This window comes from Dendrobates tinctorius, unplaced genomic scaffold, assembly GCF_039654945.1.
Source record: "Dendrobates tinctorius isolate UK_male_01 unplaced genomic scaffold, ASM3965494v1 ptg000063l, whole genome shotgun sequence".
In the NCBI taxonomy this organism is placed as follows: Eukaryota; Metazoa; Chordata; class Amphibia; order Anura; family Dendrobatidae; genus Dendrobates; species Dendrobates tinctorius.
In genome coordinates, this window is record NW_027361731.1 from 23,154,985 (window position 1) to 23,227,073 (window position 72,089).

The following is a 72,089-nucleotide window of genomic DNA, read 5'->3' on the forward strand; positions in this document are numbered from 1 at the left end:
AGCTACCTACAAATCCACCCAGGGGTGTGTCTAGAACGCCATACTAAAGAATGTATGAATGCTTGTAGGACCTGTGATGAGGTCATAGCCATGTGACCTGGTGGGCGTGGCTACGGACCACATAAGGTGGCCAGGGTAGGTCACATGAGTGAATGCTGTGACCCGGTTGGCCCGTTGTGGAAGGTCCCGCTGGGAGATGGGGCTTCCTTTCCTGACAGCACGTGAATGCATGGACGCTATGCTGTTTATATGAACTTTCTGTTGCTGCTCCTGGTTTATGATGCCTGAATAAACCGCATGGATTGTTATTGTTTTATGGAAAACCCGTGCCGGACGTGATTTGGCTGCCAAGCGAGTGTTGCCAACCATGAATGACAGCGCAACCTTACAATTGGTGGAGAATGCTATGGGCAGTGTTGTAGCCTTGTTGCTAGGAGCAACGGAAGAGAACTGCAAAATTCGGTTGCTAAGGGCAACTGGTTCCAAAAGCACATGGTGCAGTGCTGGCAACGCTGAGCCACGAGGGCTGACGGTCTGGAAAGCCGTGTGATGTACTGACCGGGGTCAGTGGAAGAGACTTATAGGACACACCTGCGGTAGAGGGGTCCGAGAACCTGCGCGGCCGGCAGGTGACGGTCGTGAAAGCCATGTGATATGCTGACCAGGGTCAGAGAAGGAGACTGTGGATTGTGATAGGGTGCCTCTGTGGATATGAGGTACCCGAGGACCTGTGTGGCCCACACAGGTAACGGACAGGTGTTCGTGTTGTACTGACCTGGGTCAGTGAGAGAGACTGTGTACCTGGAGGGTTCAGTGTTGGGAGGTTCTGGGAGAAGAATCGGATCCCTGGAGCACGTGGTATGACCTTGGGCCTGGTGAGGCATGAGTGTTGGGCAGTCTCAGGCGGAGACGGATGTCCTGAATAGCACCCGCCGAGCCCCTGGACTTGGTGAGGCCGGTGTGTTGGGAAACCCTGGGAGGAGGGTCGGCTCCCTGAATAGCACCCGGTGCGCCCTGTGTGTTGGACGGTCTCAGGAGAGGAGACGGACATCCTGAAGAGCACACAGACAGGACACATGAGTTTTGTGTTGCATGTGTGTTTTTTTTTCTTTTCCCTTTCAAGTCAGCCTGCGGTGGCTCAGTGGGGGTCAAGAAGGTGACAAGCGGCTTGCTGTAACTCGGGAGGGTTACGAAGGTGACAAGCGGCTTGCTGTAACTCGGTGGGGTTACGAAGGGCACAAGCGGCTTCCTGCAAATCGGCGGGGTTACAAAGGTGACACCAGCAGCTGTGTGTGAGCGGCAGCCGGAGGTGTCGGAGATCGGTGACAGCAGGAGCTGTGGTGGTGCCAACAAGAACTTGTGTGGTATTGTAAAACAGACATAAACTGTGTTGTGTGAACTGTGGTCTAAGAAGACCTGTAGAACAGACATGAGAAAATCCTGAAAGGGGGCGGTGGCCCAAATCTGGGTGGTAGCCCGAAAGGGGGTGGAGTCCCAGAGGGGGGCTGTGACCCAAATCGAGGTGGTAGCCCAAAAGGGGGTGGAGTCCCAGAGGGGGCGGTGACCCTAATCGGGGTCATAGCCCAAAAGGGGGTGGAGTCCCAGAGGGGGGCTGTGACCCAAATCGAGGTGGTAGCCCAAAAGGGGGTGGAGTCCCAGAGGGGGGCGGTGACCCAAATCGAGGTGGTAGCCAAAAAGTGGGTGCAGTCCCAGAGGGGGCGGTGACCCAAATCGGGATATAGCCCAAAAGGGGGTGGAGTCCCAGAGGGGGGCGGTGGCCCAAATCGGGGTGGTAGCCCGAAAGGGGGTGGAGTCCCAGAGGGTGGCAGTGACCCAAATCAGGTGGTCCAGAGAGGGGCTGGTGTGTCAAAAGGAACAGCAGTGTGTGTGTGTGTGACTTATTCAGAATGTGGCATATTCTTTCCAGATAATGACGGGTCACAGGTGTGTACCATAATGCTGCACCGAGAAGGAGTCTCGGGTCGGCTGGACTCAGTCAGGTGACTCTGACAGGAACGCCTCTCACTTTGTCTGGCCGAGAAAATGGTCCAGGTTCGCTGTAAACATGGGGTCACGGTGAACTATGCGGTAGACAGAGTAATGTTTGAGGGGTCCAAAAGTGGTGAGTGCCAAGGTGGCGGGATACCACCTGACTTAGTGTATGCCTTGGAGAGGGGCCGGGACGTTATCGTGTTTGATGACGTATGGTCGGACGATGGAGACGTTTCGACTGTGGGGTCAGAGGTAGAACTGACCGGAAGAAGAGGTACATCTGCCCAACTTACGGACCTAACGTCTCGTGACATGACGGATGGTGACCTGACTGACGAGACAACTGGGATAAAAACACGGTTAGACGGTAACGGGACGGTTCACTCGGCTGACGGAACTGACGCAGTGGTACACTTTGACAATATAATTAAAGAGGTAGTGGTGCGACACGTGCTGGCCAAAAGAGAACAAGATCATGACATACAGTTAATAAAAGAGACCGTGGAAGAACATCTTGAACGAGAAAGAGTCCTGAGACAAATGGCCGAGCACAGGGTGGAGGGGCTCGAGAAAGAAGTCTTGGAGCTCATAGGCCACCTGGCAAAGTGTGAACAAGACCCTTAGGGAAGAGATGGACAAACTCAGAGGAGTAGTAAAAGGTCTTCTGCGGGAGAAGAGCTTGGACGAAGACTTACAGCCGCCGAACACGAGTGATAACAAGACGGAACTGCCAGTACCCATCTTGGCAAAGGGTCGTGAAGAGATAAAAACTTGTGAACTTGGTGAGCAAAGAGCTGAAGAAGACAGTCAACCGGTCAGGACCACTGTAGTGAGGGAAATGTCCGTGGTAAAGCCAGAGCTTTCTGTACAGGAAGAGAGCAAGACCACGACCTTTTGTGATTGATGTTCCAGAAGACTTGCAAGAAGCCTGTGCTGAGGAAGGTGTCCATTGTCCATGAGGCTTTTAAAGAGGTGGTCAAGGCGTGTAAGGTGCACTGGGCACCTGAGACTGCAATTGGTGATATCAGCCAGGAAAGATACAGCAAACCGGGTAGCTGTCCTAAAAGAAATGCATTTGTAAAGTCTCCACTTCAAACAGCTGGTCAGGTGGAGTCATACGAAAGCTGCCTGACGCCTGGAGTTACCAAGGGAGGCTATGGATCGGCTGGGTTTGCGGAAAGATGTAGTTCTGGTACCCAAAGGTCTGATTGGGAGAATCATTGGTAGACTCAGGAAGGTAATGCAAGACCTTGTGAATATCTCCGGTGTGGTGAGGGTGAGGATCCCTCCTGATGATGAAGACCAGGTATCCAGTGAAGAGGGTAGGATTCCCATTATGGTGGTTGGCTCCGTGGAAAGCCTGAGAAACTTTCGGATGCTCTTGGAGTATCGAGTGGGGTACCTGCAAGAGATTGTCCAGCCTCAACTGCTCAATCTGCGGATCAATAAAGAGGTACGGAACACCAGGTAGCGGCCGCCTTCAACCCAAGATGTAAGAACCCGAAGGGTTCCTCCAAGTAGTGACATGGCAGGTGGCCGAAGAATGTCAGCAAGTGGCAGTGCGAGGGCAGTACAAGGCTGAGAGACCTTAGGCCCTGTGAGACTAAACAGTGTCTGATGACGCAGACAGACTGTGACTGGAGGGCCAAAGATCAGGGCCGATATTATGACCGCTGGAGGCGAGGGAGGCCTAACGTAGAGATGAGGCCGGATGACAGACGGAGACGGTTCTCTCGACCTGTGGGGCAAGGTGTAATGAGTGCCCGGTCTCGAGATCCCGGGGTAATGTGTGTTCAACCCCACAAGTTTGAACAGAGGGGGGAGGTATGTGGTGTAGTGACCACTGTGTCCGCTAATGTGTGGGTGTCCCAGGACAGGCGTCTAAGCATTTCCAGTGTCCTGATAGGAGTAGGATGCTGAATGATTGTAATGTATCTGAAGGTTTGTGGCCTTGAGATGAAGGCTTGCTTATGTGCTGATCAGCAGAGCTGATCTTTCGTTCCAATGTGTTAGGGAGAAGTCTTCAGGTAGCTGGAGAGACGGGCAGGACCAGCTACCTACAAATCCAGCCAGGGGTGTATCTAGAACGCCATACTAATGAATGTATGAATGCTTGTAGGACCTGTGATGAGGTCATAGCCATGTGACCTGGTGGGCGTGGCTACGGACCACATAAGGTGGCCAGGGTAGGTCACATGAGTGAATGCTGGGACCCGAGTGGTCCGTTGTGGAAGGTCCCGCTGGGAGATGGGGCTTCTTTTCCTGACCACATGTGAATGCTGTGTGTAATGGCTGGAAGTGCCTGATAGTTCCCTGGAGGGAATGAACGTCTGCAGTGAGCAGAAGCAGCCATGAGGTAACCCCGATGGGTGAGATAACTGGGAGGCTAGAAAGCCTGTGTATTGAACACTGCGTAACCTGTGTAACCACAGGCCTAACAGAGGGAAGCTCTGTCATGGACACTATGCTGTTTATATGAACTTTCTGTTGCTGTTCCTGGTTTATGATGCCTGAATAAACCGCATGGATTGTTATTGTTTTATGGAAAACCCGTGCCGGACGTGATTATTTGGCTGCCAAGCGAGTGTCGCCAACCTTGAATGACAGCGCTACCTTACAATGTGGATCTGTGGAAGGCCAATGTGGCAGACGATGACCATGCACCTGTTCTTTTTAACCCTTCTACTTTCTATGGCCCTCGGAATACTACAACAAATAGCAGGGACCTTCTTATATTCAATAAGTAGACTGGGGGAGGAGTATAAGGATATAATAATGGGGTCTTATGCTTGGAAATATCACAGAACTCTGAAATAAAATTAAAATATGGAATAAAACCTTGTATTCATCCTCCAATGTGTTTTATATGGGTGAACGATCACTTAAAGGGGAGCTGTTACTTCTAATAAATATCTATTTTTTTACCTGGTGTAAATGCCGCTGTTCTCCTGAATTCGGCGTAGTTTTTCTTTTTTTCCTGGGCTTCTCTGTTCCTCAGATACGGCCCCATCTTTCCGGTATGTAAATCTAGTAGTATTAGCAGAGTGGGCGTGGTCATCTGCTCTTCTCTATGGGCGTCGACTTTAGGACCACACCCACCTAGCTAAAAACTCATAATTTAGTTACAGGGAAAAGAGGGCCATATCTTGGGAACAGAGAGACGCAGGAACGAAAGAAAAATATCGCCGATTTCAGGAGAACAGCGGCATTTATACCAGGTACAAATATTACATATTTATGACAAGTGACAGGTCCTCCTTAAAGGCCATTTCCACCTTACTATGTGAAAATTCCTGGTCCTCTCTTCCCTCAGGTTAGCCCTCCGTCAGGCGCAATATAGATTCTCCTCAGTTCATGCGCAATGTGCCTGACAAGCACAGGTCAGAAAACCACCTATAGTAGCTACATATTTCAGTTTCAGGACTATAGAAGTAGTCAGTGACCTTCATAGGAATGTATTAAAAGAGATTACACCAAATCAGATGCAAAAAAAACCATTTATTAACCATAAACTTATTAAAACTAAAAGTACCACTTTTCGGTAGTACCTCCAAATAGGCTCCAGTTGTCTTTACTTAACTATTGCTTAAATATAAAATTATGGAAAAAAACTTAAAGGATATTGCACTTAGATGTTACTTAATTATTTTCTACTCATCTTCAGTGGTTTCAATTGCAGCAGAAGCAGCACAGGTACACTTAGAAAAGCAAGGCTGGCAGACGAAAGTTGCATGGGAAAGGCAGATTGATTCTTTACATATTTTGCAGTCATATTTAGAAAGCCTTCTGAAACCAGATACAAATGAGCAGGTAGTACAACTGCGTCTTTTAGAAGGTGGTAGAGTCGGTGTTTGTTCTGGAACGTCCTTGGGACGATATCTCTTCAACCGGTGTTGCAGGGCAAGGGGCATTCCAACCGTCTTTGTACTTCTTAGGCTTAGCTCTCCACTCACCAGTTCATTAGCCAATTGTTTTAGGTACATTCTTCTGCACATTTGTTTAAGTTCATTACCGAGGTAAATTACTTGTGAGTTGATGCCACCCACATTCAGCATTGTAAAGAAGATTACCATCGGCCAGCGTTTGGTATTTCGACTTACATTGAAATTGCCACACATTTGGTCAGCAGTGTCAACGCCGCTTTTGGTCAAATTATAAAAAGTTATGATTTCTGGTTTCCTTAGCTCCCCAGACTCTGGATCAATGGTGTAATCATTATGTAATGAAGAGACCAAAATCACATTTTTCCTCTCGCGTGGGATGTAAGAAACTAAAATCTTTCCATTACTGAACCCAAACATAGTGCTATACTGTTGTTTGCCTTTTGTATATAGAAAATCTGGCGGCAACTGCCTTTTGTTTTTTCTAACAGTTCCCACATATGACAGCTTTTTCGTTTTTAAAAAATCAATCAGATCAAAGTCAGTAAACCAGTTGTCAGCAGTGATATTTCGACCAGATCCAAACATTGGCTCAGCAATTCTCTTTACCACATCACTAGGCTTGTTGCTCACATTGAAAGGACCTGGTGGCTGTCTTCCACAATAAACTTCCATGTTCATAGTGTACATCATCCTTGCATCAACCATGGCAAAAATTTTAATTCCATATTTGTTTGGCTTTGATGGTATATATTGCCGAAAACCACATCTTCCACGGAAACCTGGAAGCATCTCATCAATAGTGAGGTTTTGCCCCGGGCAAAAGCTTTTTTGACAATTCATAATAAATTGTTGAAATATGTCCCGAATTGGTGCAAGCCGGTCATAACCTTTTCGTTCTGTCCGGGTACTTCGATCATCGAAACGGAGGCAACGGATCAGGACTTTGAATCGTTTCAGATTCATCACAAGGCTGAATTTTTCGATGCCATCACCGTCTGTCCCCCACAGCTCCTCCAAACTTTGCCTATTTGCTCTGAAAGCACCAGCTAGGTATAACAAGCCAATAAATGCCTTGAGTTCAATCACATCAGTGTTTTTGATGTCCCTCTCTCTGGAGAATTGCTCTTTGATTGTGTCAATATACTGGTTAGTGAACCGAACAATAGTTTCCAACATGCTATCTGTAATTAGATTACTCCAACATTCCACTGCAGTTTTAGCTTTTCTAGCACTTCCAATAACTCCAGGAAGGTGTGTAATAATATTGTGGGATTCTCTGCGCTGTTTGTTCTTGGGTGCCTTTTTGTTCCACTTTGTATTTTTATCTTTGCCCAAATAATAAGCTAAATCTGTGTCTGTTTCCTCTGTATCAGTGTCATCACCATCCTGCTCTGTTCCAGAATCAGTGTTACATTCTGCTACCTCATCTTCAGATGAAATGTCACTAGATTCCTCTAAATCCTCAGTTACTGCTGGTTCTTCCTCATCATCTTCTAACAAAAAAAATCTTCATTTCTTCTAAGTGAAGGGGTTTAGATGAATCATACTGTTTTCTGGCCATTGCAGCAGAAAATCTGAAGCAAGAGAGAAAGAGTATGTGTTAGGGCGCAATGTGCCTTAGAAGCCACCCTCCTTTTGTCTAAGAAAACAGTACTTATGTACACTAACTTAGCATTAATCCTTCATAAAACAAGCTAAATACACAATCGTGATGAATAAAAAAAGAAAATACTAACCTTTCAATTTGTGTTGAAATCAGGCGCAATGTGCCTGAGAAGCCAAAGTGTTGATATCTGCTCACTAGAAGGTCTGCTGAGTCACTGTGATATCAGGGTTCACAGAGCCTGTAGAGTCAGGAGATAACTAGGAGGGGTGGGGTTTTCTGATAAGTGGGCAAGGAGAGAGAAGTGAAACTAATTACTGTGTGCCTGTCAGATCTATTGCGCCTGACGGAGGGTTGTCAATGTCATGTTGAGCTGGTTGCTAGGTCCATGCTTCCTGACACCAGAAACTGGTTGCTAAGCAGTGTTTTCCTTAGCAACCGCCTTGTACTACATCATCACCTCTTCATTAATTTAAATTTTGAGCTTAGATCTGGATTTCGATGGCGGCCAAGGTGGTCTTCAGCGAATATTGAGCTAGTTGCTAGGTACATTCTGCCTGACAACCCACACAGCGGTTGTTAGGCACTATTTCCTTGGCAACCATTTTGTAGTTCCTCATTTTCTGTAAATGGTGACCCCATATCTCTTCCCCAGACACCCAAGGGGAAATATGGGCTAAGTCATGGGGGTGAATGACGGCCTCCTCCATGGGAAGCATTTGACTCCTCGAATTGCAGTCTTTGGCCATATTGCTGTTATGTGAGGCCTGCGAGGTGGCGGAATAGGCAGAAAAAGGTACGATGTAGGAATTCTGAGCCCCTCTGATGACGGGCGGCCCCTCATCCCACCACATGCACATCCCAGGAGTTATAGGCTATAAATGTAGACAGCAAGCAGGGATCTTGTAACTGGTGAGGAAATGCCGGCCGCTGTTACTCATAGCAACCAATCTGAGCGCAGCTTTCATATTGCAAATAGCTGTATTATAATGAAAGCTGCGCTCTAATTGGCTGCCGTGGATAGCAGGCCTGGGGCTCTGTACCCATGGGGATACGTCAATCAGGTGGCGGAGGACGAGGCCGGATGTTTCCGGCACATTCCTGGTGGGATTCACAGAAGCTAATTACAGATATTTCTGAATTTAGCGACAACAACTGCGACCTCCTCACAGGAATGTGACAGCTGCCCCCAGACCCTGAGACTCCGATACCAGAGGGACGCCCGGCCTAAATATACACACCGTGTAAAACGGCCGCGTATCTAATCCTATCCTGTGTGATACTCTGCTGAGCCGTGTATCTAATCCTTTCCTGTGTGATACGGACTGCTGAGCCGTGTATCTGATCCTCTCCTGTGTGATACTGACTGCTGAGCCGTGTATCTAATCCTATCCTGTGTGATACTGACTGCTGAGCCATGTATCTAATCCTCTCCTGTGTGATACTGACTGCTCAGCCGTGTATCTAATCCTATCCTGTGATACTGACTGCTGAGCCGTGTATCTAATCCTATCCTGTGTGATACTCACTGCTGAGCCGTGTATCTAATCCTCTCCTGTGTGATACTGACTGCTGAGCCGTGTATCTAATCCTATCCTGTGATATTGACTGCTGAGCTGTGTATCTAATCCTATCCTGTGATACTGACTGCTGAGCCGTGTATCTAATCCTATCCTGTGTGATACTGACTGCTGAGCCGTGTATCTAATCCTCTCCTGTGTGATACTGACTGCTGAGCCGTGTATCTAATCCTATCCTGTGTGATACTGACTACTGAGCCGTGTATCTAATCCTCTCCGTGTGATACGGACTGCTGAGCCGTGTATCTAGTCCTCTCCTGTGTGATACGGACTGCTGAGCCGAGTATCTAATCCTCTCCTGTGTGATACTGACTGCTGAGCTGTGTATCTAATGCTCTCCTGTGTGATACTGACTGCTGAGCCGTGTATCTAATCCTATCCTGTGTGATACTCACTGCTGAGCCGTGTATCTAATCCTATCCTGTGTGATACTGACTGCTGTGCCGTGTATCTAATCCTATCCTGTGTGATACTCACTGCTGAGCCGTGTATCTAATCCTATCCTGTGTGATAATGACTGCTGAGCCGTGTATCTAATCCTCTCCTGTGTGATACTGACTGCTGAGCTGTGTATCTAATCGTCTCCTGTGTGATACTGACTGCTGAGCCATGTATCTAATCCTCTCCTGTGTGATACTGACTGCTGAGCCGTGTATCTAATCCTCTCCTGTGTGATGCTGTCTGCTGAGCCGTGTATCTAATCCTCTCCTGTGTGATACTGTCTGCTGAGCCGTGTATCTAATCCTCTCCTGTGTGATACGGACTGCTTAGCCGTGTATGTAATCCTATCCTGTGTGATACTGACTGCTGAGCCGTGTATCTAATCCTCTTCTGTGTGATACTGACTGCTGAGCCGTGTATCTAATCCTATCCTGTGTGATACTGACTGCTGAGCCGTGTATCTAACCCTATCCTGTGTGATACTGACTGCTGAGCCGTGTATCTAATCCTATCCTGTGTGATACTGACTGCTGAGCCGTGTATCTAACCCTATCCTGTGTGATACTGACTACTGAGCCGTGTATCAAATCCTATCCTGTGTGATACTGACTGCTGAGCCGTGTATCTAATCCTCTCCGGTGTGATACGGACTGCTGAGCCGTGTATCTAATCCTATCCTGAGTGATACTGTGCTGAGCCGCGTCCCTAATCCTCACCTGTGTGATACTGTATGCTGAGCCGTGTATCTAATCCTCTCCTGTGTGGTACTGACTGCTGAGCCGTGTATCTAATCCTCTCCTGTGTGATACTGTCTGCTGAGCCGTGTATCTAATCCTCTCCTGTGTGATACTGACTGCTGAGCCGTGTATCTAATCCTCTCCTGTGTGATACTGACTGCTGAGCCGTGTATCTAATCCTATCCTATGTGATACTGACTCCTGAGCCGTGTATCTAATCCTCTCCTGTGTGATACTGACTGCTGAGCCGTGTATCTAATCCTCTCCTGTGTGATACTGAATGCTGAGCCGTGTATCTAATCCTCTCCTGTGTGATTCTGTCTGCTGAGCCGTGTATCTAATCCTCCTGTGTGATACTGACTGCAGAGCCGTGTATGTAATCCTATCCTGTGTGATACTGACTGCTGAGCCGTGTATCTAATCCTCTCCTGTGTGATACTGACTGCTGAGCCGTGTATCTAATCCTATCCTGTGTGATACTGACTGCTGAGCCGTGTATCTAACCCTATCCTGTGTGATACTGACTACTGAGCCGTGTATCAAATCCTATCCTGTGTGATACTGACTGCTGAGCCGTGTATCTAATCCTATCCTGTGTGATACTGACTGCTGAGCCGTGTATCTAATCCTATCCTGTGTGATACTGACTGCTGAGCCATGTATCTAATCCTCTCCTGTGTGATACTGACTGCTCAGCCGTGTATCTAATCCTATCCTGTGATACTGACTGCTGAGCCGTGTATCTAATCCTATCCTGTGTGATACTCACTGCTGAGCCGTGTATCTAATCCTCTCCTGTGTGATACTGACTGCTGAGCCGTGTATCTAATCCTATCCTGTGATATTGACTGCTGAGCTGTGTATCTAATCCTATCCTGTGATACTGACTGCTGAGCCGTGTATCTAATCCTATCCTGTGTGATACTGACTGCTGAGCCGTGTATCTAATCCTCTCCTGTGTGATACTGACTGCTGAGCCGTGTATCTAATCCTATCCTGTGTGATACTGACTACTGAGCCGTGTATCTAATCCTCTCCGTGTGATACGGACTGCTGAGCCGTGTATCTAGTCCTCTCCTGTGTGATACGGACTGCTGAGCCGAGTATCTAATCCTCTCCTGTGTGATACTGACTGCTGAGCTGTGTATCTAATGCTCTCCTGTGTGATACTGACTGCTGAGCCGTGTATCTAATCCTATCCTGTGTGATACTCACTGCTGAGCCGTGTATCTAATCCTATCCTGTGTGATACTGACTGCTGTGCCGTGTATCTAATCCTATCCTGTGTGATACTCACTGCTGAGCCGTGTATCTAATCCTATCCTGTGTGATAATGACTGCTGAGCCGTGTATCTAATCCTCTCCTGTGTGATACTGACTGCTGAGCTGTGTATCTAATCGTCTCCTGTGTGATACTGACTGCTGAGCCATGTATCTAATAATCCTATCCTGTGTGATACTGTCTGCTGAGCTGTGTATCTAATCCTATCCTGTGTGATACTGACTGTTGAGCCGTGTATCTAATCCTCTCCTGTGTGATACTGACTGCTGAGCCGTGTATCTAATCCTCTCCTGTGTGATGCTGTCTGCTGAGCCGTGTATCTAATCCTCTCCTGTGTGATACTGTCTGCTGAGCCGTGTATCTAATCCTCTCCTGTGTGATACGGACTGCTTAGCCGTGTATGTAATCCTATCCTGTGTGATACTGACTGCTGAGCCGTGTATCTAATCCTCTTCTGTGTGATACTGACTGCTGAGCCGTGTATCTAATCCTATCCTGTGTGATACTGACTGCTGAGCCGTGTATCTAACCCTATCCTGTGTGATACTGACTGCTGAGCCGTGTATCTAATCCTATCCTGTGTGATACTGACTGCTGAGCCGTGTATCTAACCCTATCCTGTGTGATACTGACTACTGAGCCGTGTATCAAATCCTATCCTGTGTGATACTGACTGCTGAGCCGTGTATCTAATCCTCTCCGGTGTGATACGGACTGCTGAGCCGTGTATCTAATCCTATCCTGAGTGATACTGTGCTGAGCCGCGTCCCTAATCCTCACCTGTGTGATACTGTATGCTGAGCCGTGTATCTAATCCTCTCCTGTGTGGTACTGACTGCTGAGCCGTGTATCTAATCCTCTCCTGTGTGATACTGACTGCTGAGCCGTGTATCTAATCCTCTCCTGTGTGATACTGACTGCTGAGCCGTGTATCTAATCCTATCCTATGTGATACTGACTCCTGAGCCGTGTATCTAATCCTCTCCTGTGTGATACTGACTGCTGAGCCGTGTATCTAATCCTCTCCTGTGTGATACTGAATGCTGAGCCGTGTATCTAATCCTCTCCTGTGTGATTCTGTCTGCTGAGCCGTGTATCTAATCCTCCTGTGTGATACTGACTGCAGAGCCGTGTATGTAATCCTATCCTGTGTGATACTGACTGCTGAGCCGTGTATCTAATCCTCTCCTGTGTGATACTGACTGCTGAGCCGTGTATCTAATCCTATCCTGTGTGATACTGACTGCTGAGCCGTGTATCTAACCCTATCCTGTGTGATACTGACTACTGAGCCGTGTATCAAATCCTATCCTGTGTGATACTGACTGCTGAGCCGTGTATCTAATCCTCTCCGGTGTGATACGGACTGCTGAGCTGTGTATCTAATCCTATCCTGAGTGATACTGTGCTGAGCCGTGTCCCTAATCCTCTCCTGTGTGATACTGTATGCTGAGCCGTGTATCTAATCCTCTCCTGTGTGATACTGACTGCTGAGCCGTGTATCTAATCCTCTCCTGTGTGATGCTGTCTGCTGAGCCGTGTATCTAATCCTCTCATGTGTGATACTGACTGCTGAGCCGTGTATCTAATCCTATCCTATGTGATACTGACTCCTGAGCCATGTATCTAATCCTCTCCTGTGTGATACTGACTGCTGAGCCGTGTATCTAATCCTCTCCTGTGTGATACTGAATGCTGAGCCGTGTATCTAATCCTCCTGTGTGATACTGTCTGCTGAGCCGTGTATCTAATCCTCTCCTGTGTGATACTGACTGCTGAGCCGTGTATCTAATCCTATCCTATGTGATACTGACTGCAGACCCGTGTATCTAATCCTCTAATATGTGATACTGACTGCTGAGCCGTGTATCTAATCCTCTCCTGTGTGATACTGACTGCGAGCCGTGTATCTAATTATCTACTGTGTGATACTGACTGCTGAGCCTTGTATCTAATCCTCTCCTGTGTGATACTGACTGCTGAGCCGTGTATCTAATCCTCTCCTGTGTGATACTGACTGCTGAGCCGTGTATCTAATCCTATTCTGTGTGATAATGACTGCTGAGCCGTGTATCTAATCCTATCCTGTGTGATACTGACTGCTGAGCCGTGTATCTAATCCTTTCCTGTGTGATACTGATTCCTGAGCCGTGTATCTAATCCTGTCCTGTGTGATACTGACTGCTGAGCCGTGTATCTAATCCTCCCCTGTGTGATACTGACTGCTGAGCCGTGTATCTAATCCTATCCTGTGTGATACTGACTTGTGAGCCGTGTATCTAATCCTCTCCTGTGTGATACTGACTGCTGAGCCGTGTATCTAATCCTCTCCTGTGTGATACTGATTCCTGAGCCGTGTATCTAATCCTCTCCTGTGTGATACTTTGCTGAGCCGTGTATCTAATCCTCTCCTGTGTGATACTGACTGCTGAGCCGTGTATCTAATCCTGTCCTGTGTGATACTGACTGCTGAGCCGTGTATCTAATCCTCTCCTGTGTGATACTGTCTGCTGAGCCGTGTATCTAATCCTCTCCGGTGTGATACTGTCTGCTGAGCCGTGTACCTAATCCTCTCCTGTGTGATACTGACTGCTGAGCCGTGTATCTAATCCTCTCCTGTGTGATACTGAATGCTGAGCCGTGTATCTAATCCTCCTGTGTGATACTGTCTGCTGAGCCGTGTATCTAATCCTCTCCTGTGTGATACTGACTGCTGAGCCGTGTATCTAATCCTATCCTATGTGATACTGACTGCAGACCCGTGTATCTAATCCTCTAATATGTGATACTGACTGCTGAGCCGTGTATCTAATCCTCTCCTGTGTGATACTGACTGCGAGCCGTGTATCTAATTATCTACTGTGTGATACTGACTGCTGAGCCTTGTATCTAATCCTCTCCTGTGTGATACTGACTGCTGAGCCGTGTATCTAATCCTCTCCTGTGTGATACTGACTGCTGAGCCGTGTATCTAATCCTATTCTGTGTGATAATGACTGCTGAGCCGTGTATCTAATCCTATCCTGTGTGATACTGACTGCTGAGCCGTGTATCTAATCCTTTCCTGTGTGATACTGATTCCTGAGCCGTGTATCTAATCCTGTCCTGTGTGATACTGACTGCTGAGCCGTGTATCTAATCCTCCCCTGTGTGATACTGACTGCTGAGCCGTGTATCTAATCCTATCCTGTGTGATACTGACTTGTGAGCCGTGTATCTAATCCTCTCCTGTGTGATACTGACTGCTGAGCCGTGTATCTAATCCTCTCCTGTGTGATACTGATTCCTGAGCCGTGTATCTAATCCTCTCCTGTGTGATACTTTGCTGAGCCGTGTATCTAATCCTCTCCTGTGTGATACTGACTGCTGAGCCGTGTATCTAATCCTGTCCTGTGTGATACTGACTGCTGAGCCGTGTATCTAATCCTCTCCTGTGTGATACTGTCTGCTGAGCCGTGTATCTAATCCTCTCCGGTGTGATACTGTCTGCTGAGCCGTGTACCTAATCCTCTCCTGTGATACTGACAGCTGAGCCGTGTATCTAATCCTCCTGTATGATACTGACTGCAGAGCCGTGTATCTAATCCTCTCCGGTGTGATACTGTCTGCTGAGCCGTGTATCTAATCCTATCCTGTGTAATACTGACTGCTCAGCCGTGTATCTAATCCTCTCCTGTGTGATACTGTCTGCTGAGCCGTGTATCTAATCCTGTCCTGTGTGATACTGACTGCTGAGCCGTGTATCTAATCCTCTCCTGTGTGATACTGTCTGCTGAGCCGTGTATCTAATCCTCTCCGGTGTGATACTGTCTGCTGAGCCGTGTACCTAATCCTCTCCTGTGATACTGACTGCTGAGTCGTGTATCTAATCCTACTGTATGATACTGACTGCTGAGCCGTGTATCTAATCCTCTCCGGTGTGATACTGAATGCTGAGCCGTGTATCTAATCCTATCCTGTGTGATACTGACTGCTGAGCCGTGTATCTAATCCTCTCCGGTGTGATACTGTCTGCTGAGCCGTGTATCTAATCCTCTCCTGTGATACTGACTGCTGAGCCATGTATCTAATCCTCTCCTGTGTGATACTGACTGCTGAACCGTGTATCTAATCCTCTCCTGTGTGATACTGACTGCTGAGCCGTGTATCTAATCCTCTCCTGTGATACTGACTGCTGAGCCGTGTATCTAATCCTATCCTGTGTGATACTGACTGCTGAGCCGTGTATCTAATCCTCTCCTGTGTGATACTGACTGCTGAGCCGTGTATCTAATCCTATCCTGTGTGATACTGACTGCTGAGCCGTGTATCTATTCCTCTCCTGTGTGATACTCACTGCTGAGCCGTGTATCTGATCCTCTCCTGTGTGATACTGACTGCTGAGCCGTGTATCTAATCCTATCCTGTGTGATACTGATTGATGAGCCGTGTATCTAATCCTATCCTGTGTGATACTGACTGCTGAGCCGTGTATCTATTCCTCTCCTGTGTGATACTCACTGCTGAGCCGTGTATCTGATCCTCTCCTGTGTGATACTGACTGCTGAGCCGTGTATCTAATCCTATCCTTTGTGATACTGATTGCTGAGCCGTGTATCTAATCCTATCCTGTGTGATACTGACTGCTGAGCCGTGTATCTATTCCTCTCCTGTGTGATACTCACTGCTGAGCCGTGTATCTGATCCTCTCCTGTGTGATACTGACTGCTGAGCTGTGTATCTAATCCTATCCTGTGTGATACTGATTGCTGAGCCGTGTATCTAATCCTCTCCTGTGTGATACTGACTGCTGAGCTGTGTATCTAATCCTCTCCTGTGTGATACTGATTGCTGAGCCTTGTATCTAATCCTATCCTGTGTGATACTGACTGCTGAGCCGTGTGTCTAATCCTCTCCTGTGTGATACTGACTGCTGAGCTGTGTATCTAATCCTATCCTGTGTGATACTGACTGCTGAGCCGTGTATCTAATCCTCTCCTGTGTGATACTCACTGCTGAGCCGTGTATCTAATCCTCTCCTGTGTGATACTGACTGCTGAGCCGTGTATCTAATCCTATCCTGTGTGATAATGACTGCTGAGCTGTGTATATAATCCTATCCTGTGTGATACTGTCTGCTGAGCCGTGTATCTAATCCTCTCCTGTGTGATACTGTCTGCTGAGCCGTGTATCTAATCCTATCCTGTGTGATACTGACTGCTGAGCCGTGTATCTAATCCTCTCCTGTGTGATACTCACTGCTGAGCCGTGTATCTAATCCTATCCTGTGTGATACTGATTCCTGAGCAGTGTATCTAATCCTATCCTGTGTGATACTGATTCCTGAGCCGTGAATCTAATCCTCTCTTGTGTGATACTGATTTAGATGCTCTTCCCATGTCACACTGTAGATGGCGATGTCGTCCAGGTAGGCACAAGCATAGTCCTGGAGACCATCCAGAAGCCGGTCAGCCAGCCTCTGGAAGGTCGCAGGGGCATTCTTCATCCCAAATGGCATAACTCGAAACTGGAATAAGCCGAACGGGGTGACAAATGCCGACTTGGGAATAGTGTCAGGACTAAGGGGAATCTGCCAGTAGCCTTTGCATAGATCGATGGTGGTCAAATACTTTGCACCCGCCAGCCGGTCTAACAACTCATCCACACGCGGCATGGGGTATGCATCCGTCACTGTTTTCTCATTGAGCCTACGATAGTCTACACAAAACCGTGTCGTCCCATCCTTCTTGGACACTAACACTACGGGCGATGCCCAGGGACTATCTGACTCTTCAATGACCCCTAAACGCAACATCTCTTGTATCTCTTGTCGCATCCCCTCTCGTACAGAATCAGGGACGCGGAAGGGGTTTTGTCGCAGGGGGGTCTGATCCTGGGTCTCAACCTTGTGTTGTGCCAGGCGAGTGTACCCTTGTCTCCCCGAAAACATCCTCTGTCGCTGCCTCAACAACGCCTCCGCCTGCTGTCTCTCCCGGGGGCCTAGGTCTTCACCCAAGTGTACCTGGTCCCATGTTTTAGACTGAGTCCTTTCCCCTAAGACATCCGGCAAGGGAAGTCCGGCTAAATCCTCTGCTTCAGGTGCACAGATGGCCACTACCTCTTCAGGGCGCTCCCGGTAGGGCTTCAGCATATTCACGTGGAACATGCGGATAACCCTGGGGTCGTCACAATCGGCGACATTATAGGTTGTGTCGGCTATTTTCCCCACTACCTGGTAGGGCCCCTGCCATGCAGCTTGGAACTTATTCTGCTTAGTGGGCTCTAACACCAGGACCTTCTGTCCTATTTCCAAAGTGCGCTCTCTGGCCCTCCGATCGCACCATATGCGCTGGCACCGCTGGGTCGCCTGCAGGTTCTCACGTACAGCCTGGGTCAGCTCCTGTAGGCGGTCCCGGAATTCCAGCACATAGGGTACAATAGGTACCCCTTCTATGAGGCCCTCCCTTTCCCAGTGTTCCAGCACTAAGTCTAGGGGTCCCCTTACCCATCTCCCGTATACCAGCTCGAACGGGGAGAACCCCGTGGATTCTTGGGGCACCTCCCGATAGGCAAACAGGAGGTGTGGCAAGAATTTCTCCCAGTCCCTGTAGGTCCTGGTAAAAGTCCCAATGAGCTGTTTTAATGTCCCGTTAAAGCGTTCACACAACCCATTGGTTTGCGGGTGGTACGGGGCGCTTCTAATGGACTTTACGCCGCACAGCTTCCACAGTTGGTTGGTCACCTCTGCTGTAAACTGGGTACCCTGGTCCGAGATAATCTCCCGGGAAATCCAACCCATGAGAATACCTGGAGCAGGGCGGCCGCCACCGTCTCTGCCAGTATGTTAGGTAACGCAACCGCCTCTGGATACCGTGTGGCATAATCTACCACTGTCAATATATACTTTTTCCCTGACGGACTGGGTTTGGCTATCGGCCCTTTCAGATCGAACGCTACTCTGCTAAATGGTTCCTCCACAATGGGGAGGGGGCATAATTTGGCCTTACATTGATCCCCCCTCTTGCCAATGCACTGGCAACTGTCACAGGTCTGGCAGTACTGACGAACATCATAGGTTACCCCCGGCCAAAAGAAGTTTTGTGTCAGACGATGCCTGGTGCGACTGACGCCGAAGTGCCCGGCCAAGGGTATATCATGAGAGATTCGCAGTAACTCCTGCCTATACTTCTTGGGAACTACCAGCTGTTGTTTTATAGTGGGGCTCGTCCCTGTGTGGTCCTGCTTCCATACAAACTGTTCCCCTTCCAGTTCTCCTCTCCCCTCCTGTGCCTTCCCATGATATCCCTCTAATGAAGGATCCTCAAGTAACTCCCTCTTAAATTTATCTGGGGTGGCCCAAGAAATGTGTCTGGCTATGGGAATACGTGTAGGGCTGGGATGTCTTACCTGGGCCTCCTCTGAGTGTGATTCCTCTGAGTGTGATTCCGCCTCCGCAGCTCGAGCTTGTCTCCGGGTGGTCACAGGATAGGTCTCAGCCAGAGTGGCCACCGAGAATGCAGACAACATGGGTCCCAAGTCATTTCCCAGCAAGACGTCTGCAGGCAAATCCTCCATCAAGCCGACCTCAACAAGACCATCCCCGACTCCCAGTTCAGGTGAATCCTGGCAGTGGGCAGTCGATGTATGGCTCCCCCTGCTACACGGACTGCCACTGTCCGGTCCATCTTCTCTTGGTCCCGGACGAGATGAGGCTTCACAAGGGTCAAAGTTGCTCCGGAATCTCTTAGTCCCTGCATACGTTTCCCACTAACCCACACGACCTGTCGATGCTGTTGTCGATTATCTGCCCGGGCTGCCTGCACGGGGTCTACTTCATGCAGCACTTCCTCCATCTCTTCCACCCCTTGGTTAGTCGTAGCCCCCAATGCCGGGTCAGCTTCGCCTTGGTAGCAGTGTACAGCAGCCCGGCTGAAGGTAGCGGTTCCCGCCTTTGGCCACTGGGTCTGCTGAGTCCGGTTGGGACATTGTCTATGCAGGTGGCCCAGCTGATGGCAGGTGTGGCATCGCACCCCAGGGGGACTGTGGTAGGCCGGGTTTCTAGCTGGTCCCCCTACAATCTTCGGTGGTTTGGGGCCCTCCAGGTCCATGGGCGGGCCCCTAGTGACCATCTTTGATCTGAACAACTGCGGCCTCCTGGCATCATGATGTTCATCGGCCAGATGAGCGGCTTCCTCAAGAGTCGTTGGCCGCCTGTCCCGAAGCCATTCCTGTGTCTCGGGGTTTAGTCCATTAAAGAATCGTTCTAACAAGAAGAGCTGGAGGACGTCCTCCTTAGTGGTTGCTTGGCTCCCTTGTACCCACTGTAGCAGTGTCCGCCGTAATTTACAGGCCCATTCAGCGTGGGTATCGGTTACGCATTTTATGAGTTCGCGGAACCTTTGGCGATAGGCCTCTGGTGTCAGCGCATACCGGGCCAAGATCACTTCTTTGATCCGCCCATAGTCCATACAGTCCTCATCAGGTACCGTGCGATAGGCGTCCGTTGCCCGGTCTGTCAGCTTGCTGGCCAGAATCTGAACCCGTTCCTCCGGCTTCACTTGATGAAGGGCACACTGCCGCTCAAAGTCCTGCAGAAAGCCATCAATGTCTTCCTCTGCCTCCCCCAACTGTCGGAAGGCATTGTACTGGATCTTTTTGTGGCTTACTGTTGAAGGTACCTGGTCGAAGGCCAGAGCTCCCCCTGCTCGCTGGCTCTCCTCTCTCCGCTCTGCCATCTCCATCTTGGCCAGCTCCACTTTGGTCCGCTCTGCCATCTCTATCTTGGCTAGCTCTATCCTGGTCCTCTCGGCCATCTTTTCCTTCAGATCAGTACGCACATCAGCCATCACCTCTCGTATGATCTCTACTGCAGGGTTTGGGCCATAGAACGCCAGTCTGTTCTTTATCTCCCTCTGGAATTCGGTCTCCTCCACGTTCACATTGGGGGGCGCTGCACTGTCGTGTTCCATGATGGCTGCTATCAAATCCGCTTTTGTTTTGTTGCTGGCGATCAACCCTCGGGCTTCCACCAGATCTTTAAATGTAGTCCTCTTTAACTTCTGGTAGTTATTTTCCATTCATTCCTTTCCTCCTGTAGAAGGGGTATCAAATCCCGCTGTCTGCCACCAGTGTAACGGGGTCTACCAAGCTGGGGTACCTCTTTCAGTACCACCCCGTGCTTTCTGAGGTCCACTCTGCTTTGGCTGGAGTCTGAATGAAGGACGCTGGCTGGAATTCCCTGTTTTCATGGGAGCATATAAAAGATCACTGCTTCTCCACGTATTTCCAGTCTGACAACACTTTACTCACAGGACACAGAATATATCACACAGATACAGAGGGCCGGCCAATAAAAAAGCGGCAGGCCAGACATACATTACAAAAGCCGCAGGTGGCCGGAGCCTGCCGATGTTTACTGTGGGAATTACAAAGGTGGGGGAGGGTGGACACTGCTGATACATTAGGGACATGCATCTCACATGGAACCTATTATACATACATATAACTGTACAACATATTCTGGGTGCTGAGTGGTTCTGTAACACGTAACACTAATCCTCTACTATGTGATACTGACTGCTGAGCCGTGTATCTAATCCTCTCCTGTGTGAAACTGACTGCTGAGCTGTGTATCTAATCCTATCCTGTGTGATACTGTCTGCTGAGCTGTGTATCTAATCCTATCCTGTGTGATACTGACTGCTGAGCCGTGTATCTAATCCTCTCCTGTGTGATACTGACTGCTGAGCCGTGTATCTAATCCTCTCCTGTGTGATAATGACTGCTGAGCCGTGTATCTAATCCTATCCTGTGTGATACTGACTGCTGAGCCGTGTATCTAATCCTCTCCTGTGTGATACTGACTGCTGAGCCGTGTATCTAATCCTCTCCGGTGTGGTACTGGGCTGAGCCGTGTATCTAATCCTACCCCGTGTGATACTGACTACTGAGCCGTGTATCTAATCCTCTCCTGTGTGATACTGACTGCTGAGCAGTGTATCTAATCCTCTCCTGTGTGGTACTGGGCTGAGCCGTGTATCTAATCCTATCCCGTGTGATACTGACTGCTGAGCCGTGTATCTAATCCTATCCCGTGTGATACTGACTACTGAGCCATGTATCTAATCCTCTCCTGTGTGGTACTGGGCTGAGCCTGGTGTGGTCTACCATCTTGGAGTCGGGGGGGGGGGTCCCGTGCAGTGAATCCCTCTGTAGACATTCATGGTGGGTTGTGGTATGCAGCTCCTCACTGGAGCAATGTGACATGGACTCATTGGAATGAGGTCAGACTGTTGGGGGTCACAGGGGGTCTCCCTCCTTTGCACATAAATACCTGATCATCTTCTGCCTGACACCATCATGATGGGATTAAAGGAGCAGAATCTAAAAATTAGCATCGCTGCTGACACAGAGGCCTACATACAGCCTGAAAGAAATGTGCCCCCTGACCTGTCTGGCCAGCTGGGCACCGAAAGTGGCTAACAAAATATTAGTCTGCCCTTGTGAGACCGGGGATCACCACGTATGGGGGGATGAGAATAGCAGGATTATGCAAGGGTGTCTAGGGGGTGATCTGAATACAGAGGATGGATCAAGAGATATAGGGGGGGATCAGGGGTACAGGAGACAGAGGAGAGATCAGGAGGACAGGAGAAATATAGAGGGGGTTCAGGAGGCCTGGAGACATATAGATAAGAGATGAAGGGGACAGGAGACATATATAGAGGGGAGATCAGGGGGACAGGAGCTATATAGAGGAGAGATCAGGGGGAAAGGGAATATATATAGAGGAGAGATCAGGGGACAGGAGATATATATAGAGGGGAGATCAGGGGGACAGGAGACATATATAGAGGGGAGATCAGGGGGACAGGAGACATATAGAGGGGAGAGCAGGAGGACGGGAGACAAATATAGAGGGATCAGGAGGACAGGAGATAAATATAGAGGAGAGATCAGGGGGACAGGAGACATATAGAGGAGGGATCAGGGAGACAGAAGACATAGAGGGGAGATCAGGGAGACAGAAGACATAGAGGGGAGATCAGGGGGACAGGAGACATATAGAGGGGAGATCAGGGGGACAGGAGATGTATAGAGGAGAGATCAGGGGAACAGTAGATATTTAGAGAGGAGAGATCAGGGGGACAGGAGAAATATAGAGGGGGATCAGGAGGATAGGAGACATATAGAGGGGAGATTAGGGGGACAGGAGACATATAGAGGGGAGATCAGGGGGACAGGAGACATATATAGAGGGGAGATCAGGGGGACAGGAGACATAGAGGGGAGATCAGGGGGACAGGAGACATATAGAGGGGAGATCAGGGGGACAGGAGACATATAGAGGGGAGATCAGGGGGAAAGGAGACATATATAGAGGGGATATCAGGGGGACGGGAGACATATATAGAGGTGGGATCAGGGGGACGGGAGACATATATAGAGGGGATATCAGGGGGACGGGAGACATATATAGAGGGGATAGGGGGACGGGAGACATATAGAGGGGATATCAGGGGGACGGGAGACATATATAGAGGGGAGATCAGGGGGACGGGAGACATATATAGAGGAGAGATCAGGGGGACGGGAGACATATATAGAGGGGATATCAGGAGGACAGGAGATATATATAGAGGAGAGATCAGGGGGACGGGAGACATATATAGAGGGGATATCAGGGGGACGGGAGCTATATAGAGGAGAGATCAGGGGGAAAGGGAATATATATAGAGGAGAGATCAGGGGACAGGAGATATTTATAGAGGGGAGATCAGGAGTACGGGAGACATATAGAGGAGGGATCAGGAGGACAGGAGATAAATATAGAGGAGAGATCAGGGGGACAGGAGACATATAGAGGAGGGATCAGGGAGACAGAAGACAGAGGGGAGTTCAGGGGGACAGGAGACATATAGAGGGGAGAGCAGGAGGACGGGAGACATATATAGAGGAGGGATCAGGAGGACAGGAGATAAATATAGAGGAGAGATCAGGGGGACAGGAGACATATAGAGGAGGGATCAGGGAGACAGAAGACATAGAGGGGAGATCAGGGGGACAGGAGACATATAGAGGGGAGATCAGGGGGACAGGAGAAATATAGAGGGGGATCAGGAGGATAGGAGACATATAGAGGGGAGATTAGGGGGACAGGAGACATATATAGAGGGGAGATCAGGGGGAAAGGAGACATAGAGGGGAGATCAGGGGGAAAGGAGACATAGAGGGGAGATCGGGGGAAAGGAGACATAGAGGGGAGATCAGGGGACAGGAGACATATATAGAGGGGAGATCAGGGGGACAGGAGACATATAGAGGGGAGATCAGGGGGACAGGAGACATATAGAGGGGAGATCAGGGGGACAGGAGACATATAGAGGGGAGATCGGGGACAGGAGACATATAGAGGGGAGATCAGGGGGACAGGAGACATATAGAGGGGAGATCAGGGGGACAGGAGACATATAGAGGGGAGATCAGGGGGACAGGAGACATATAGAGGGGAGATCAGGGGGAAAGGAGACATATATAGAGGGGAGATCAGGAGGAAAGGAGACATATATAGAGGTGGGATCAGGGGGACGGGAGACATATATAGAGGGGATATCAGGGAGACATATATAGAGGGGATATCAGGGGGACGGGAGACATATAGAGGGGATATCAGGGGGACGGGAGACATATATAGAGGGGATATCAGGGGGACGGGAGACATATATAGAGGGGATATCAGGGGGACGGGAGACATATATAGAGGGGATATCAGGGGGACGGGAGCTATATAGAGGAGTGATCAGGGGGAAAGGGAATATATATAGAGGAGAGATCAGGGGACAGGAGATATATATAGAGGGGAGATCAGGGGGACAGGAGACATATAGAGGGGAGAGCAGGAGGACGGGAGACATATATAGAGGTGGGATCAGGAGGACAGGAGATAAATATAGAGGAGAGATCAGGGGGACAGGAGACATATAGAGGAGGGATAAGGGGACAGGAGACATAGAGGGGGATCAGGGGGGGCAGGAGACATATAGAGGTGGGATCAGGGGGACGGGAGACCTATATGGAGGACAGGTCAGGAGGACAGGAGAAATATAGAGGAGAGATCAGGGGGACAGGAGACATATATAGAGGAGAGATCAGGGGGACAGGAGACATATATAGAGGAGAGATCAGGGGGACAGGAGACATATACAGAGGGGATATCAGGGGGACAGGAGACATATAGAGGGGAGATCAGGGGGACAGGAGACATATAGAGGAGAGATCAGGGGGACGGGAGACATATATAGAGGGGATATCAGGAGGACAGGAGATATATATAGAGGCGAGATCAGGGGGACGGGAGACATATATAGAGGAGACATCAGGGGGACGGGAGACATATAGAGGGGATATCAGGGGGACGGGAGACATATATAGAGGGGATATCGGGGACGGGAGACATATCTAGAGGGGATATCAGGAGGACAGGAGACATATATAGAGGGGATATCAGGGGGACGGGAGACATATATAGAGGGGATATCAGGAGGACAGGAGATATACAGTCATGGCCAAAAGTTTTGAGAATGACACAAATATTATATTTTCACATGATCTGCTGGCCTCTGGTTTTTATGTGTGTTTGTCAGATGTTTTTATCACATACAGAAATATAATTGCAATCATATTATGAGTAACAAAAGGTTATATTGACAGTTAGAATGAGTTAATGCAGCAAGTCAGTATTTGCAGTGTTGACCCTTCTTCTTCAGGACCTCAGCAATCCTCCCTGGCATGCTCTCAATCAACTTCTGGATCAAATCCTGACTGATAGCAGTCCATTCTTGCAAAATTAATGCTTTTATTTTGTCTGAATTTGAAGGTTTTTGTTTGTCCACCCGTCTCTTGATGATTGACCACAAGTTCTCAATGGGATTAACATCTGGGGAGTTTCCAGGCCATGGTCCCAAAATCTCTATGTTCTGTTCCCTGAGCCATTTAGTTATCACCTTTGCTTTATGGCAAGGTGCTCCATCATGTTGAAAAAGGCATTGTTGATCGCCAAACTGCTCTTGGACGGTTGGGAGAAGTTGCTCTTGGAGGACATTCTGGTACCATTCTTTATTCATGGCTGTGTTTTTAGGCAAGACTGAGGGAGAGCCCATTCCCTTGGCTGAGAAGCAACCCCACACATGAATGGTTTCAGGATGCTTGACAGTTGGCATGAGACAAGACTGGTGGTAGCGCTCACCTGGTCTTCTCCGAATAAGCCGTTTTCCAGATGTCCCAAACAATCGAAAAGGGGATTCATGAGAGAAAATGACTTTACCCCAGTCCTCAGCAGTCCACTCCCTGTACCTCTTGCAGAATATCAGTCTGTCCATGATGTTTTTTCTGGAGAGAAGTGGCTTCTTTGCTGCCCACCTTGAGACCAGGCCTTGCTCCAAGAGTCTCCGCCTCACAGTGCGTGCAGATGCACTCACACCTGCCTGCTGCCATTCCTGAGCAAGCTCTGCACTGCTGGTAGCCCGATCCCGCAGCTGAAACACTTTTAAGAGACGGTCCTGGCGCTTGCTGGTCTTTCTTGGGTGCCCTGGAGCCTTTTTGGCAACAAGGGAACCTCTCTCCTTGAAGTTCTTGATGATGCGATAGATTGTTGACTGAGGTGCAATCTTTCTAGCTGCGATACTCTTCCCTGTTAGGCCATTTTTGTGCAGTGCAATGATGACTGCACGTGTTTCTTTAGAGATAACCATGGTTAACAGAAGAGAAACAATGATGCCAAGCACCAGCCTCCTTTTAAAGTGTCCAGTGGTGTCATTCTTACTTAATCATGACAGATTGATCTCCAGCCCTGTCCTCATCAACACCCACACCTGTGTTAATGGAGCAATCACGGAAACGATGTTAGCTGGTCCGTTTAAGGCAGGGCTGCAATGATGTCGAAATGTGTTTTGGGGGATAAAATTCATTTTCTAGGCAAATATTGACTTTGCAAGTAATTGCTGTTAAGCTGATCACTCTTTATAACATTCTGGAGTATATGCAAATTGCCATTAGAAAAAATGAAGCAGTAGACTTTGTAAAAATTAATATTTGTGTCATTCTCAAAACTTTTGGCCATGACTGTACATCGAGGAGAGATCAGGGGGACGGGAGACATATATAGAGGGGAGATCAGGGGGACAGGAGACATATAGAGGGGAGATCAGGGGGACGGGAGACATATATAGAGGGGAGATCAGGGGGACGGGAGACATATATAGAGGGGAGATCAGGGGGACGGGAGACATATATAGAGGGGAGATCAGGGGGACGGGAGACATATATAGAGGGGAGATCAGGGGGACAGGAGACATATATAGAGGGGAGATCAGGGGGACAGGAGACAGAGGAGATCAGGGGGACGGGAGACATATATAGAGGGGAGATCAGGGGGACGGGAGACACATATAGAGGGGAGATCAGGGGGACGGGAGACATATATAGAGGGGAGATCAGGGGGACGGGAGACATATATAGAGGGGAGATCAGGGGGACGGGAGACAGGGGAGATCAGGGGGACGGGAGACATATATAGAGGGGAGATCAGGGGGACGGGAGACACATATAGAGGGGAGATCAGGGGGACGAGAGACACATATAGAGGGGAGATCAGGGGGACGGGAGACACATATAGAGGGGTGATCAGGGGGACGGGAGACACATATAGAGGGGAGATCAGGGGGACGGGAGACACATATAGAGGGGAGGGCAGGAGACATATAGAGGGGAGATCATGGGGAACGGGAGCCCTATATGGAGGAGGGGTCAGGAGGAGGGGAGACATATAGAGGGGAGATCAGGGCGACGGGAGAGATATATAGAGGGGAGATCAGGGGGACAGGAGACATATATAGAGGAGGGGTCAGGAGGACGGGAGACATATATAGAGGAGGGGTCAGGAGGACGGGAGACATATATAGAGGAGGGGTCAGGAGGACGGGAGACATATATAGAGGGGAGATCAGGGGGACGGGAGACATATAGAGGGGAGGACAGGAGACATATAGAGGGGAGATCATGGGGAACGGGAGCCCTATATGGAGGAGGGGTCAGGAGGACGGGAGACTTATAGAGGGGAGATCAGGGCGACGGGAGAGATATACAGAGGGGGAATCAGGACCGGACACGTCCTGCAGTTGGGGGTGTAGGATACAGGGTCTGTCATGTTTATTATGTATTTAGTAGAGTAATGACCTTTTCTGGTTCTGTGGATGATCACAGCTGACTTTCCGGCACACTGTGTGTCTTACGACAGTCCATGATTTGCGCATGCTCCAAGAGTTCAACGCGCGTTTGTAAACAACGTAGGCCCCGCCCATCGCTTTTCCTGGTCACGCCTGCTTTTCCCTTTACCTGGAGGCGAACACAGGAACGGGATAAAGCTCCGCCCACCAGGTGACTGACGGGATGATTAGCCATTAGGAGGAGGCTGATCCCATAGCAACTGTCACACTGGCCAATCAGAGGCCGAGAGGCAGGACAGTAGCTGTCAGGCAGAGCGGCATTCTCCACGTCTGGCAGACAGGGGTTCTACTGGAGACGGGAGAGGTGAGTGCGGTCCATGGTATGCGGGAGAGAGGAGAGGGGCCGGAGGAGTGCGGGAGAGAGAGAGAGGAGCCGGAGGAGTGCGGGAGAGAGAGAGAGGAGAGGGGGCCGGAGGAGTGCGGGAGAGAGAGGAGAGGGGGCCGGAGGAGTGCGGGAGAGAGAGAGAGGAGAGGGGGCCGGAGGAGTGCGGGAGAGAGAGGAGAGGGGGCCGGAGGAGTGCGGGAGAGAGAGAGAGGAGCCGGAGGAGTGCGGGAGAGAGAGAGGAGAGGGGGCCGGAGGAGTGCGGGAGAGAGAGAGAGGAGCCGGAGGAGTGCGGGAGAGAGAGAGAGGAGAGGGGGCCGGAGGAGTGCGGGAGAGAGAGGAGAGGGGGCCGGAGGAGTGCGGGAGAGAGAGAGAGGAGCCGGAGGAGTGCGGGAGAGAGAGAGGAGAGGGGGCCGGAGGAGTGCGGGAGAGAGAGAGAGGAGCCGGAGGAGTGCGGGAGAGAGAGAGGAGAGGGGGCCGGAGGAGTGCGGGAGAGAGAGAGGAGAGGGGGCCGGAGGAGTGCGGGAGAGAGAGAGGAGAGGGGGCCGGAGGAGTGCGGGAGAGAGAGAGGAGAGGGGGCCGGAGGAGTGCGGGGGAGAGAGAGGAGAGGGGGCCGGAGGAGTGCGGGAGAGAGAGAGAGGAGAGGGAGCGGGAGAGAGAGGAGAGGGGGCCGGAGGAGTGCGGGAGAGAGAGAGAGAGGAGAGGGGGCCGGAGGAGTGCGGGAGAGAGAGAGAGGAGCCGGAGGAGTGCGGGAGAGAGAGAGGAGAGGGGGCCGGAGGAGTGCGGGAGAGAGAGAGGAGAGGGGGCCGGAGGAGTGCGGGAGAGAGAGAGGAGAGGGGGCCGGAGGAGTGCGGGAGAGAGAGAGGAGAGGGGGCCGGAGGAGTGCGGGAGAGAGAGAGGAGAGGGGGCCGGAGGAGTGCGGGAGAGAGAGAGAGGAGAGGGAGCGGGAGAGAGAGGAGAGGGGGCCGGAGGAGTGCGGGAGAGAGAGAGAGGAGAGGGAGCGGGAGAGAGAGAGGAGAGGGGGCCGGAGGAGTGCGGGAGAGAGAGAGAGGAGAGGGAGCGGGAGAGAGAGAGGAGAGGGAGCGGGAGAGAGAGAGGAGAGGGGGCCGGAGGAGTGCGGGAGAGAGAGAGAGGAGCCGGAGGAGTGCGGGAGAGAGAGAGAGGAGAGGGGGCCGGAGGAGTGCGGGAGAGAGAGAGGAGAGGGGGCCGGAGGAGTGCGGGAGAGAGAGAGGAGAGGGGGCCGGAGGAGTGCGGGAGAGAGAGAGGAGAGGGGGCCGGAGGAGTGCGGGAGAGAGAGAGAGGAGAGGGAGCGGGAGAGAGAGGAGAGGGGGCCGGAGGAGTGCGGGAGAGAGAGAGAGAGGAGAGGGGGCCGGAGGAGTGCGGGAGAGAGAGAGAGGAGAGGGAGGAGTGCGGGAGAGAGAGAGAGGAGAGGGGGCCGGAGGAGTGCGGGAGAGAGAGGAGAGGGGGCCGGAGGAGTGCGGGAGAGAGAGAGAGGAGAGGGGGCCGGAGGAGTGCGGGAGAGAGAGGAGAGGGGGCCGGAGGAGTGCGGGAGAGAGAGAGAGGAGCCGGAGGAGTGCGGGAGAGAGAGAGAGGAGAGGGGGCCGGAGGAGTGCGGGAGAGAGAGAGGAGAGGGGGCCGGAGGAGTGCGGGAGAGAGAGAGGAGAGGGGGCCGGAGGAGTGCGGGAGAGAGAGAGGAGAGGGGGCCGGAGGAGTGCGGGAGAGAGAGAGAGGAGAGGGAGCGGGAGAGAGAGGAGAGGGGGCCGGAGGAGTGCGGGAGAGAGAGAGAGAGGAGAGGGGGCCGGAGGAGTGCGGGAGAGAGAGAGAGGAGAGGGAGCGGGAGAGAGAGAGGAGAGGGGGCCGGAGGAGTGCGGGAGAGAGAGAGAGGAGAGGGAGCGGGAGAGAGAGAGGAGAGGGAGCGGGAGAGAGAGAGGAGAGGGGGCCGGAGGAGTGCGGGAGAGAGAGAGAGGAGCCGGAGGAGTGCGGGAGAGAGAGAGAGGAGAGGGGGCCGGAGGAGTGCGGGAGAGAGAGAGGAGAGGGGGCCGGAGGAGTGCGGGAGAGAGAGAGGAGAGGGGGCCGGAGGAGTGCGGGAGAGAGAGAGGAGAGGGGGCCGGAGGAGTGCGGGAGAGAGAGAGGAGAGGGGGCCGGAGGAGTGCGGGAGAGAGAGAGAGGAGAGGGAGCGGGAGAGAGAGGAGAGGGGGCCGGAGGAGTGCGGGAGAGAGAGAGGAGAGGGGGCCGGAGGAGTGCGGGAGAGAGAGAGGAGAGGGGGCCGGAGGAGTGCGGGAGAGAGAGAGAGGAGAGGGGGCCGGAGGAGTGCGGGAGAGAGAGAGGAGAGGGGGCCGGAGGAGTGCGGGAGAGAGAGAGAGGAGAGGGGGCCGGAGGAGTGCGGGAGAGAGAGAGGAGAGGGGGCCGGAGGAGTGCGGGAGAGAGAGAGAGGAGAGGGGGCCGGAGGAGTGCGGGAGAGAGAGAGGAGAGGGGGCCGGAGGAGTGCGGGAGAGAGAGAGGAGAGGGGGCCGGAGGAGTGCGGGAGAGAGGAGAGGGGCCGGAGGAGTGCGGGAGAGAGAGAGGAGAGGGGGCTGGAGGAGTGCGGGAGAGAGGAGAGGGGCCGGAGGAGTGCGGGAGAGAGAGAGGAGAGGGGGCCGGAGGAGTGCGGGAGAGAGAGAGGAGAGGGGGCCGGAGGAGTGCGGGAGAGAGAGAGGAGAGGGGGCCGGAGGAGTGCGGGAGAGAGAGAGAGGAGAGGAGAGGGGCCGGAGGAGTGCGGGAGAGAGAGAGGAGAGGGGGCCGGAGGAGTGCGGGAGAGAGAGAGAGGAGAGGGGCCGGAGGAGTGCGGGAGAGAGAGAGGAGAGGGGGCCGGAGGAGTGCGGGAGAGAGAGAGGAGAGGGGGCCGGAGGAGTCCGGGAGAGAGAGAGGAGAGGGGGCCGGAGGAGTGCGGGAGAGAGAGAGGAGAGGGGGCCGGAGGAGTCCGGGAGAGAGAGAGGAGAGGGGGCCGGAGGAGTGCGGGAGAGAGAGAGGAGAGGGGGCCGGAGGAGTGCGGGAGAGAGGAGAGGGGCCGGAGGAGTGCGGGAGAGAGAGAGGAGAGGGGGCTGGAGGAGTGCGGGAGAGAGGAGAGGGGGCCGGAGGAGTGCGGGAGAGAGAGAGGAGAGGGGGCCGGAGGAGTGCGGGAGAGAGAGAGGAGAGGGGGCCGGAGGAGTGCGGGAGAGAGAGAGTAGAGGGGGCCGGAGGAGTGCGGGAGAGAGAGAGAGGAGAGGAGAGGGGCCGGAGGAGTGCGGGAGAGAGAGAGGAGAGGGGGCCGGAGGAGTGCGGGAGAGAGAGAGAGGAGAGGGGCCGGAGGAGTGCGGGAGAGAGAGAGGAGAGGGGGCCGGAGGAGTGCGGGAGAGAGAGAGGAGAGGGGGCCGGAGGAGTCCGGGAGAGAGAGAGGAGAGGGGGCCGGAGGAGTGCGGGAGAGAGAGAGGAGAGGGGGCCGGAGGAGTCCGGGAGAGAGAGAGGAGAGGGGGCCGGAGGAGTCCGGGAGAGAGAGAGGAGAGGGGGCCGGAGGAGTCCGGGAGAGAGAGAGGAGAGGGGGCCGGAGGAGTGCGGGAGAGAGAGAGGAGAGGGGGCCGGAGGAGTGCGGGAGAGAGAGAGGAGAGGGGGCCGGAGGAGTGCGGGAGAGAGAGGAGAGGAGAGGGGGCCGGAGGAGTGCGGGAGAGAGAGGAGAGGAGAGGGGGCCGGAGGAGTGCGGGAGAGAGAGAGGAGAGGAGAGGGGGCCGGAGGAGTGCGGGGGAGAGAGGAGAGGGGGCGGTGGAGTGCTGGAGAGAGAGGAGAGGGGGCCGGTGGAGTGCGGGAGAGAGAGAGGAGAGGGGGCCGGAGGAGTGCGGGAGAGAGAGAGGAGAGGGGGCCGGAGGAGTGCGGGAGGTGCCGGTAGAGTGCAGGGGAGGGGGCCGGAGGAGTGAGTGTGGGACAGAGGGGGGCCGGAGAGCACAACTCCCATCTGTGGATGTCGGGCACTCAGACCATCCTCATGGAGTTGGTTTCTAACCCTTTATATAGACACATGCACATTTGTGGCCTGCTGGAGGTCATTTTGCAGGGCTCTGGCAGTGCTCCTCCTGTTCCTCCTTGCACAAAGGCTGAGGTAGCAGTCCTGCTGCTGGGCTGGTGCCCTCCTATGGCCCCATCCACGTCTCCTGGTGTAATGGCCTGTCTCCTGGTAGTGCCTCCAGCCTCTGGACAGTACGCTGAGACACAGCAAACCTTCTTGCCTCAGCTCGCATTGATGTGCCATCCTGGATGACCTGCACTACCTGAGCCACTTGTGTGGGTTGTAGAGTTCGTCTCATGCTACTACGAGTGTGAAAGCACAACCAACATTCAAAAGTGACCAAAACATCAGCCAGAAAGCATTGGTACTGAGATGTGGTCTGTGGTCCCCACCTGCAGAACCACTCCTTTATTGAGTGTGTCTTGATAATTGCCAATAATTTCCATCTGTTGTCTATTCCATTTGCACAACAGCATGGGAAATTTATTGTCAAACAGTGTTGCTTCCTAAATGGACAGTTTGATTTCACAGGAGTTATATTCTGTTGTTTAAGTGTTCCCTGTATTTTTTTGAGCAGTGTATATATGTGTGATCTATAGATGTGCGGAGGTGCTCTATAGATCATACATATATCACATATATCACAGTGTCAGTGTTGTCCGTTGTGTATCTGCTCTGTTGCTTCTTCTTTCCTGCCAACGTTCTGTTGTTTTGTCCTCAGACTTATTCCCGGATTGTGGCCATGAGTCTCCCGTCTGTTACATCCGAGTGACCCTCATCTGCCGGATCTCATGATGGGCTGAGGACCCCCAAACTGCAGAGTCTCTCAGGAAAGAGAATGACCCACAGAGCAAGTCCGGCCAAAGCATATGACTTCCTGCTGAAATTCCTGCTGGTTGGGGACAGTGATGTGGGGAAAGGGGAAATCCTGGCAAGTCTGCAGGACGGCGCCACCGAGTCCCCTTATGGATATAACATGGGTGAGTCTCATATCTGTACCTCTCTATGCAGCACCATCAGGGGGTGGCATTATATCAGTTATATTCTTGTGCATAGGGGGCAGTATTATAGTAGTTATATTCTTGTACATAGGAGCAGTATTAGGCTGTGTGCACACGCTGCGGAAAAGGTGCGGATTCATCCGCGCGGATTTTGTACAATCCGCAGGTGAAACCGCAGGTCAAAAGACCTGCGGTTTTACCTGCGGATTGCTCTGCGGTTTTGCCCTGCGGTTTTTCATCTCCTCAATGGAGGAGATGGCAAACCGCAGGAGAATCCGCAGAAAGAATTGACATGTCAATTCTTTCTGCGGATTGAAAACCGCAGATAATCCGCGCGGAAAATTCCGCACCGTCTGCACTGCGGTTTTTGATTCCCATAGGGAATCATTGTACTGTACACCGCAGCAGAAACTGCTGCGGGTCCGCAGCGGCCAAAACCGCTGCGGAACCGCAGCAAAATCCGCAGCGTGTGCACACACCCTTATAGTAGTTATATTCTTGTACATAGGGGACAGTACTATAGTAGTTATATTCTTGTACATAGGGGCAGTATTATAGTAGTTATATTCTTGTACATAGGGGGCAGTATTATAGTAGTTATATTCTTGTACATAGGAGCAGTATAATAGTAGTTATATTCTTGTACATAGGGGGCAGTATTATAGTAGTTATATTCTTGTACATAGGAGCAGTATAATAGTAGTTATATTCTTGTACATAGGGGGCAGTATTATAGTAGTTGTATTCTTGTACATAGGGGCAGTATTATAGTAGTTATATTCTTGTACATAGGGGGCAGTATTATAGTAGTTATATTCTTGTACATAGGGGCAGTATTATAGTAGTTATATTCCTGTATATAGGAGGCAGTATTATAGTAGTTATATTCCTGTACATAGGGGGCAGTATTATAATAGTTATATTCTTGTACATAGGGGCAGTATTATAGTAGTTATATTCTTGTACATAGGAGCAGTATTATAGTAGTTATATTCTTGTACATAGGGGCAGTATTATAGTAGTTATATTCTTGTACATAGGGTCAATATTATAGTAGTTATATTCTTGTACATAGGGGCAGTATTATAGTAGTTTTATTCTTGTACATAGGGGGCAGTATTATAGTAGTTATATTCCTGTACATAGGGGGCAGTATTATAATAGTTATATTCTTGTACATAGGGGCAGTATTATAGTAGTTATATTCTTGTACATAGGAGCAGTATTATAGTAGTTATATTCTTGTACATAGGGGCAGTATTATAGTAGTTATATTCTTGTACATAGGGTCAATATTATAGTAGTTATATTCTTGTACATAGGGGCAGTATTATAGTAGTTTTATTCTTGTACATAGGGGGCAGTATTATAGTAGTTGTATTCTTGTACATAGGGGCAGTATTATAGTAGTTATATTCTTGTACATAGGGGCAGTATTATAGTAGTTGTATTCTTGTACATAGGGGCAGTATTATAGTAGTTATATTCTTGTACATAGGAGCAGTATTATAGTAGTTATATTCTTGTACATAGGGGCAGTATTATAGTAGTTATATTCTTGTACATAGGGGCAGTATTATAGTAGTTATATACTTGTACATAGGAGCAGTATTATAGTAGTTATATTCTTGTACATAGAGGGCAGTGTTATAGTAGTTATATTCTTGTACATAGGAGCAGTATTATAGTAGTTATATTCTTATACATAGGGGCAGTATTATAGTAGTTATATTCTTATACATAGGGGCAGTATTATAGTAGTTATATTCTTGTAAATATGGGGCAGTATTATAGTAGTTATATTCTTGTACATAGGGGGCAGTATTATAGTAGTTATATTCTTGTACATAGGGGCAGTATTATAGTAATTATATTTTTGTACATAGCAGTATTATAGTAGTTATATTCTTGTATATAGGGGGCAGTATTATAGTAGTTATATTCTTGTACATAGGAGCAGTATTATAGTAGTTATTTTCTTGTACATAGGGGTCAGTATTATAGTAGTTATATTCTTGTACATAGGAGCAGTATTATAGTAGTTATATTCCTGTGCATAGGGGTTAGTATTATAGTAGTTATATTCTTGTACATAGTGGCAGTGTTATAGTAGTTATATTCCTGTACATAGGGGGAAGTATTATAGTAGTTATATTCTTGTACATAGGGGTCAGTATTATAGTAGTTATATTCTTGTACATAGGAGCAGTATTATAGTAGTTATATTCTTGTACATAGGAGCAGTATTATATTAGTTATATTCTTGTACATGGGGGGCAGTATTATAGTAGTTATATTCTTGTTCATAGGGGACAGTATTATAGTAGTTATATTCTTGTACATAGGAGCAGTATTATCGTAGTTATATTCTTGTACATAGGGGCAGTATTATAGTAGTTATATTCTTGTACATAGGGGACAGTATTATAGTAGTTATATTCTTGTACATAGGGGGCAGTATTATAGTAGTTATATTCTTGTACATAGGAGCAGTATTATCGTAGTTATATTCTTGTACATAGGGGCACTATTATAGTAGTTATATTCTTGTACATAGGGGCACTATTATAGTAGTTATATTCTTGTACATAGGGGCACTATTATAGTAGTTGTACATAGGGGGCAGTATTATAGTAGTTATATTCTTGTACATAGGAGCAGTATTATAGTAGTTATATTCTTGTACATAGGAGCAGTATTATAGTAGTTATATTGTACATAGGAGCAGTATTATAGAAGTTATAGTCCTGTATATAGGGAGTAGTATTATAGTAGTTATATTCTTGTACATAGGGGCATTATTATAGTAGTTATATTCCTGTACATAGGGGCAGTATTATAGTAATTATTTTCTTGTACATAGGAGCAATATTATTGTAGTTATATTCTTGTACATAGGAGCAGTATTATAGTAGTTATATTCTTGTACATAAGGGGCAGTATTATAGTAGTTATATTCTTGTACATAGGTGCAGTATTATAGTAGTTATATTCTTGTACATAGGAGCAGTATTATAGTAGTTATATTCTTGTACATAGGTGGCAGTATTATAGTAGTTATATTCTTGTACATAGGGGGCAGTATTATAGTAGTTATATTCTTGTACATAGGGGCAGTATTATAGTAATTATTTTCTTGTACATAGGAGCAGTATTATTGTAGTTATATTCTTGTACATAGGGGGCAGTATTATAGTAGTTATATTCTTGTACATAGGAGGCAGTATTATAATAGTTATATTCTTGTACATAGGGGCAGTATTATAGTAGATATATTCATGTACATAGGGGCAGTATTATAGTAGTTATATTCTTGCACATAGTTGGCAATATTATAGTAGTTATATTCTTGCACATAGTTGGCAATATTATAGTAGTTATATTCTTGTACATAGGGGGCAGTATTATAGTAGTTATATTCTTGTACGTAGGGGCAGTATTATAGTAGTTATATTCTTGTACATAGGGGCAGTATTATAGTAGTTATATTCTTGTACATAGGAGGCAGTATTATAGTAGTTATATTCTTGTACATAGGGGCAGTATTATAGTAGTATATTCATGTACATAGGGGCAGTATTATAGTAGTTATATTCTTGCACATAGTTGGCAATATTATAGTATTTATATTCTTGTACATAGGGGGTAGTATTATAGTAGTTATATTCTTGTACATAGGACCAGTATTATAGTAGTTCTATTCTTGTACATAGGGGGCAGTATTATAGTAGTTCTATTCTTGTACATAGGGACAGTATTATAGTAGTTATATTCTTGTACATAGGGACAGTATTATAGTAGTTATATTCTTGTACATAGGAGCAGTATTATAGTAGTTATATTCTTGTACATAGGAGCAGTACTATAGTAGTTATATTCTTGTACATAGGGGGCAGTATTATAGTAGTTATATTCTTGTACATAGGACCAGTATTATAGTAGTTATATTCTTGTACATAGGAGCAGTATTATAGTAGTTATATTCTTATACATAGGGGCAGTATTATAGTAGTTATATTCTTATACATAGGGGCAGTATTATAGTAGTTATATTCTTGTACATATGGGGCAGTATTATAGTAGTTATATTCTTGTACATAGGAGCAGTATTATAGTAGTTATATTTTTGTACATAGGGGCAGTATTATAGTAGTTATATGCTTGTACATAGGGGGCAGTATTATAGTAGTTATATTCTTGTACATAGGAGCAGTATTATAGTAGTTATATTCTTGTACATAGGGGCAGTATTATAGTAGTTATATTGTACATAGGAGCAGTATTATAGAAGTTATATTCTTGTACATAGGAGCAGTATTATAGTAGTTATATTCTTGTACATAGGGGCAGTATTATAGTAGTTATATTCTTGTACATAGGGGCAGTATTATAGTAGTTATATTCTTGTACATAGGAGCAGTATTATTGTAGTTATATTCTTGTACATAGGGACAGTATTATAGTAGTTATATTCTTGTACATAGGGACAGTATTATAGTAGTTATATTCTTGTACATAGGGGGCAGTATTATAGTAGTTATATTCTTGTACATAGGACCAGTATTATAGTAGTTATATTCTTGTACATAGGAGCAGTATTATAGTAGTTATATTCTTATACATAGGGGCAGTATTATAGTAGTTATATTCTTATACATAGGGGAAGTATTATAGTAGTTATATTCTTGTACATATGGGGCAGTATTATAGTAGTTATATTCTTGTACATAGGAGCAGTATTATAGTAGTTATATTTTTGTACATAGGGGCAGTATTATAGTAGTTATATGCTTGTACATAGGGGGCAGTATTATAGTAGTTATATTCTTGTACATAGGAGCAGTATTATAGTAGTTATATTCTTGTACATAGGGGCAGTATTATAGTAGTTATATTGTACATAGGAGCAGTATTATAGAAGTTATATTCTTGTACATAGGAGCAGTATTATAGTAGTTATATTCTTGTACATAGGGGCAGTATTATAGTAGTTATATTCTTGTACATAGGAGCAGTATTATTGTAGTTATATTCTTGTACATAGGGGCAGTATTATAGTAGTTATATTCTTGTACATAGGAGCAGTATTATTGTAGTTATATTCTTGTACATAGGGGCAGTATTATAGTAGTTATATTCCTGTACATAGGAGCAGTATTATAGTAGTTATATTCTTGTACATAGGGGGCAGTAGTATAGTAGTTATATTCTTGTACATAGGGGGCAGTACTATAGTAGTTATATTCATGTACATAGGGGGCAGTATTATAGTAGTTATATTCTTGTACATAAGGGCAGTATTATAGTAGATATATTCATGTACATAGGGGCAGTAGTATAGTAGTTATATTCTTGTACATAGGAGGCAGTATTATAATAGTTATATTCTTGTACATAGGGGCAGTATTATAGTAGATATATTCTTGTACATAGGGGCAGTAGTATAGTAGTTATATTCTTGTACATAGGGGGCAGTATTATAGTAGTTATATTCTTGTACATAGGAGCAGTATTATAGTAGTTATATTCTTGTACATAGGGGCAGTATTATAGTAGTTATATTGTACATAGGAGCAGTATTATAGAAGTTATATTCTTGTACATAGGAGCAGTATTATAGTAGTTATATTCTTGTACATAGGGGCAGTATTATAGTAGTTATATTCTTGTACATAGGGGCAGTATTATAGTAGTTATATTCTTGTACATAGGAGCAGTATTATTGTAGTTATATTCTTGTACATAGGGACAGTATTATAGTAGTTATATTCTTGTACATAGGGACAGTATTATAGTAGTTATATTCTTGTACATAGGGGGCAGTATTATAGTAGTTATATTCTTGTACATAGGACCAGTATTATAGTAGTTATATTCTTGTACATAGGAGCAGTATTATAGTAGTTATATTCTTATACATAGGGGCAGTATTATAGTAGTTATATTCTTATACATAGGGGAAGTATTATAGTAGTTATATTCTTGTACATATGGGGCAGTATTATAGTAGTTATATTCTTGTACATAGGAGCAGTATTATAGTAGTTATATTTTTGTACATAGGGGCAGTATTATAGTAGTTATATGCTTGTACATAGGGGGCAGTATTATAGTAGTTATATTCTTGTACATAGGAGCAGTATTATAGTAGTTATATTCTTGTACATAGGGGCAGTATTATAGTAGTTATATTGTACATAGGAGCAGTATTATAGAAGTTATATTCTTGTACATAGGAGCAGTATTATAGTAGTTATATTCTTGTACATAGGGGCAGTATTATAGTAGTTATATTCTTGTACATAGGAGCAGTATTATTGTAGTTATATTCTTGTACATAGGGGCAGTATTATAGTAGTTATATTCTTGTACATAGGAGCAGTATTATTGTAGTTATATTCTTGTACATAGGGGCAGTATTATAGTAGTTATATTCCTGTACATAGGAGCAGTATTATAGTAGTTATATTCTTGTACATAGGGGGCAGTAGTATAGTAGTTATATTCTTGTACATAGGGGGCAGTACTATAGTAGTTATATTCATGTACATAGGGGGCAGTATTATAGTAGTTATATTCTTGTACATAAGGGCAGTATTATAGTAGATATATTCATGTACATAGGGGCAGTAGTATAGTAGTTATATTCTTGTACATAGGAGGCAGTATTATAATAGTTATATTCTTGTACATAGGGGCAGTATTATAGTAGATATATTCTTGTACATAGGGGCAGTAGTATAGTAGTTATATTCTTGTACATAGGGGGCAGTATTATAGTAGTTATATTCTTGTACATAGGAGGCAGTATTGTAATAGTTATATTCTTGTACATAGGGGCAGTATTATAGTAGATATATTCATGTACATAGGGGCAGTATTATAGTAGTTATATTCTTGCACATAGTTGGCAATATTATAGTAGTTATATTCTTGTACATAGGGGCAGTATTATAGTAGTTATATTCTTGTACATAGGGGCAGTATTATAGTAGTTCTATTCTTGTACATAGGGGGCAGTATTATAGTAGTTATATTCTTGTACATAGGGACAGTATTATAGTAGTTATATTCTTGTACATAGGAGCAGTATTATAGTAGTTATATTCTTGTACATAGGACCAGTATTATAGTATATTCTTGTACATAGGACCAGTATTATAGTAGTTATATTCTTGTACATAGGGGGCAGTATTATAGTAGTTATATTCTTGTACATAGGGACAGTATTATAGTAGTTATATTCTTGTACATAGGAGCAGTATTATAGTAGTTATATTCTTGTACATAGGGGCAGTATTATAGTAGTTATATTGTACATAGGAGCAGTATTATAGAAGTTATATTCTTGTACATAGGAGCAGTATTATAGTAGTTATATTCTTGTACATAGGGGCAGTATTATAGTAGTTATATTCTTGTACATAGGAGCAGTATTATTGTAGTTATATTCTTGTACATAGGGGCAGTATTATAGTAGTTATATTCTTGTACATAGGAGCAGTATTATTGTAGTTATATTCTTGTACATAGGGGCAGTATTATAGTAGTTATATTCCTGTACATAGGAGCAGTATTATAGTAGTTATATTCTTGTACATAGGGGGCAGTAGTATAGTAGTTATATTCTTGTACATAGGGGGCAGTACTATAGTAGTTATATTCATGTACATAGGGGGCAGTATTATAGTAGTTATATTCTTGTACATAAGGGCAGTATTATAGTAGATATATTCATGTACATAGGGGCAGTAGTATAGTAGTTATATTCTTGTACATAGGAGGCAGTATTATAATAGTTATATTCTTGTACATAGGGGCAGTATTATAGTAGATATATTCTTGTACATAGGGGCAGTAGTATAGTAGTTATATTCTTGTACATAGGGGGCAGTATTATAGTAGTTATATTCTTGTACATAGGAGGCAGTATTGTAATAGTTATATTCTTGTACATAGGGGCAGTATTATAGTAGATATATTCATGTACATAGGGGCAGTATTATAGTAGTTATATTCTTGCACATAGTTGGCAATATTATAGTAGTTATATTCTTGTACATAGGGGCAGTATTATAGTAGTTATATTCTTGTACATAGGGGCAGTATTATAGTAGTTCTATTCTTGTACATAGGGGGCAGTATTATAGTAGTTATATTCTTGTACATAGGGACAGTATTATAGTAGTTATATTCTTGTACATAGGAGCAGTATTATAGTAGTTATATTCTTGTACATAGGACCAGTATTATAGTATATTCTTGTACATAGGACCAGTATTATAGTAGTTATATTCTTGTACATAGGGGGCAGTATTATAGTAGTTATATTCTTGTACATAGGGACAGTATTATAGTAGTTATATTCTTGTACATAGGAGCAGTATTATAGTAGTTATATTCTTGTACATAGGACCAGTATTATAGTATATTCTTGTACATAGGACCAGTATTATAGTAGTTATATTCTTGTACATAGGAGCAGTATTATAGTAGTTATATTCTTATACATAGGGGCAGTATTATAGTAGTTATATTCTTGTACATAGGGAGCAGTATTATAGTAGTTATATTCTTGTACATAGGGAGCAGTATTATAGTAGTTATATTCTTGTACATAGGGGGCAGTATTATAGTAGCTATATTCTTGTACATAGGGGGCAGTATTATAGTAGCTATATTCTTGTACATAGGGAGCAGTATTATAGTAGTTATATTCTTGTACATAGGGGCAGTATTATAGTAGTTATATTCTTGTACATAGGGGGTAGTATTATAGTAGTTATATTCTTGTACATAGGAGCAGTATTATAGTAGTTATATTCTTGTACATAGGGGCAGTATTATAGTAGATATATTCTTGTACATAGGGGCAGTATTATAGTAGTTATAGACTTGTACACAGTAGAACGGTGTGATGCTTGGTGTCTTTCTCGGCTGTATTATTTCTCTGCACTTGACGGATGGACTGAAGTGAAATGATCTGGTTTCTGATGGAGTCAGGTTTGTGTTGTACTTTCTACTACAGTTGTGGTTTTATAGCTGATGGTTTGAGCTTCTCCCGGTTTGCGTCGTGTTGGGAGATCATCAGTGATTTGTCTTCAGACTTAATTTGACAGGTTACATAAATCCCCCTTACGTGCCGCTATAATACGGGCTTAGCTATAGATACAAATACCCATTGCTCCCGTCACCTTCCTCAGTTTATATCTCAGGCAATGATTTGGACCCTTTATCTTTCCAGCTGTTTCAGAAGTATAAGTGCCAGCATGCCTGGAGGTCCGGCTCACGCAGCAGCTAGGAGCGTTGCAGTGTAGACTGACACACTGTAACGAGTCCTCAGCACAGTTAATGTCTCCACTCCCACTTTGTTATGTAATGACAGAACCTCGAGCGCTTCTCTCCTTCCCGCTGCGAGACTCTCAGGAGCTGCAGTGACTTTCTCACCCGTCGAGGGCGACTCCCTGAGCCGCGTGCAAGGTGCGGTCCTGGGCCGGTGATCCAATTTCTTGCACAGTCATGTGATATTACTATATGTATCAGTCAGACTACACCCGTGACTTCTCCCCGGGGTCTCCTGCTGGAGACCCCTTTATGTATGTACGAACACCACAATGGGGCTAGTAGTTGCCCTCCAAGGTCTCCCCAGTTATCCGGCACAGTTCTGGCACTGGGTTATTTCTGATACGTGCTGGATTATGAGGATTTTTCCAACTTCTGGGTTAATTCAGGACCGTAGTGTAGCCCTATAAGACCTTGTTGGGGGGGAGCCGCGCCATCATCATCATCATTCATCACAACTTTCTCGTATAGCAGGATTAAGGATTTCTCTTCTTAAGGACAGGTGCGTCATGGATATGCTGTTGACCTAGTTCTGCATTGGTCTCTGGACGCTGTATACTGTCATATCTGCCTGATCTGGACGCTGGCAGCACTAGGGGGACAGAGGAAGGCTCCTGAGCATGAGTCGTGGTCACAACCTGCTGCTGATAAGCACCACCATTTCCAAATCTCTGCCATCACATATCGGGTGCTGTGCAAGTGCTGGAGTGGTCGGGAGGCTGCCTCTGTCGCGGAGAGCTGGAGGGGTCGGGCGGCTGCCTCTGTCGAGGAGGGCTGGAGGGGTCGGGCGGCTGCCTCTGTCGCGGAGGGGTCGGGCGGCTGCCTCTGTCGCGGAGGGCTGGAGGGGTCGGGCGCTGCCTCTGTCGCGGAGGGCTGGAGGGGTCGGGCGCTGCCTCTGTCGCGGAGGTTTGGAGGGGTCGGGCAGCTGCCTCTGTCGCGGAGGGGTCGGGCAGCTGCCTCTGTCGCGGAGGGGTCGGGCAGCTGCCTCTGTCGCGGAGGGGTCGGGCAGCTGCCTCTGTCGCGGAGGGCTGGAGGGGTCGGGCGGCTGCCTCTGTCGCGGAAGGCTGGAGGGGTCGGGCGGCTGCCTCTGTCGCGGAAGGCTGGAGGGGTCGGGCGGCTGCCTCTGTCGCGGAAGGCTGGAGGGGTCGGGCGGCTGCCTCTGTCGCGGAAGGCTGGAGGGGTCGGGCGGCTGCCTCTGTCGCGGAAGGCTGGAGGGGTCGGGCGGCTGCCTCTGTCGCGGAAGGCTGGAGGGGTCGGGCGGCTGCCTCTGTCGCGGAAGGCTGGAGGGGTCGGGCGGCTGCCTCTGTCGCGGAAGGCTGGAGGGGTCGGGCGGCTGCCTCTGTCGCGGAAGGCTGGAGGGGTCGGGCGGCTGCCTCTGTCGCGGAGGTCTGGAGGGGTCGGGCGGCTGACTCTGTCGCGGAGGTCTGGAGGGGTCGGGCGGCTGCCTCTGTCGCGGAGGGCTGGAGGGGTCGGGCGGCTGCCTCTGTCGCGGAGGGCTGGAGGGGTCGGGCGGCTGCCTCTGTCGCCGAGGGGTCGGGCGGCTGCCTCTGTCGCCGAGGGGTCGGGCGGCTGCCTCTGTCGCCGAGGGGTCGGGCGGCTGCCTCTGTCGCCGAGGGGTCGGGCGGCTGCCTCTGTCGCCGAGGGGTCGGGCGGCTGCCTCTGTCGCCGAGGGGTCGGGCGGCTGCCTCTGTCGCCGAGGGGTCGGGCGGCTGCCTCTGTCGCCGAGGGGTCGGGCGGCTGCCTCTGTCGCCGAGGGGTCGGGCGGCTGCCTCTGTCGCCGAGGGGTCGGGCGGCTGCCTCTGTCGCCGAGGGGTCGGGCGGCTGCCTCTGTCGCGGAAGGCTGGAGGGGTCGGGCGGCTCCCTCTGTCGCGGAGGCCTGGAGGGGTCGGGAGGCTGCGTCTGTCGCTGAGGATGGAAGGTGCTGGGCAGCTGCCCCACCAAGGAGGACTCTTTATGATTTTCTTCCCATCTTGTAGAGCTCGGACCCCGTTGATCACAGATCGCTTCTGTACAACCTGCTGTACCGGTTCTCCAGACACCATGATGTCACCCTCCGTCTCCCGTCCGCAGGCTGTTTCTTGCCGTGACACGCCGCCGTCATGTCCGTGGGAATGAGCAGGATTGTGCACATTTCATGAGATTTCCCAAGTGCCCTTTAAATCATGATGATCGTCCAGGATCCGTCACCAGCAGTACAGTGCTGAGCACATTGGCTGGAGACCTTTAGGCCCTGTATGCTGATTTCAGGCAGAATATCTTCATGGAAAACTACAACTCCCAGCGTTCCCCAGGCCCCCAATATATGGTTGCCATGACTCCTCTCACGCCCAGCAATTTTCTCAGTATTTCCTGTCCGGATTATGATGGAAGGAGAGCGAGGATACAGGATATAGGAAATGTGAGGAGGAAAAGGGACCGTCCAAGGGGCACCGAGCTTTAATTGCATGTCCGGCCCTTTAAGTGCCGAGACGTTGCGTTTTTTAAGAGCATTATCAGTTCTGCAAATCCTCTCTGGTTTATAGATGGTTAGTTCACTGAAAACCAGTGAGTACTGGTTGTACGGTTTACACAGAATGGGGAGCCACTAAAGGAGTTGTCCAAAATAATAAAAACATGGCTGCTTTCCTCCCGGTCTATGGATGGTGGCCAGGTAGTGAAGTAATTGTGGATATGGCTGCAGTACCAGGCATGACCTGTGGTCAGACGTGGCACTGTTCTAGAAAGAAACAAATAGGAGACGTTTGGCAGTTCCTGGTGGGATTTCCTTGTAGATCATACTTATTCATCCCTTTTAACATGGTGATATTTTTTCCCATGTTAAGAACCCCCTAAAACTCCTGTCTCTTACCCTGCCTCTGTCTCCGTTCTCCAGCGGTCGCCTCTGTCTCCGTTCTCCAGCGGTCGCCTCTGTCTCCTTTCTCCAGCGGTCGCCTCTGTCTCCTTTCTCCAGCGGTCGCCTCTGTCTCCTTTCTCCAGCGGTCGCCTCTGTCTCCTTTCTCCAGCGGTCGCCTCTGTCTCCTTTCTCCAGCGGTCGCCTCTGTCTCCGTTCTCCAGCGGTCGCCTCTGTCTCCGTTCTCCAGCGGTCGCCTCTGTCTCCGTTCTCCAGCGGTCGCCTCTGTCTCCGTTCTCCAGCGGTCGCCTCTGTCTCCGTTCTCCAGCGGTCGCCTCTGTCTCCGTTCTCCAGCGGTCGCCTCTGTCTCCGTTCTCCAGCGGTCGCCTCTGTCTCCGTTCTCCAGCGGTCGCCTCTGTCTCCGTTCTCCAGCGGTCGCCTCTGTCTCCGTTCTCCAGCGGTCGCCTCTGTCTCCGTTCTCCAGCGGTCGCCTTTCTCCAGCAGTCGCCTCGGTCGCCTTTCTCCTGATTAACCTGAGGAAGATGGGGCCCTGAGGGGATGACGGCGCGCCCTCTCTTGGGCCCCGTGGGGGATGACGGTGCGCCCACGTTCATGGTGTGAAAGACAGTGATACGTATCAATCCCCATTTTTTAGACTCTTTATTGCAGGTTGCACAGGAATGCATGTGGGTGGCTTTGACCTTTGGATTTGTGCAGAACTCTGAGTGCTGCTCCGGAGGTTCTGCTGTGTTAACCCTCAGTGGTGAGATTTGTGTTTTCTGCTGCGCGGAGTGAGGTGTAGTATCTGGCGGCTTTTGGCAGTGGCACCCTCGCACACACTGCACCCTCCCACATACCGAGTCCTTGGCACGGGCCGATGACTTTGGACGGCCGAGCTTGGATAATCCAGATCTTGGCTGGCTGCTCGTTGTTTACACCCCAGCATCAGTGCCGTGCACGGTTCACGTTCCTCCATGTCTGAGTTGGGGGGGAAAAACTTCACCCCTTCATTATTCCCTCTGCTACCTGTCACCCTGTGATCCTGCGCCTGGCCAATATTTCGGCGCAGTACCCCTTTAAGTGTCGGCAGCTGCCAGGAAAGTAATTTGTGAGCCTGCACGTTCAGTGCCGCACGCCCACCTACCGCTGTTCCTTCCACATTGGCACAAAGAGCGATTTTCTGAAGAGCGGGAGCTCACACGGAATAATTAGACGGTCTTCACCGCTCCGGAGCTGTCACTCCGCTCCCAGCAGCCTCCGCCACGGAATATTCCGCTGCCTTATTAATGTCATCCTATGGGGAGGGGGGACTTAATGGGGCGGCGCAGATAGTCGCTTTGTAGAAACCATTTGCTGCTTTCTGTGCAGCCAATTTCCAAAAATTGAGGATTCTTTCGTGTGGCATTCCGGATTATTGGAATTTCACACGTTGGCCTGTAACAAATCCTCAGCTGTGAAAAGCAATGGATTAGTAGCGGCCGTGCCTTCCCAGGGTGCACCAGGGTAATAGTGCCCCAAGATAGATCTTGGTCCGGCGCCAGGACGGAGATAGCCGGTTCCAGCCGGAGCGGAGGGAGCTGGTGTCCGGGACCCTCGCAGCCCCAGTATTTGTGTGACTGGAGTAGAAGGGCAGATTGTACAGTGATGGGCCGTGACGGCGAATTCCGGGGCCCCTTCTCTTGGTCGGCGTTCTCGGGGGTTGTGCTTGCTGTAATCATCAGCAGCTGCCTCCAATATTCCGCGCTCTCTGGGACCATTAACCACTTTGCACTTGGACGGAGATTCGAGGACGCACGGAGGTCACGGTCTGCAGATGGCGGAATACCACGTCGATGCGAGGCTCTGGTAAGAGGTCTGCGCTCCAGCGGGATCCATCCAGAGAGCATAGGGAGGTGGCAGGGGTCACCGTGACCCCTGCGGAGCGGCACCACTCCCCGTCCCAGTCGTACATGTTTCCTGGCAAGTGACGCACCCAGCCGTCCACCTGACACCAGACCGCCTTCCATTGCTCCACGGCACTGGCCACCCCTCTTCCCCCACAGTGCCTCCTACATTACCTGCCATCTGTCGGGGGGCCGCCACTTACCTGTTCCCCACCGGACCCACCTTTTGCTGGTGTCGCCCTCAAACAAGAGCCGCCATCTGCCATGGTCACCCCTCACACCCAGGCCTCACATTTAGGGGATGGTCTGTTAGACCCTGAGTGACATCCTCATCCTCCTCGTCATCTCCTCTCCCCCGCAGTTCTTACATAACACCACCACGTCCTCGGCTCCTCTACATTTTATATCTCCCGACACTCCATGTCTTTAGTCAGCGGTGGCGGCCCCCCGAATTCACACTCATGGAGGGCCGGCCGCTGCTGTCACCGGGGGGGGGGGGGGGGGGCAGTCGGGTAATTATATAAAAACAGATGGTGATAACGCCCCCTCTCACCCACCCAAGGTAATTACACCCCGACGATGGGCCCAGAGCTACTAATTATACTGATTAACCCCTCGGCTCACACGTTCCTCATCGCACAGCAGACCCCCTGGACGTGACTCATGACGAGCGGAGGCAACTCCAGGGAATGGGGTCGTCCTTTCCGCCCGCACCTTGTGTTCTGCTTAAAAGTGACCCCTCACTCACAAGGGCCCGGACCCCCAATCTGCTGAAATTGTGCCTCGTCACGGTAAAAGTGGTCGCCCCGGCCCATAACTTTGAATCCATCTCCTTATTTGCCCCCCTAGCAACCAGCTGGAGTAAATTGGTTGCTAGGAGCAATTCTTCATGCCTGGTTACCTGAAGTACCCACTCACATTCCAGCTTTCATTTTCCCACTTCAAAGTAGAAAATGAGAGGGTTGATCTGATTGGGTGTCCGTGACAAAGGGGATTTATTGCTTCTCTCCAGCCACCAATCAGAATTTAGATAGAAAATGAAAGAACTGATTTGATTGGTTGCCGTGGGCAACTCCCCTTCTCGTGCATATCAAAATGGCGGCACTTGGGATATTTGAAGGGGCCCCTCCAGGGGCAAATGGTCGCCTTTAAAAATAGAACCCAGATAAGTGTGAAGCTGTCCTCTCGTATGGGAAAAGCTGGGCCACAAACAATATGGCTGCCGTCATTCAGGTTTCCATAGCGACAGGGAATCCCATTTTGTTGTTGCTGGGGCGACAGCCGCAAAAAATGGCAGCCGTTATCCATTTTCCCTCTCACAGGGCTCGTCTCCCAGCGTTCCCACCCTCGTAACCACCATTACAGGGATATGGAAAATCCCTTTAAGACGAGCTGCGCGAAGCCATGTTTCCTCCTGTAAGATAATGTGGCGGCGTCTCTGACAGCTGAGATTTTCGCGGCGTCCCCGACGAGCCCTGGCGATGGCGGCAGCCGAGGCGCGGACCTGTGTGACGAGCGCAGCTCTCAGGGTAAATAATAGATAAGTGAACGAGGCCGACGGTGAATATTTCATGAGCCTCCAGCTGCGGGAGTGCGACGCCCGTCCTGGCCCAGGAAGCCACGTTACCGCAGCCATCTAGTTGTCAGTAACGGTTGTCAGACAGCTGATCCTCGTGTTTTTCTCGGTCGTGTAATCATTTTGTCGTTTTGTGTTTACACAGCTCCTATGCAGACCTATGTGTTTCCATGGTTACAGAGCACGAGCAACTTGCCCAAAATCACTAAGTGTTGCTTTTAGTAAGCTCCTCCCCTTTGACTCAATGTCTTGTGTCCCCTCCCACATATTTAAAGGGCCAGCGTAGCTTGATTACAGAAGACACTGCAGCGTTTGTTCCGCCGAGGCCCCGGCGCTGAATTATTCCACTCATGTCCGGCTTCTTACACGCCGCCGCTTGTTGAATAACTAACGAGGCCCCTGACGACAACAACAACACGGACCTGAGGGGAATGGGAAATATCCAGCCACAGCCGGGAGGGGGGGGCGGACATACTGCCTCCATAGGAAAAAGGAAAGATGGCGGTGACGGTGTAACCCTGCTTTCCCAAGAAGCCGGAGGAATGAAGATGTGCTTTCAAGTAACTCAGGGGTTAAAGCCATCCCAATTTCCCTCCTAGGAGATCACTGTCCCCCAGGGACAGAACAGTTTCACGCAGCAGAGCAGCCTTTAGTTTCCCGTGGTTGTGTTACCACATGTAATGGCCGTGATGTGCCACGGTTTCATCCCCAGCCCCAAAGGAGCTGGCTGTAGCTGCAGTAAGCACCCTCCCGACCTGTGCACTGTGACGTCCCCCTCCCCATCAGTGCTTGCAGCTTCCTCTCTTCACTCCTCGTTCTCCTCCCCAGTCCTCGCACTTTGCCTTTTGTCCCACACGGTCTCTGCTACCCACTCGTCATCTCTTGTCCCCTGTCTGCCCTCAGTCTCCGCTCCCCACCCTTCACCCCTTGTCCCCCTCAGTCTCCGCTCCCGCCCTTCACCCCTTGCATCACCTCTTGTCCCCGGCCCCCATCAGTCTCTGCTCCCCGCCCTTCACCCCTTGTCCCCTTGCATCACCTCTTGTCCCCGGCCCCCCTCAGTCTCCGCTCCCCGCCCTTCACCCCTTCTCCCCTTGCATCACCTCTTGTCCCCGGCCCCCTCAGTCTCCGCTTCCCGCCCTTCACCCCTTGCATCACCTCTTGTCCCCGGCCCCCTTCATTCTCTGCTCCCCGCCCTTCACCCCTTGCATCACCTCTTGTCCCCGGCTCCCATCAGTCTCTGCACCCCGCCCTTCACCCCTTGCATCACCTTTGTACCCGGCCCCCATCAGTCTCTGTTCCCCGCCCTTCACCCCTTGCATCACCTCTTGTCCCTGGCCCCCCTCAGTCTCTGCTCCCCGCCCTTCACCCCTTGCATCACCTCTTGTACCCGGCCCCCATCAGTCTCTGTTCCCCGCCCTTCACCCCTTGCATCACCTCTTGTCCCCAGCCCCCATCAGTCTCTGCTCCCCGCCCTTCACCCCTTGCATCACCTTTGTACCCGGCCCCCATCAGTCTCTGTTCCCCGCCCTTCACCCCTTGCATCACCTCTTGTCCCTGGCCCCCCTCAGTCTCTGCTCCCCGCCCTTCACCCCTTGTCCCCTTGCATCACCTCTTGTCCCTGGCCCCCCTCAGTCTCAACTCTCCGCCCTTCACCCCTTGCACCACCTCTTGTCCCCGGCCCCCCTCAGTCTCTGCTCTGCGCCCTTCACCCCTTGCATCACCTCTTGTCCCCGGCCCCCATCAGTCTCTGCTCCCCGCCCTTCACCCCTTGCATCACCTCTTGTCCCCGGCCCCCCTCAGTCTCCGCTCTGCGCCCTTCACCCCTTGCATCACCTCTTGTCCCCGGCCCCCCTCAGTCTCCGCTCCCCGCTCTTCACCCCTTGTCCCCTTGCATCACCTCTTGTCCCCGGCCCCCCTCAGTCTCCGCTCTGCGCCCTTCACCCCTTGCATCACCTCTTGTTTCCGGCCCCCCTTAGTCTCCGCTCCGTGCCCTTGTCCCCTTGCATCACCTCTTGTCCCCGGCCCCCCCTCAGTCTCCGCTCCCCGCCCTTCACCCCTTGCATCACCTTTTGTCCCTGGCCCCCATCAGTCTCTGCTCCCCGCCCTTCACCCCTTGTCCCCTTGCATCACTTCTTGTCCCTAGCCCCCCTCAGTCTCCGCTCTGCGCCCTTCACCCCTTGTCCCTTGCATCACCTCTTGTCCCCGGCCCCCCTCAGTCTCCGCTCCGTGCCCTTGTCCACGCGCTTTCCTCCCCGGTCTCCTCCGTCCTCTCTGCTGTCACCCCCCCATGTGTCGGAGGATACGGCAGCTCGATAAATCGCTTCACTGATTTTCTGCTGGGTGTAAAATAATCAGGGAGCACAAAATGGCGGTGCAGCCAGTGTTCCCGCGGTGACACACTCCCCCGCGACTCCGACCATCCACCGCCACGCGCACTGTGACACACCAGCCTGATTACAGCCCGCTGCACCGTCCCTCCAACTACAACTCCCAGCATGCCACAGCATATACCCAACAGTTTGACCTGATAATCCAAAATATCCAGTAATCCGGCACCCAACAGGTCCTCATTAATTAAGGTATCTGTGTGCATTGCTGCTGCTTCCATACATTTACTAACACCCGTCTCTCCCTGTAGGCATCGACTACAAGACCACGACCATACTGCTGGACGGACGCCGCATAAAACTGCAGCTCTGGTGAGTCGGAGACGTTAGAATCCTGACTGTGAAGAGCCGCCACCAGGGGGAGCTCACACCTAATGTCTGCATGCTGATGGTGTACACAGTCAGCGCCCTCTGGTGGTGGCTGCAGGAACCAGAAATGTATCTACCCTGTGCAAGCCGAATAATCTGGACTGGAAATTAAACCTAAAAAAAAAAAATAGAGCACAGGGGGTCACAAATGCCAGTAATACAATGCCGGGGAGCAGTGAGGACTGACACAGGCGCAAGAGAAGCTGTGATCTTGGATCGCTGGGTGGCTTCTCTGGGGTCTTTAATGTCCGTGTATTAACCCTCCGTTTTCTCCCGCAGGGACACATCAGGACAAGGAAGATTTTGCACTATTTTTCGTTCATATTCCAGAGGGGCTCAGGTGAGGTCACATGATGAAGGGGCGGGGCTCGACTGAGATCAGGGGGTGGGGGCCGTGTATTTTTCTGTTGGTTGCGGGTCCCAGATGTCCCCTATAAAGTCCTGACCCTATGGGGTGACATCAGGGAAGCGATCGGAGCACATCACCAATTGCAGTCCATTAGGACACAGCCCCTTTAAGGCCCTCATTCCCGCTGTCCTCCTCATTCTCCTGCTCTCTTCTCGGCTTCACATCCTGATTCCCGACACTGAAAACCCATCCAGGTCTAACACTTCTCACAGCTGAGGGTTTGTTACAGTCGTGGGTAAACTAACTGCACCAGCACTGTCCCCGCCTAAGACTGTGCTACAGTGAGTCAGCAAAGGTCCAGGGGGTTAATATAAGGATCCCTGGTGGTCTGGGGAAGTGATGGGGTCAATATTAGAATCCTTGGTTGTCTGGGGCAGTGATGGGGTTAATGTTAGGATCCCTGGTGGTCTGGGGCAGCAATGGGTTAATGTAAGAATCCCTGGTGGTCTGGGGAAGCGACGGGGTTAATGTTAGGATCCCTGGTGGTCTGGGGAAGCGACGGGGTTAATGTTAGGATCCCTGGTGGTCTGGGGCCGTGATGGGATTAATGTTAGGATCCCTGGTGGTCTGAAACAGTCACATTATTTTTAAGAGATGAGTTCAGAGTGGGAATAGAGTGGGCTCCGGAGTATGGGGGGCTACAGCAGGTCTTGTACCTCTTCTCCCAGTACCCCGGCGGGAGCTTCTGCCTCTGTTCACACTCGGTGTTTCAGCCTTTTCCTCCCCAGCACATTGTAGTGGTGCGCTTCCCCTTTAAGGTTCCCTGCATTCCTGTGTATACACATTATAAACACATCCCGTAGTGTAATCATCTGCTCGGCTGCGTGATGTCACCGCTCTCACTGCCAGCAGCACGGCCGTCTCCGCAGGTCAGCAGCAGCAGGCGGACTTGATTGTGAAACCCTGGGCTGTAATCTCTCACAATCCCTAGTGTAGCAAAGCCAAACGCGCTCCAGACGGTCACCGCCTCCCTTCTTCCCGGGCCCTGGACCGCCTCCCTGCTCCTCCCCGGGCCCCGGCCCACCGCCACTGACTCCCTCCTCCTCCCCGGATTCTGGCCTGCCTCCCTCTTTCCCGGTCCCCGGCCTGCCGCCGCCTCCCTCTTTCCCGGTCCCTGGCCTGCCACCACCTCCCCGGTCCCTGGCCTGCCACCGCCTCCCTTCTTCCCGGGCCCGGCCTACCTCCTCCCCGGGCCATAGACCGCCTCCCTCCTCCTTCCCAGGCCCCGGCCGACTCCCTCCTCCTCCTCCCCGGATTCTGGCCTGCCTCCCTCCTTCCCGGTCCCCGGCCTGCCGCCGCCTCCCTCTTTCCCGGTCCCTGGCCTGCCACCACCTCCCCGGTCCCTGGCCTGCCACCGCCTCCCTCCTCCTCCCCGACCCGCTGCCACCTCCATCCTCCTCCCCGGATTCTGGCCCGCCTCCCTCCTGTTCGCCGCCGCCGCCTCCCTCCTTCCTCCTCCCCTGGCTGCCTCCTTCCTCCCCTGGCCCGCCACACTCCTCCTCCCCGGATTCCAGCCCGCCGCTGCCTCCCTCTTACTCTCCGGGCCCCGGCTCGCCTCCCTCCTCATCCCCGATCCCTCACCACCTCCCCGCTATTTCCCCTGCTGTAGTCAGAGCCAGGGCTGTGGAGTCGGAGTCGTGGAGTCGGAGTCGGTGGTCATTTTGGTGGAGTCGGAGTTGGAGTCGGTATAAAATGGACCGACTCCGACTCCTAAAATATATAATAAATTGGGTACAGTAATTCAATGCAGGATGTGCTGAATATTTTTTCATAGGAATTTGGGAAAATTATGAAATGTCCTATAAATGGCTGTTCTATTCCTGATCTAAGGCTACATTCACACACCGCGTTTTTCCTGCGTTTTTTGAGGATACGTTTTTCAGCTGCAAAAGCTGATCATCTTTTTAAAAAACTGCATCACCTGAAAGGTTTTTGAGCTCATAGATAATGTTTTCAATAGCAAAAGCAGATTAGAAATCTGCTCTATCTATCCATTTATCCATATCTGTCTATCCATATCGTATCTGTACCAAAAAGAATGAAAACCGGGTAGTACACCAATATATATTCTGTTCTATCTAAATATCTTGATTATTGGATCATAAAAATGATTAAATGTCTGAGGTTCACATTGTACTACAATAAATTTTTCACTTAAATATAAGCAATATGTGTGGGAGTCGGAGTCGTGGAGTCGGAGTTGGAGTCGGAGTCGGTGTAAGGGAAATTGAGGAGTCGGAGTCGCAGGTTTGGCTTACCGACTCCACAGCCCTGGTCAAAGCCATCATGTGTCTTCTCCCCGCAGGGCGTTATCCTGGTCTATGACATCACAAACCGCTGGTCATTTGACGGCATTGATCGCTGGATCAAGGAGATCGATGAGGTGAGATCACAAGGTGACCACTAGGGGCACCATAGAGAGGGATATTTCTTGTGGCCGCCACCCAGATTTCCCAGAGCCCTGATCAGAAAGATCTACTCCCTGACCAATGGGAGGATGAGGAGCCCGGGAAAGCTGGGTGACAATATGGCCGCGACTATCGCTTCTACAGAAGGTGCCACACTACTTTCTAAAGTCGTGAACAAAGTTTACCTATAAAAGGCAATGGGGGGACATGAGCTAGATGAACACTCGGAAAGATAGGTATACCTGCAGGTTGACACCCAGCTTTCCCAGAGTCCTCAGCCTTAAGTGTCTTGTATCCAGCACTGGTATAGAAGACAGATTTGATGCTGAGGACACTGGGAAAGCTGGGTGACAACCAATATGGCTACCATGGTGGTCTCACAGCTTTTGTACTGGGTACTTGCCTTCTTCTCCCATAAAGCTACAGTACATAACCCGCCATGCAGGACCACGGAAAGCTGGGTGACCACTGCTATCGAAGCTGTAATATGCTTTTTTTTTTTTTCCCAGCATGCCCCAGGAGTGCCCAAGATTCTGGTGGGCAACCGCCTCCACTTGGCATTCAAGCGGCAGGTGTCCACGGAGCAGGCGCAGTGCTACGCCGAGCGCCTGGGGATGACCTTCTTCGAGGTTAGCCCACTCTGCAACTTCAACATCACAGAGTCCTTCACCGAGCTGGCGAGGATCGTGCTGATGCGGCACGGCATGGACCGCCTCTGGAGGCCCAACAAGGGTACGTGACCCACCCAAACTAAAGCGCTGACCATTTGCTACTGGCCCTTTAAATTTTTTTAAACACGAGGTCAGGTGACTTATTGAAAAAAATAATCCCTGCACCTTTAAGGGTTCTCATTCCTTCCCTTGTGCTCAGATAGCAGTCTGTGCTCTGCCACTGCCACCTGCTGGTCACCGTCGGTAATAGCAGCCCCGAGTACATGTTGGGGTGTAAACCTCGTGGGGGTTATGGAAAGAAACGTAAATCTTGGCCCCTAAGGGACGTTCTAGGCTGGTGTGGCCCAGTACGGATATTATATTGGGGCCCCAGAAGCCGTAATACTAACCTGCTCCCCCCATCTCTTGTATCTTCTCACAGTACTGAGTCTGCAGGACCTCTGCTGCCGCGCCATCGTGTCCTGCACCCCCGTTCACCTGGTGGACAAACTCCCCCTCCCAGTTGCCTTACGAAGCCATCTGAAGTCATTCTCCATGGCGAACGGACTGAACGCGAGGATGATGCACGGACGCTCGTACTCTCTCACCGCCAACAACTTCAACAAGAGGCACAGCGTGAAAAAAGCCAAGATCATCCGTCCCCCGCAGAGCCCTCCCAAGAACTGCACGAGGAACAGCTGCAAGATATCCTAAGCTTGAGCCATGGGAGGATCCTCGGAGGCGGGGCTTCTACACTCCTACCCCTGAGGAAGCTGTAAAGCGACAGGACGTTCTTTACATCCCTTTTTTTCGTCAGGAAGTTACGATGCTGCTTTCTATTTTATTTTTTAACCCCTTCCTCCATCCCGTGATGTTGCCATGTTTTATAGGCATGACCCGGTTTTATTATTAGGACCCCTTTTTTTTTTTTTTTTTTTTTTTGTGTGGCGCTTTAGTCAAGACCGCCCTCATTCTCCCCTCCCACCATCGAGCTTATGAGTCAGTCAATTCTTACTGTGTGAATTTTGTGCTCCCGTTAAGTATTGACCCTCCCCCCCAGTAAAAGGGCGCTCTCTTTTTTGCAACATGCTCCCCAGGCCACACCCCCACGGTCCCTGTATCCCCCCCTCTCCCCCCCGCTACAACAAAGGCTGCTCCACAGTTGTGCTTAAAATACACTCGCGAAGTGTCAGTTTTGTGTGAGGAAAGGAATGTGTGAGAATTTTATTTTTTTTTTTGTTATTTAATACATTTTTGGGATTTTTTTTTTCCGTGATGACGACATATGACTATATATATAAATATAAAAATATGCTTCTATTTCTGTAAAACTAAATATTTTGTACCAGATGTCAGAAGAGTTGCAGAGTTTTAAAAAAAAAAAAAAAAAGTAAAGAAAAAAAAAAAAGTATCGCCCAAATGCCAAAGATGTGTTTGGACTGTGAATGTTTTTTTTTTTTTTTTTTTATTTTTCCGTTTGTGACTTTTGATGTGATTTTGCGAACTGTTTTATAAAGAGAAAGAAACGATATTTAAGGGGAAAAAAAAATAAATGTCTTAAAAAAGTCGTGAGGTCTGTGTGAGAGGGGGCGTGTGATGTCAATAATCTTCAGGGTGACCTATGCTTGGATCACTAGTGATCTGCAGGGATCTGAAGCCCACACTCAAGGCGACCATAAGACATGACGGAAAGATTTTGTGTGACACATACATTCCAGTGTTTTGGGCCTGAATCTGCTTGATTAAACTGTCCCTTTAAAGGGAAGGTGCCAGCCCAAAAAAAAAATTTCAGCAATTGAAAAAAATGTAAAGAATTAATGTTTACATTTTCTTAAATATTATCATTTGTTTTTAATTTTGTAAAATATGAAAAATAATTTTAAAAAGTTTGGCATTTCCACTTGCTAACACTAGGGGGAGCAGATACTGAAATTTGGCACAAAAACCTAGTGTACAACTAGCTCACATTACTGTCCTGCAGTAATTATGGGCGTACAGTGTCCATGATGTTTGATTTTGATATATGATCATGCCCTAAAATGGACTCTGTATGGGCGGAATCTGCTGACATGGGTGTGGTGTCACTCCTCTCCCACCCTACAGGGTGCTTGCTAAGGGAAAAGAGGATGACATTTAGGAACACAGTGAGCAGCCATTTTGATGGGGCCTGCAAAGTTACTGACTGTCTTTGCATGTAAAGTGATGACCTGTTCTGATCCAGAATCAGCAGAAATGTTTCCTGGATTTCTGTGGAGCAGACAAGCAGACGGTCCATCCATGTGTATAAAACACAGCACTCTATGTACAATCCCTGGCACCGAGCAGGGCGCCCCCCATAGACCAGCACACTGCTGTCCTGAAATACTCTGTGCTGCTGTCACCCTACTCCTCCACCATATATCTCCCTCTGTGCCCCCCATAGACCAGCACACTGCTCTCGTGAAATACTCTGTGCTGCTGTCACCCTGCTCCTTCCCCCATACATCTCCCTCTGTGACCCCCCCATAGACCAGCACACTGCTCTCCTGAAATACTCTGTTCTGCTGTCACCCTGCTCCTTCCTCCATATATCAGGCCCCTGTCACCTCGCTTTCACACATCGCCAGGACAGGATCTGAGGAGAGGAATGGGGTCTTCGGTCACCGAGGATGGCAGGCAGCAAGGATTCTGGGAGCAGGGTGACAGCAGCACAGAGTATTTCAGGAGAGCAGTGTGCTGGTCTATGGGGGTCACAGAGGGAGATATATGGGGGAGGAGCAGGGTGACAGCAGCACAGAGTATTTCAGGAGAGCAGTGTGCTGGTCTATGGGGGGGTCACAGAGAGATATATGGGGGAGGAGCAGGGTGACAGCAGCACAGAGTATTTCAGGAGAGCAGAGTGCTGGTCTATGGGGGGGTCACAGAGAGAGATATATGGGGGAGGAGCAGGGTGACAGCAGAACAGAGTATTTCAGGAGAGCAGTGTACTGGTCTATGGGGGGTCACAGAGGGGGATATATGGGGAGGGAGCAGGGTGACAGCAGCACAGAGTATTTCAGGAGAGCAGTGTGCTGGTCTATGGGGGGTCACAGAGGGAGATATATGGAGGAGCAGGGTGACAGCAGCACACAGTATTTCAGGAAAGCAGTGCGCTGGACTATGGGGGGCACAGAGGGAGATTTATGGGGGAGGAGCAGGGTGACAGCAGCACAGAGTATTTCAGGAGAGAAGTGTGCTGGTCTATGGGGGGCACAGAGGGAGACATATGGGGGAGGAGCAGGGTGACAGCAGAACAGAGTATTTCAGGAGAGCAGTGTGCTGGTCTATGGGGGGCACAGAGGGAGATATATGGTGGAGGAGCAGGGTGACAGCAGCACAGAGTATTTCAGGAGAGCAGTGTGCTGGTCTATGGGGGGGTCACAGAGGGAGATATATGGGGGAGGAGCAGGGTGACAGCAGCACAGAGTATTTCAGGAGAGCAGTGTACTGGTCTATGGGGGGTCACAGAGGGGGCTATATGGGGAGGGAGCAGGGTGACAGCAGCACAGAGTATTTCAGGAGAGCAGTGTGCTGGTCTATGGGGGGTCACAGAGGGAGATATATGGTGGAGGAGCAGGGTGACAGCAGCACACAGTATTTCAGGAAAGCAGTGCGCTGGACTATGGGGGGCACAGAGGGAGATTTATGGGGGAGGAGCAGGGTGACAGCAGCACAGAGTATTTCAGGAGAGAAGTGTGCTGGTCTATGGGGGGCACAGAGGGAGACATATGGGGGAGGAGCAGGGTGACAGCAGAACAAAGTATTTCAGGAGAGCAGTGTGCTGGTCTATGGGGGGCACAGAGGGAGATATATGGTGGAGGAGCAGGGTGACAGCAGCACAGAGTATTTCAGGAGAGCAGTGTGCTGGTCTATGGGGGGGTCACAGAGGGAGATATATGGGGGAGGAGCAGGGTGACAGCAGCACAGAGTATTTCAGGAGAGCAGTGTACTGGTCTATGGGGGGGTCACAGAGAGAGATATATGGGGGAGGAGCAGGGTGACAGCAGAACAGAGTATTTCAGGAGAGCAGTGTACTGGTCTATGGGGGGTCACAGAGGGGGATATATGGGGAGGGAGCAGGGTGACAGCAGCACAGAGTATTTCAGGAGAGCAGTGTGCTGGTCTATGGGGGGTCACAGAGGGAGATATATGGTGGAGGAGCAGGGTGACAGCAGCACACAGTATTTCAGGAAAGCAGTGCGCTGGACTATGGGGGGCACAGAGGGAGATTTATGGGGGAGGAGCAGGGTGACAGCAGCACAGAGTATTTCAGGAGAGAAGTGTGCTGGTCTATGGGGGGCACAGAGGGAGACATATGGGGGAGGAGCAGGGTGACAGCAGAACAGAGTATTTCAGGAGAGCAGTGTGCTGGTCTATGGGGGGCACAGAGGGAGATATATGGTGGAGGAGCAGGGTGACAGCAGCACAGAGTATTTCAGGAGAGCAGTGTACTGGTCTATGGGGGGTCACAGAGGGGGCTATATGGGGAGGGAGCAGGGTGACAGCAGCACAGAGTATTTCAGGAGAGCAGTGTGCTGGTCTATGGGGGGCACAGAGGGAGATATATGGTGGAGGAGCAGGGTGACAGCAGCACAGAGTGTTTCAGGAGAGCAGTGTACTGGTCTATGGGGGGGTCACGGGGATATATGGGGAGGGAGCAGGGTGACAGCAGCACAGAGTATTTCAGGAGAGCAGTGTACTGGTCTATGGGGGGGTCACAGAGGGGGATATATGGGGAGGGAGCAGGGTGACAGCAGCACAGAGTATTTCAGGAGAGCAGTGTGCTGGTCTATGGGGGGGGTCACAGAGGGAGATATATGGTGGAGGAGCAGGGTGACAGCAGCACAGAGTATTTCAGGAGAGCAGTGTACTGGTCTATGGGGGGTCACAGAGGGGGATATATGGGGAGGGAGCAGGGTGACAGCAGCACAGAGTATTTCAGGAAAGCAGTGTGCTGGTCTATGGGGGGCACAGAGGGAGATGTATGGGGGAGGAGCAGGGTGACAGCAGCACAGAGTATTTCAGGAGAGCAGTGTGCTGGTCTATGGGGGGCACAGAGGGAGATGTATGGGGGAGGAGCAGGGTGACAGCAGCACAGAGTATTTCAGGAGAGCAGTATCACACGGCAGAGAATTAGATACACGGCTCAGCAGACAGTATCACACAGGAGAGGATTAGATACACGGCTCAGCAGACAGTATCACACAGGAGAGGATTAGATACACGGCTCAGCAGACAGTATCACACAGGAGAGGATTAGATACACGGCTCAGCAGACAGTATCACACAGGAGAGGATTAGGTACACGGCTCAGCAGACTATCACACAGGAGAGGATTAGATACACGGCTCAGCAGACAGTATCACACAGGAGAGGATTAGATACACGGCTCAGCAGATAGTATCACACAGGATAGGAATAGATACACGGCTCAGCAGACTATCACACAGGAGAGGATGAGATACACGGTTCAGCAGTCAGTATCACACAGGAGAGGATTAGAGGATTAGATACACGGCTCAGCAGACAGTATCACACAGGAGAGGATTAGATACACTGCTCAGCAGGCAGTATCACAGGAGACAGTATTACAGATATGCCCACACTGGTGAAACTTCCAGCCCCCCCCCAATTATACACTAGACTATGGGCTGTATATGTCACTGTCCTCCTCAGACAGCCATAAAAGCTGTCCTAAAAGCAAAGGTGTCAGATTACCGGAGATCACTGGGGCTGTGTGTGAGTGAGGAGGCGGAGACAGAGCAGGAGGACAGTAGAGCAGGAAGCACGGTGCAGAAAGTGGAGCTCAGCAGATAGCACTGGGCTACAGTAAAATGGCGCCCAGCCACACCTACAGCAGTGAATGGTGCAGCCCACAGGGGCGTGCCCAGTTCACTGCTAATGAGGCTGCATGGTGGGGTCGGGAGCCGACCGCAGTCTCCTATGTCCAGGGACGGCCATATTTGCAGACTGAGTCCTCCACAGATCTGCAAATCAAGATGGCAGCGCCCAGTGGCTACATTAAAACATTATTACAAACAAACCATAAATCCTGGTTAGTACATTTGCTAAAACAACATGTTTTGTTACTTACTCTTCTTTTTGCAAATTATATAAAATTGCGGCACCTTTCCTTTAAGGCCTGTCACTAAGTCAAAGTGGGTTGTTTTTGCTTTTGTTTTATTCCCGCTGCTCTCCTGAGTAATCTGCTTTTTGATTTTTCAAAATCCGTCATACGGTTCCAGAGCTATGAGCGGTTTTATTCAGGCCTGTCTCGCAGGATCCTCAGGGGCGTGTCTTTAGGCTGATCTGAATAATTATCCTGTAAACCACGCCCACTTTAAAAAGACCATAAAAATTAGCACCAGATATAAAGGCCTATATCTTTGCAACCGTAAGACGGATTTTTAAGAAACAAAAAGCGGGATACTCGGGGGAGTAGCGGGAATAAGATAACAGGTGACAGATCCTCTTTAAACTATTAGAACAACCCAGCTCAGGTGCGCCTCCATTTAGGTGTGACTTGCAGGGTCCTCAGGGGCGTGTCTTTAGGCTGTGCTCAAACATAAAGAACGCCCACTTTTAAAGACCATTAAAAAATAAATTGCACCGCATAAAAAGACCTGGGGTCTTGACTCAGAATCTTCCGCCCCTTTAATTTGGCCTTTGTGCACCTCTACGCACCTCTACAGGAGTCATACAGGGAAACCAAGGCTCTAGGGCCGTAGATTCAGGTGACCGTACAGTGAGCACATCTTCTGGATTCCCAGATGTATGGCTGACAGCAAAGGATTTACAGCGGTTATTCACCGAGGGGAAAAGTTCTTACACTGAAGCAGTTTCCATGGAAACAAGAAAACCGGACGCCAGCTGTGGATCTGTGACCAAACAAGGGAAAAAGGGTATAATACAGGATGTATGTACACAGTGACTGCAGCAGCAGAATAGTGAGTGCAGCTCTGGAGTATAATACAGGATGTAACTCGGGATCAGTAATGTAATGTATGTACACAGTGACTGCACCAGCAGAAGAGTGAGTGCAGCTCTGGAGTATAATACAGGATGTAACTCAGGATCAGTAATGTAATGTATGTACACAGTGACTGCACCAGCAGAATAGTGAGTGCAGCTCTGGGGTATAATACAGGATGTAACTCAGGATCAGTAATGTAATGTATGTGCACAGTGACTGCACCAGCAGAATAGTGAGTGCAGCTCTGGGGTATAATACAGGATGTAACTCAGGATCAGTAATGTAATGTATGTACACAGTGACTGCACCAGCAGAATAGTGAGTGCAGCTCTGGGGTATAATACAGGATGTAACTCAGGATCAGTAATGTATGTACACAGTGACTGCACCAGTAGAATAGTGAGTCCAGCTCTGGGGTATAATACAGGATGTAACTCAGGATCAGTAATGTAATGTATGTACACAGTGACTGCACCAGCAGAATAGTGAGTGCAGATCTGGGGTATAATACAGGATGTAACTCAGGATCAGTAATGTAATGTATGTATACAGTGACTGCACCAGCAGAATAGTGAGTGCAGCTTTGGAGTATAATACAGGATGTAACTCCGGATCAGTAATGTATGTACATAGTGACTGCAGCAGCAGAATAGTGAGTGCAGCTCTGGAGTATAATACAGGAGGTAACTCAGGATCAGTAATGTAATGTATGTACACAGTGACTGCACCAGCAGAATAGTGAGTGCAGCTCTGGGGTATCATACTGTATGTGAGGGCCTCATACTGTGTTGGAGGGTCTCATACTGTGCGCGGGTCTCATACTGTGGGGGGTCTCATACTGTGCGGGGGGCCTCATACTGTGCGGGGGTCTCATACTGTGGGGGGGCCTCATACTGTGCGGGGGGGCCTCATACTGTGTTGGAGGGTCTCATACTGTGCGGGGGTCTCATACTGTACGGGGGGGCCTCATACTGTACGGGAGGGTCTCATACTGTGCGGGGAGGCCTCATACTGTGTTGGAGGGTCTCATACTGTGCGGGGGTCTCATACTGTGGGGGGGTCTCATGCTGTACGGGAGGGTCTCATACTGTGCGGGGAGTCTCATACTGTGTTGGAGGGCATCATACTGTGCGGGGGGGTCTCATACTGTACGGGGGGGCCTCATACTGTACGGGAGGGTCTCATACTGTGCGGGGGTCTCATACTGTGCAGGGGGGTGTCTCATATTGTACGGGGGGGCTTCATACTGTGTTGGAGGGTCTCATACTGTGGGGGGGTCTCATACTGTACGGGGGGCCTCATACTGTGTTGGAGGGCCTCATACTGTGCGGGGGCCTCATACTGTGGGGGGCTCATACTGTGTTGGAGGGTCTCATACTGTGCGGGGGGTGTCTCATACTCTACGGGGGGCCTCATACTGTGTTGGAGGGTCTCATACTGTATGGGGGGGCCTCATACTGTGCGAGGGGTCTCATACTGTACGGGGGTCCTCATACTATACGGGGGATCTCACACTGTGGGGGGGTATCTTATACTGTACGGGGGATCTCACACTGTGGGGGGGGCCTTATACTGTACGGTGAATCTCACACTGTGGGAGGGTCTTATACTGTACGGGGGATCTCACACTGTGGGGGGGTATCTTATACTGTACGGGGGATCTCACACTGTGGGGGGGCCTTATACTGTACGGGCGATCTTACACTGTGGGGGGGCCTTATACTGTACGGGGGATCTCACACTGTGGGGGGGCCTTATACTGTACGGGGGATCTCACACTGTGGGGGGGCCTTATACTGTACGGGGAGTCTCATACTGTACGGGGGATCTCACACTGTGGGGGGGGCTTATACTGTACGGGGGATCTCACACTGTGAGGGGGCCTTATACTGTACGGGGGATCTCACACTGTGGGGGGGGCCTTAAACTGTACGGGGAATCTCACACTGTGCGGGGCCTTATACTGTACGGGGGATCTCACACTGTGGGGGGGCCTTATACTGTACGGGGGATCTCACACTGTGGGGGGCCTTATACTGTACGGGGGATCTCACACTGTGGGGGGGCCTTATACTGTACGGGGGATCTCACACTGTGGGGGGCCTTATACTGTACGGGGGATCTCACACTGTGGGGGGCCTTATACTGTACGGGGGATCTCACACTGTGGGGGGCCTTATACTGTACGGGGGATCTCACACTGTGGGGGGCCTTATACTGTACGGGGGATCTCACACTGTGGGGGGGGCTTATACTGTACGGGGGATCTCACACTGTGGGGGGGCTTATACTGTACGGGGGATCTCACACTGTGGGGGGGCCTTATACTGTACGGGGAATCTCACACTGTGGGGGCCTTATACTGTACGGGGGATCTCACACTGGGGGGGGCCTTATACTGTACGGGGATCTCACACTGTGGGGGGGCCTTATACTGTACGGGGAATCTCACACTGTGGGGGGGCCTTATACTGTACGGGGATCTCACACTGTGGGGGGGCCTTATACTGTACGGGGGATCTCACACTGTGGGGGGGCTTATACTGTACGGGGCTCTCACACTGTGGGGGGGCCTTATACTGTACGGGGGATCTCACACTGTGGGGGGGCCTTATACTGTACGGGGGATCTCACACTGTGGGGGGGCCTTATACTGTACGGGGGTCTCATACTGTGGGGGGGCCTTATACTGTACGGGGGATCTCACACTGTGGGGGGGCCTTATACTGTACGGGGATCTCACACTGTGGGGGGGCTTTATACTGTACGGGGGGTCTCACACTGTGGGGGGGGGCCTTATACTGTACGGGGGATCTCACACTGTGGGGGGGCCTTATACTGTACGGGGAATCTCACACTGTGGGGGGCCTTATACTGTACGGGGGATCTCACACTGTGGGGGGGGGCCTTATACTGTACGGGGGATCTCACACTGTGGGGGCCTTATACTGTACAGGGGATCTCACACTGTGGGGGGCCTTATACTGTACGGGGGATCTCACACTGTGGGGGGGCCTTATACTGTACGGGGGATCTCACACTGTGGGGGGGGCCTCATACTGTACGGGGGATCTCACACTGTGGGGGGGCCTTATACTGTACAGGGAATCTCACACTGTGGGGGGCCTTATACTGTACGGGGGATCTCACACTGTGGGGGGCCTTATACTGTACGGGGGATCTCACACTGTGGGGGGGCCTTATACTGTACGGGGGATCTCACACTGTGGGGGGCCTTATACTGTACGGGGGATCTCACACTGTGGGGGGGCCTTATACTGTACAGGGAATCTCACACTGTGGGGGGGCCTTATACTGTACGGGGGATCTCACACTGTGGGGGAGGGCCTTATACTGTACGGGGGATCTCACACTGTGGGGGGCCTTATACTGTACGAGGGATCTCACACTGTGGGGGGCCTCATACTGTACGGGGGATCTCACACTGTGGGGGGGCCTCATACTGTACGGGGGATCTCACACTGTGGGGGGCCTCATACTGTACGGGGGATCTCACACTGTGGGGGGGCCTTATACTGTACGGGGAATCTCACACTGTGGGGGGGCCTTATACTGTACGGGGGATCTCACACTGTGGGGGGGCATTATACTGTACGGGGGATCTCACACTGTGGGGGGGCCTTATACTGTACGGGGGATCTCACAATGTGGGGGGGCTTTATACTGTACGGGGGATCTCACACTGTGGGGGTCCTTATACTGTACGGGGAATCTCACACTGTGGGGGGGCCTTATACTGTACGGGGATCTCACACTGTGGGGGTGCCTTATACTGTACGGGGAATCTCACACTGTGGGGGGGGCCTTATACTGTACGGGGGATCTCACACTGTGGGGGGGCCTTATACTGTATGGGGAGTCTCATACTGTACGGGGGATCTCACACTGTGGGGGGGCTTATACTGTACGGGGGATCTCACACTGTGGGGGGGCTTATACTGTACGGGGGATCTCACACTGACGGGGGGCCTTATACTGTACGGGGGATCTCACACTGTGGGGGGGGCCTTATACTGTACGGGGGTCTCATACTGTGGGGGGGCCTTATACTGTACGGGGGATCTCACACTGTGGGGGGGCCTTATACTGTACGGGGATCTCACACTGTGGGGGGGGCTTTATACTGTACGGGGGTCTCATACTGTGGGGGGGGTCTTATACTGTACGGGGGATCTCACACTGTGGGGGGGGCCTTATACTGTACGGGGAATCTCACACTGTGGGGGGGCCTTATACTGTACGGGGGATCTCACACTGTGGGGGGGGCCTTATACTGTACGGGGGATCTCACACTGTGGGGGCCTTATACTGTACGGGGGATCTCACACTGTGGGGGGCCTTATACTGTACGGGGGATCTCACACTGTGGGGGGGCCTCATACTGTACGGGGGATCTCACACTGTGGGGGGGGTCTCATACTGTACGGGGGATCTCACACTGTGGGGGGCCTTATACTGTACAGGGAATCTCACACTGGGGGGGGCCTTATACTGTACGGGGGATCTCACACTGTGTGGGGGGGCCTTATACTGTACGGGGGATCTCACAGTGGGGGGGCCTTATACTGTACGGGGGATCTCACACTGTGGGGGGCCTTATACTGTACGGGGGATCTCACACTGTGGGGGGGCCTTATACTGTACGGGGGATCTCACACTGTGGGGGGCCTTATACTGTACAGGGGATCTCACACTGTGGGGGGGCCTTATACTGTACAGGGAATCTCACACTGTGGGGGGGCCTTATACTGTACGGGGGATCTCACACTGTGGGGGGGGCCTTATACTGTACGGGGGATCTCACACTGTGGGGGGCCTTATACTGTACGGGGGATCTCACACTGTGGGGGGCCTTATACTGTACGGGGGATCTCACACTGTGGGGGGGCCTTATACTGTACGGGGAATCTCACACTGTGGGGGGCCTTATACTGTACGGGGGATCTCACACTGTGGGGGGCCTTATACTGTACAGGGGATCTCACACTGTGGGGGGCCTTTTACTGTACGGGGGATCTCACACTGTGGGGGGGCCTTATACTGTACGGGAGATCTCACACTGTACGGGGATCTCACACTGTGGGGGGGCCTTATACTGTACGGGGAATCTCACACTGTGGGGGGGCCTTATACTGTACGGGGGATCTCACACTGTGTGGGGGGGCCTTATACTGTACGGGGGATCTCACAGTGGGGGGGCCTTATACTGTACGGGGGATCTCACACTGTGGGGGGCCTTATACTGTACGGGGGATCTCACACTGTGGGGGGGCCTTATACTGTACGGGGGATCTCACACTGTGGGGGGCCTTATACTGTACAGGGGATCTCACACTGTGGGGGGGCCTTATACTGTACAGGGAATCTCACACTGTGGGGGGCCTTATACTGTACGGGGGATCTCACACTGTGGGGGGGGCCTTATACTGTACGGGGGATCTCACACTGTGGGGGGCCTTATACTGTACGGTGGATCTCACACTGTGGGGGGCCTTATACTGTACGGGGGATCTCACACTGTGGGGGGGCCTTATACTGTACGGGGAATCTCACACTGTGGGGGGCCTTATACTGTACGGGGGATCTCACACTGTGGGGGGCCTTATACTGTACAGGGGATCTCACACTGTGGGGGGGCCTTATACTGTACGGGGGATCTCACACTGTGGGGGGGCCTTATACTGTACGGGAGATCTCACACTGTGGGGGGGCCTTATACTGTACGGGGATCTCACACTGTGGGGGGGCCTTATACTGTACGGGGAATCTCACACTGTGGGGGGGCCTTATACTGTACGGGGGATCTCACACTGTGGGGGGGGCCTTATACTGTACGGGGGATCTCACACTGTGGGGGGGGCCTTATACTGTACGGGGGATCTCACACTGTGGGGGGGCCTTATACTGTACGGGGGATCTCACACTGTGGGGGTCCTTATACTGTACGGGGATCTCACACTGTGGGGGGGGCTTTATACTGTACGGGGGTCTCATACTGTGGGGGGGGTCTTATACTGTACGGGGGATCTCACACTGTGGGGGGGCCTTATACTGTACGGGGAATCTCACACTGTGGGGGGGCCTTATACTGTACGGGGGATCTCACACTGTGGGGGCCTTATACTGTACGGGGGATCTCACACTGTGGGGGGCCTTATACTGTACGGGGGATCTCACACTGTGGGGGGCCTCATACTGTACGGGGGATCTCACACTGTGGGGGGGCCTCATACTGTACGGGGGATCTCACACTGTGGGGGGCCTTATACTGTACAGGGAATCTCACACTGTGGGGGGCCTTATACTGTACGGGGGATCTCACACTGTGTGGGGGGGCCTTATACTGTACGGGGGATCTCACAGTGGGGGGGCCTTATACTGTACGGGGGATCTCACACTGTGGGGGGCCTTATACTGTACGGGGGATCTCACACTGTGGGGGGGCCTTATACTGTACGGGGGATCTCACACTGTGGGGGGCCTTATACTGTACAGGGGATCTCACACTGTGGGGGGGCCTTATACTGTACAGGGAATCTCACACTGTGGGGGGGCCTTATACTGTACGGGGGATCTCACACTGTGGGGGGGGGGCCTTATACTGTACGGGGGATCTCACACTGTGGGGGGCCTTATACTGTACGGGGGATCTCACACTGTGGGGGGCCTTATACTGTACGGGGGATCTCACACTGTGGGGGGCCTTATACTGTACGGGGGATCTCACACTGTGGGGGGGCCTTATACTGTACGGGGGATCTCACACTGTGGGGGCCTTATACTGTACGGGGGATCTCACACTGTGGGGGGGGCCTTATACTGTACGGGGGATCTCACACTGTGGGGGGGCCTTATACTGTACGGGGGATCTCACACTGTGGGGGGGCCTTATACTGTACGGGGGATCTCACACTGTGGGGGGGCCTTATACTGTACGGGGGATCTCACACTGTGGGGGGCCTTATACTGTACGGGGGATCTCACACTGTGGGGGGCCTTATACTGTACGGGGGATCTCACACTGTGGGGGGGCCTTATACTGTACGGGGAATCTCACACTGTGGGGGGCCTTATACTGTACGGGGGATCTCACACTGTGGGGGGCCTTATACTGTACGGGGGATCTCACACTGTGGGGGGGCCTTATACTGTACGGGGGATCTCACACTGTGGGGGGCCTTATACTGTACGGGAGATCTCACACTGTGGGGGGGCCTTATACTGTACGGGGATCTCACACTGTGGGGGGGCCTTATACTGTACGGGGGATCTCACACTGTGGGGGGGCCTTATACTGTACGGGGGATCTCACACTGTGGGGGGGGCCTTATACTGTACGGGGGATCTCACACTGTGGGGGGGGCCTTATACTGTACGGGGGATCTCACAGTGGGGGGGCCTTATACTGTACGGGGGATCTCACACTGTGGGGGGGCCTTATACTGTACGGGGGATCTCACACTGTGGGGGGCCTTATACTGTACGGGGGATCTCACACTGTGGGGGGGGCTTATACTGTACGGGGGATCTCACACTGTGGGGGGCCTTATACTGTATGGGGGATCTCATACTGTGGGGGGGGGCCTTATACTGTACGGGGGATCTCACACTGTGGGGGGGGCCTTATACTGTACGGGGGATCTCATACTGTGGGAGGGGCCTCATACTGCGACACTAACGGGAGTCCCGCTGCCACCAAAACGCGACGGACAGCGGACCCTGTGTCACCACTATGTCACAGTCCCACCACTGACACGGGTGTATCAGCGGACGGAGGGGCGTGACACAATGCCGGCACACGGCTATCACAGGCGCAGTGGGGCTTATCTTAGTTATCCCAACACTGGCACCATGTGACCAAAAATATCCAGCAAGCTAATCTCGCTCTACAATTTGCCGCAGGGGGAGTTTAATTTGGATGCCCCACCACTGCTATCAATCTTCCAAGTACTGCGGGGATTTATGTATATCCCACTTTCTCAGTTCCACTTTGGAACTCGCAGCTCTCCGGCGCCCCCCTTACCCTCAGGTCAGTCAGGGAACTGCACCTAGGATAATTAGTCGCCGGACGGGCTGCCTGTTGTGAACCGGCAATTAGGCTTCTGCAGTAAGGGAATTATCAATGCTGTGGCTGAAGCCCCTTACTCAGCAATATAAGACCCTTCTAGACTGCCAGCAAGCCGTAATAGCCGTACACAACGCGCTGCCACCAGTCACGGTTACTTAATTCACAGTGTTAAATTAAGAGGGTCCGTGGCAAACCCCTTGAATTAGTAGCGATTATCTATCAAAGGCGTATAGTTCGATTCTTAGAGCATGGAGACAGATCTAAATAATTTCATTTATTTTCCGAAAGAGGACAGTGATTACAGATAAAAGTTGCTATAAAATTGAGACATAAAATATGTACAGTACAGGTATAAAATAAAAGTGGAGAAAACAAAGAGATTACACTCACAGTTCCATATTGTTCCTTAGGCAGACCATGCGGCTATGGTGGGTGGAGGCGGAGCTGCACTTCTCCGCTCATCTGGATCTTTCTAGCACGACGACTTGAGCTGTTCTGAGCTGGTTCTGCCAGGGAATGCCTTATAGACTTTCCTATGTGACATCACAGAGAGGTGCATTCTGGGTTGATCCCACCTCTCTTATCCAAGTTATGTTTTGGCTACAAAACTTAGATTAGCTATAACTTTATGGGAGAAGCTGGTATGGACTCATCAGTGGTATCATGTTTCCCAGCGTAATGAGCCCATCAAGAAAACATCAAACATCTATGCGATATGACCGTCCATTTGGGCGCAAATCATATCTCAGGTTCTGGACATCCCAGAGTTTTGCAACAGGCACCACAGCGAAGCTGGGTCTGCTCGGATCGCAGAAATATGATTTTTATATTTCTGCTGGGTATGGTTTTCGCGGGACAATCCCTTATTGTTTTATTCAAACTCCTGGTTTCAAACAAAGAGTTTAGTTCCCGCACTTTTTTTTTCTCTTTCAGCTGAGAGAAGCCAAATGGTGTGAGGAAGATGGTCTAGCTAATTAACATTCCTGCTCTTCCAGAGGAAGTGGCAGGGTTGATAAAACCTGGGGGGAAGGAATTCCTACTACTGAGAGTTTACAATGTCCTAGGATAGAGGATTTGTTAGCACATTGCAACAGAAAACATATCTTGCCGACATTGTACATCACACCTCCCCCCTTAAGAGGGCGCTAAGGAGGCATTACCTCTCGGTAATCGGCCATGCGCACCTCAGCTGGTTCGCCCCGGCGGGACAACCCATCGGCATTGCCGTTTTCACTGCCCTTCCTGTGTTTTACAGTAAAATCGTACTGTTGAAGGGCAAGGCTCCAGCGGAGCAATCTTCCATTGGTTCCGGACACTGTGTGCAACCAGCTCAGAGGGTTGTGGTCAGTTACCACCGTGAAGGCGCGCCCGTACAGGTAGGGCTGCAAACGCTGCAGTGCCCACACCATGGCCAGACACTCCTTCTCGATGGTCGAGTATGCCACTTCCCTCGGCAAAAGTTTCCGGCTCAGGTACAACACGGGGTGCTCTTGGTCCCCCGAGTCGACCTGGCTAAGCACAGCACCGAGGCCAAACTCGCTGGCGTCGGTCTGTACCAGAAACGGGCGACTGCTGTCGACTGCTCTCAACACTGGAGAGTTGCACAGGGCTGCTTTCAAAGCTTGGAAAGCCGCCTCAGTCATCTGTCCAGTTGACTGTTTGGGGTAGCCTCTGCTTGGTGAGGTCAGTCAAGGGTTTGGCAAGGGCGCTATAGTCCTGTACGAACCGCCTATAGTACCCTGCAGTGCCCAAGAAGGACTTCACCTGTTTCTTGGTCCTGGGGGTGGGCCAGGACACGATTGCGTCCACTTTTCCTGGCTCCGGACTCATGGAACCCCCGCCTACCCGGTGCCCCAGGTAGTGGACCTTGCGCATGCCTATCTGGCACTTCCCCGGCTTGATGGTCAGGCCTGCCTGGTGAAGACGCTTGAGCACCTCCTGGAGGTGCTGAAGGTGTTCCTCCCAGGTGGAACTGAAGACGGCAATATCGTCTAAGTACGCCACGGCGTACTCCTCCAGTCCCCGAAGCAGGTGGT

The 72,089-nt window shown here is 50.4% G+C and overlaps 1 protein-coding gene across 1 annotated transcript; it reads left to right on the forward strand.

The window, feature by feature from the left end:
- Positions 1-27,781: 27,781 nt before the first annotated feature.
- RAB40B (RAB40B, member RAS oncogene family) lies at positions 27,782-56,540 on the forward strand. The gene is made up of 7 exons (XM_073579669.1): positions 27,782-28,085; positions 32,840-33,098; positions 51,389-51,449; positions 51,786-51,846; positions 54,221-54,298; positions 54,833-55,055; positions 55,416-56,540. The coding sequence occupies exons 2-7, from the start codon at positions 32,957-32,959 to the stop codon at positions 55,685-55,687; spliced, it is 837 nt and encodes a 278-aa protein (XP_073435770.1). The 5' UTR covers positions 27,782-28,085; positions 32,840-32,956; the 3' UTR covers positions 55,688-56,540.
- Positions 56,541-72,089: the final 15,549 nt, after the last annotated feature.

Excerpts from the sequence above, each read along its gene's own strand:
- RAB40B (XM_073579669.1), top strand. The coding sequence starts at position 32,957 with ATGACCCACAGAGCAAGTCCGGCCAAAGCATATGACTTCCTGCTGAAA. Across the intron at positions 51,847-54,220 it reads CATATTCCAGAGGGGCTCAG|GGCGTTATCCTGGTCTATGA; the intron begins GTGAGGTCACAT and ends TTCTCCCCGCAG. Across the intron at positions 55,056-55,415 it reads CCTCTGGAGGCCCAACAAGG|TACTGAGTCTGCAGGACCTC; the intron begins GTACGTGACCCA and ends ATCTTCTCACAG.